This window comes from Azolla caroliniana, unplaced genomic scaffold (genome assembly GCF_043228905.1).
Source record: "Azolla caroliniana isolate FFs.n. ecotype wild unplaced genomic scaffold, voAzoCaro1.0.p SCAF_11, whole genome shotgun sequence".
Lineage (NCBI taxonomy): Eukaryota > Viridiplantae > Streptophyta > Polypodiopsida > Salviniales > Salviniaceae > Azolla > Azolla caroliniana.
This window is the reverse complement of record NW_028230446.1, coordinates 21,140,483-21,210,057: the sequence shown is the minus strand read 5'-3', so window position 1 is coordinate 21,210,057 and position 69,575 is coordinate 21,140,483. Positions and strand designations below refer to the sequence as shown.

General features: G+C 36.9%; 10 protein-coding genes and 1 non-coding gene across 15 annotated transcripts; 7 read left to right on the top strand and 4 right to left on the bottom strand.

The window, feature by feature from the left end:
• Positions 1-6,680: 6,680 nt before the first annotated feature.
• LOC147858494 (cyclin-D2-1-like) lies at positions 6,681-10,248 on the top strand. The gene is made up of 6 exons (XM_087327831.1): positions 6,681-7,601; positions 8,122-8,208; positions 8,362-8,460; positions 8,666-8,870; positions 8,985-9,115; positions 9,499-10,248. The coding sequence occupies exons 1-6, from the start codon at positions 7,203-7,205 to the stop codon at positions 9,760-9,762; spliced, it is 1,185 nt and encodes a 394-aa protein (XP_087183957.1). The 5' UTR covers positions 6,681-7,202; the 3' UTR covers positions 9,763-10,248.
• A 5,527-nt stretch (positions 10,249-15,775) lies between these two features.
• Positions 15,776-17,404, bottom strand: LOC147858493 (putative L-type lectin-domain containing receptor kinase S.7). Its single transcript, XM_087327934.1, has one exon. It carries the CDS (start codon positions 17,395-17,397, stop codon positions 16,195-16,197), a length of 1,203 nt encoding a protein of 400 aa, XP_087184060.1. The 5' UTR covers positions 17,398-17,404; the 3' UTR covers positions 15,776-16,194.
• LOC147858492 (lectin-like protein At1g53060) lies at positions 17,401-18,706 on the bottom strand (the record flags this gene model as incomplete). Its single annotated transcript, XM_087327603.1, has 1 exon — positions 17,401-18,706. A coding segment is annotated over exon 1 (1,281 nt), but the record flags the coding sequence as incomplete, so codon positions are not given.
• Positions 18,707-19,590: 884 nt separating this feature from the next.
• On the bottom strand, positions 19,591-22,941 carry LOC147858491 (pentatricopeptide repeat-containing protein At5g27110-like). Its single transcript, XM_087327960.1, has one exon. It carries the CDS (start codon positions 22,850-22,852, stop codon positions 20,240-20,242), a length of 2,613 nt encoding a protein of 870 aa, XP_087184086.1. The 5' UTR covers positions 22,853-22,941; the 3' UTR covers positions 19,591-20,239.
• Positions 22,942-24,901: 1,960 nt separating this feature from the next.
• Positions 24,902-27,739, bottom strand: LOC147858490 (pentatricopeptide repeat-containing protein At2g03380, mitochondrial-like). Its single transcript, XM_087327602.1, has one exon. It carries the CDS (start codon positions 27,737-27,739, stop codon positions 24,902-24,904), a length of 2,838 nt encoding a protein of 945 aa, XP_087183728.1.
• Positions 27,740-30,370: 2,631 nt separating this feature from the next.
• Positions 30,371-35,807, top strand: ORC4 (origin recognition complex subunit 4). 4 transcript variants are annotated; one of them, XM_087327965.1, is made up of 17 exons: positions 30,371-30,600; positions 31,289-31,379; positions 31,508-31,564; positions 31,707-31,754; positions 32,750-32,800; positions 32,995-33,038; positions 33,113-33,176; positions 33,247-33,336; positions 33,415-33,506; positions 33,590-33,674; positions 33,847-33,932; positions 34,014-34,123; positions 34,405-34,497; positions 34,591-34,655; positions 34,751-34,894; positions 35,219-35,305; positions 35,503-35,807. In XM_087327965.1, exons 1-16 carry the CDS (start codon positions 30,410-30,412, stop codon positions 35,258-35,260), a joined length of 1,353 nt encoding a protein of 450 aa, XP_087184091.1. In that variant the 5' UTR covers positions 30,371-30,409; the 3' UTR covers positions 35,261-35,305; positions 35,503-35,807. The 4 variants fall into 4 exon arrangements, with proteins under 4 accessions (XP_087184091.1, XP_087184092.1, XP_087184090.1 ...); XM_087327966.1 differs by having other exon boundaries at positions 35,491-35,807; XM_087327964.1 differs by having other exon boundaries at positions 35,415-35,807.
• Positions 35,808-36,974: 1,167 nt separating this feature from the next.
• LOC147858488 (Peptidase S41 family protein) lies at positions 36,975-44,448 on the top strand. 2 transcript variants are annotated; one of them, XM_087327537.1, is made up of 12 exons: positions 36,975-37,619; positions 40,753-40,872; positions 40,983-41,117; positions 41,198-41,302; positions 41,420-41,582; positions 42,154-42,230; positions 42,327-42,371; positions 43,671-43,754; positions 43,818-43,856; positions 43,960-44,022; positions 44,099-44,228; positions 44,317-44,448. In XM_087327537.1, exons 1-12 carry the CDS (start codon positions 37,032-37,034, stop codon positions 44,361-44,363), a joined length of 1,596 nt encoding a protein of 531 aa, XP_087183663.1. In that variant the 5' UTR covers positions 36,975-37,031; the 3' UTR covers positions 44,364-44,448. The 2 variants fall into 2 exon arrangements, with proteins under 2 accessions (XP_087183663.1, XP_087183664.1); XM_087327538.1 differs by lacking the exon at positions 36,975-37,619 and having other exon boundaries at positions 40,962-41,117.
• A 1,624-nt stretch (positions 44,449-46,072) lies between these two features.
• EMB3137 (Ribosomal protein S13/S18 family) lies at positions 46,073-48,534 on the top strand. The gene is made up of 3 exons (XM_087327720.1): positions 46,073-46,245; positions 46,524-46,763; positions 48,124-48,534. Exons 1-3 carry the CDS (start codon positions 46,141-46,143, stop codon positions 48,289-48,291), a joined length of 513 nt encoding a protein of 170 aa, XP_087183846.1. The 5' UTR covers positions 46,073-46,140; the 3' UTR covers positions 48,292-48,534.
• A 393-nt stretch (positions 48,535-48,927) lies between these two features.
• TRNAL-AAG (transfer RNA leucine (anticodon AAG)) lies at positions 48,928-49,008 on the top strand. The gene has a single exon. It is a non-coding gene; the product is annotated as a tRNA-Leu (tRNA).
• Positions 49,009-55,231: 6,223 nt separating this feature from the next.
• LOC147858485 (phosphoinositide phosphatase SAC2-like) lies at positions 55,232-62,948 on the top strand. Its single transcript, XM_087326771.1, has 16 exons — positions 55,232-55,839; positions 56,884-57,088; positions 57,206-57,371; positions 57,480-57,702; positions 57,830-57,906; positions 58,049-58,236; positions 58,326-58,423; positions 58,865-58,998; positions 59,080-59,205; positions 59,354-59,657; positions 60,264-60,385; positions 60,916-61,029; positions 61,290-61,499; positions 61,823-61,951; positions 62,079-62,184; positions 62,372-62,948. Exons 1-16 carry the CDS (start codon positions 55,735-55,737, stop codon positions 62,576-62,578), a joined length of 2,514 nt encoding a protein of 837 aa, XP_087182897.1. The 5' UTR covers positions 55,232-55,734; the 3' UTR covers positions 62,579-62,948.
• A 1,727-nt stretch (positions 62,949-64,675) lies between these two features.
• On the top strand, positions 64,676-68,855 carry MCM10 (minichromosome maintenance 10). Its single transcript, XM_087326639.1, has 13 exons — positions 64,676-64,807; positions 64,952-65,034; positions 65,770-65,953; positions 66,053-66,127; positions 66,573-66,810; positions 66,904-67,028; positions 67,291-67,324; positions 67,419-67,465; positions 67,535-67,666; positions 67,757-67,833; positions 67,945-68,011; positions 68,077-68,197; positions 68,591-68,855. Exons 1-13 carry the CDS (start codon positions 64,710-64,712, stop codon positions 68,657-68,659), a joined length of 1,350 nt encoding a protein of 449 aa, XP_087182765.1. The 5' UTR covers positions 64,676-64,709; the 3' UTR covers positions 68,660-68,855.
• Positions 68,856-69,575: the final 720 nt, after the last annotated feature.

The following is a 69,575-nucleotide window of genomic DNA, read 5'->3' as shown; positions in this document are numbered from 1 at the left end:
CTCTGGAGAGCCTTTGAGTCTAGAGAGCCTTCGACCCTCAAGAGCTTTCAAGTCAACTAACGTCCACACCTTCCTTGTATGTGTCCTCCTTGGTCCAAGAATATCTTGGTCCCACTCGAGTAGCACATGCACGCTCGTTTATGTGACAACGAGGGGGTTATCAAAATCATAGGAGACAAAAGGGAATGCCCACATAGAACAACAAAGTAGATTTAGATAAAAATGGAGCTAATTGTTTAAAGATCCATTTTTCCCATTGCTACTTTTCTATCTTGACCTTATATTTAATCATGTTATTTCATAACTAGGACTTCTTTCAAAGATTGCAATGATATAGTCATTTGGGTAGTTTTTATTTCGCAATTCTCAATTTAGTGCCACTCCACTAAAATCTTACATTTGTTCCAACTCATATTATTTATTTGATATCACTGGTGTTTAGAGCATGCAAGCTTATCCATTGTTTACTACTTGCTCACAATATAGTTCCATTGTCATTCTCTTATCAATTATTAGTCTCTACCAATGCAATATATAAAACATGTGGTAGTTTGCTTACTCACTTATGTACGACTCATTGAATACCTTGGCACATAAAACATCACATATTATTTCAATTGCATTGGAATCACATTTTTGTCATGTATTAGATATGTGTATGGTTTTGTATCTTACAAAACTTTACATCTAGTCTCAATTTTATAGTTAGATTTTTAAACTTTCTGTGTTGCATGTTTTCATTGTACATACTTAATTGAATAGGGCCCCCAACTGACATATTTTACTTTTTCCTCATGATCAACCTTATGTTTTCATTGCAACTATTTGAATGTATCAAGACTCATTAATGTGGGAAGGTTATAATGTGTAATTCCATAGGAGAAGGACGTAAATTCTTCTATTCCTCATTAGATGATCTTAGATATCACACACAACAATGAAATACGTAAAAGGACAACTTTGATTATGACCTATATATGCTCATAACAATGCTCACAAGGGTAGTTTTAATCCCTTTTAAGAATATACTTTGTTTTATCAACAATGTGAAGGACTATGTAAATCAAGAATAATGTATTGCTATGCATAAGTACTAATGTAATACATGTCCAATCAAATAAAGTTCTTTTACACTTCAATTGCTTTCGGTCACTACCATAATTTAATTATAATGTATTAGATTAGTGAGTATGCCATTGATCTTTTTACATTAGATATTGGACATGTATTAGATAATGTAGCATTTTTTTAAGCACGACATCCCAATGAATTGGGGGAAAAAATTTAAGTCCAAAATTTTATAGCCACTTGGGTATGACCATGCATGAGCGTTTTTATGTATTTTTGAAACATATTAAATGGTGTTATAGGGATCACCAGGAATTTAACTTACTAGCTCATTGTATTTAGTAAACACTATTTTCAAATATATGCATGACAATGTTTCAAAAAACATTTTAGATACGTGAATGTCCTAGATGGATATGAATGGGCACAATAATCATTTACTATCTCTTTTTCTGAAAAAGACAATACATTATTATTAAGAAACACTCTAAGGTTGAACACGAAATATTCGATATAAGTAATTGCACTCGTTTTTTGCTAAGGTTAAGATCTGGCTATCGGCTTAAATAAAAATTTCATTGTACATTAAAACCACTCCACTATGTCAAATTCTTACGTATAAAATATAGTGTTGTCCCATACGGCATGAAACTCTTCTGCATGTTGAAGGTCACCCTTAATTTTAGCAAACATACATTTTAAACAAAAATAATAGGGGTTGTTTAGTCTCTGAATGCTTGTAAATGAGTAAAGTAAAATAAGGTGTAAAAAGTATTGTATTAGGATACCAATCTACAATTTCATCCACAGAGGATTGTTAACAGATTACAAAAGCAAAGAATCTCTATATGTAATTCTAATTTTAATATGAAGTAGATAATCATCAAACATTATGAGTGAATTCTAGAATATGATTTTGCGGATTACAACAATATACACTTTTCACACAAAAATACTAAACAAGGATTAAAACATATGCCACTTTCTATCAATTGTTGTTTGCATGCCCTAATTTTAGATAATCCCTTTTTAGTTTACATAGGACCAAAACATTGTTGTACTGCATGGGTTTATTTTGGTCCAAATAAAAAATAACAATAGAGTGTCATCTTTTGAAGTTAAAAGTAGTTCGTTGTAAATGTGATGTAAGGGACATGCTCATTGATGGTGGTAACAATATGAAGATGGAATATGACGCCAATAATAATGACCAATACCACAAGTACAACCTGATGGTGGTGCATTGTACTGTTGAGACAAAAGGGACACAATATTGTAGGAGGTTTCAATTCTAAACCAAGCTTCAATACGATTATGAAAATGAGCCATCCTTGTGCATTCTTATAAGTTGTAGATGAGGGAAGCAACTAGTCTTCATTAGGAGCTTGGACTAAGGTTCCTTACTCCCCAACATGTGCACACACTCATATACTAGCTACTCGTAGAATATACAAACTTTATCATGGTGGTTGCTTGTGAGTGTGCATCTATATAACCGTATGATGCACCCATTTGAGTGTGAGTGTGATGAGCTCCATGTAGGTGAATCTATTTTAAGAAAGTTTTCTTGGTCCTTACAAAGACACCACAACAATGTGTGCACATTCTTATATGAGCTCCTTACAAGATTCTTGGAAACACACATGAGTCTACAAGATCCATTGAAGGTGGTTCCTTGAGAACACAAGCCCTTAGAAACCTCATCGAGTGCCTTGTGAATGATCACTCGTTTATAGCCTCCATCAACATCTCCTTTATCGATGACAAGTGATTGTTCTTTGGTGTAGGCATCTCTTTCAATATCTTTGCATAAATACATATGGAAGAAGACGTACATACACAAGAAACGCTTCATCTTTTTTACAAATTGTGTGGGGGGATAAAAATCTTAGTTCTTACTAATCAACATGAAGGAAACTTTTCATGGATTATAGTACAAATGATTTGTTTTTTCTTTTCTTTTGGGTGGGAGTAGAGGGGGGTTGGGTTAGTTGGGAGTAGGGGGGGTAGGTATGAATGAAGAAGGCTAAATTTCATGATAAAATATGTGTGTGTAAATTCTGGCAAGATCTGTGTGAAACGTCCATTATTTTGTCTCTGGACAAAACAGAAGGAAAAGGGAAAAGAGAGGTGGCAGCGGGTGAGCCAGGCGAGAAGAGAGGGACAACAAAAACACTCTTCGGATACATAATATATATACTGTATACATATATAATGGCAGCGCAAATAGAGAGAGGAAAATCTGTTATTTTGTGTGTATTGTATATGGAAATACGTATACCCCACATGTGCATGTGTATGCGTACATGTATACACCATGTGCATGGGCTAGATACATAGATGCATTACCAACATTCATACATGTGCATGCTCGCTTTACTCCTTATGTGTGTCCATTAATGTATGTGTACCACTGCACATGTGCATGTGTATACATACATTTTATATACCATGTGCATGGGGTATGTATAGGTGACCAACCCTATGAGATTGATAGGGGGTTTCAATACATATGTATACACTAACATGCATATGTTACATACATGAATATGTATATGTACACATACATACATATACATATATATGTGGGAGGTAGAGAGAGAATATGTGTGAGTCTGTGATGAGAGAGAGTGTTGTTGTGCGCACGTGTCACGAATTAGCTGTCACGTGATCTGGGAAATAAAAAACAAAATATCGCGCTTTGATTTTTCTCGACCCAGAAAAACAAAAAAATTAGCTATAGAGTTCAGGATCCAATAGATTCGAGTAAAGTGAGATATGTGTGTGGACTTTCTGTTCAAACTTCGAAAGGATTCGGCTAGATTCGACATATAGTAAGAGAGAGAGAGACCCACTTTTAAATATAACAAGAATAATAAATGAGTTTTGTCCGCATAAGCATGGCAAAAGTTCAGAATTCAGAGCCCAAGGTTTATCAAACTTTAATACTCCAAAAGTAGAGATGGGAAGATGTAAGAAGAACAATAAAAAGTCATCTCATATTGTCTCATTGAGAGATGACGAGTCATGTCTTCCCCATGAGGTTTGTGTGTATGTGTGTGTAAGATAAGGTTCATAAATAAGTAAGGGTCATAGTCCATGCACCTCCTTCCTTTGCCTTTTATTACCGAGATGAATTAAACCCCTTTTATGTATTGACTCGTGTCCTACACAAGAGTGGCCTAAAAGGGTTAGACTATGCCCATTTAGTGATAAGTTATAACTCGTAGAAGAATTGACACCTTATGTGTATTACTCGCCTGAATTCTTGTAACCACATCGGTCATCCATTGGATCAGTGACAAAAATGAGACTTCCGTTCCTCCTCCTGTGAGGAAGTTTGCCTCACACAAGGATCAATTGTAGGGTAATGCTCCACTCCAATTGTCTTCTTTCTAAATAGGAATGGACATCTAACGCTGATATGGTTCAAGGACTTCTTGTGTCTATTTTCAATTGCCCTTCATTATTGAAAATCAGTTTCTCTATGAACATTGGAGGGTGCATTGTGCTTATGTGAAATAGATGGGCGTAAAATTCCAATTGTGACAATGTAAATGGATGGATGTAAAATTCTTATCGGTGATGAATGATATTATGCGAGTAAATCACTAAAATATTTTATGTGAATGGATTGAAGTAAAATTCCTAGTTGTGGCACTAATATGTTTAGATGAGTAATAATCCATTCAAAGTCAAGAGAGGAAATCCTTAAAGAGGAATTAAACATCATATTTGTTTTACCCCTAAACCTTTACTTCACTCATTGGTTGAGGCTACTTACATCGGGATGTTAACCGTAGGACACATGAGATCCCACCCTTCAACCAACATATACATCAAGTTAAGCGCATATCTCAAGGATTAACTTGATGCCATTTTCTTGTAGTATATTATACCTTCCAATGGTGCTAGACATGTGGAAATGGTGTGCATAGTAAGGTGCTAGTTGGCTGCTCTTTTAAATAAGCAATCAAATGTTGATATATTGTGACATGATGTATGTCTTATAGATTTTTTACATGTAACAAGATTTTGACTATTTTCATTTGTACACACGACATTCAACATCGGGATATGGGAACACTTTGCAATATGGTCTCCTGTTGAAAAATCGAGGACATGATTGAGCAACCATTTTTTATGAGCCAAAGTTTTTCTATTTGGTTAGGATCTACACCATTTTGAAAAGGATGAACATGGGTCTAAAAGCTTCAATATCGTAAAGGGTCACAGACAATGGTGCAAAGCTTTAAATCCACGTGGCTTTCGCATGCGAGCTCCAGGAAGCGAGGTGATGCCCAAAGTTCCACCTTACCTTTCAATATAATACAATAGAATGGATCCCAAACCCATGTACACATTGCTTTGTGACACCTTCTAATGGAGTCCGTCCATGTTAAGGTTCTAGGCCAAGCATTAAACACTTTCCTTGTACAATCTAGCACCTACACTCTTAAACTTATTTGGTGACAGGTAAATACTCTAAATAGATCGAAGAGAAAAGTGGGTAGAGGAAGAGCCTAATGTGTATAGAAGTGCTTGATGGCAAAGGGGACATTGAAGGAGGGGAGAGAAAAGGGTAATGACATTCATAAAATGTGATAGCAATTAACAAGCACCTAGTATGTGGTGGGCCTCGGTGAAAAAATGAGAAGACTACAATTTTATCTTGTCACGAACTTTGACTAGATCTGAGAATCAATAACCACTCAACCAATGTGAAGGGTGACGATATGGGAGTCCATCTCATCATTCATTACATGCGGTCGTTGTAACACAAATGATATAATTCGGTCGTTGTTGTAACCCAGATGGGTATCATTCAGGCTGTAAAAAAATTACACACACCATTTATGTGAAGGGAGCAACAATTGGGGGCGGCTAGAATCCCAACAGGCTTAAAGAGGTGAGGACCACTCGAGGGCGTGATGATGCATATCATATCATGTGCTAGCATACAAGGAAGCAAAAAATTGTACAAAATGAGGTGAAGACAGACATAGATAGATGGATGGATAGATAGACAGATATAGTTCACAGGCAATGAAAAAGAGGAGAGGGTGGTAAAAAAAGAAAAGGAAAGGAATAGGAGTGGTAGTAGTAATACTAGATAAGAAGGGATATGATAGAGATGTGTAGAGTCGGGGGGGAGGTTGATGTTAAGCAAAGTGACCCAATGAAGAAGAAAGGGGTCGGGGATAGAGATAGAGAGAGAGAGAGGAGAGAGAAACAAAAATTCACCAAAATAAAGAACACATAGAGAGAGAGAGAGAGAGAGAGAGAGAGAGATTACGAAGAAAACCGCGAGTTCTTTACCAACAGAAAGAAAAAGGAACGAAGAAAATAAAAAGGGCTTTACGATAGAAAGAGAAAGAGAGGAATTGGCGGGGAATACATAACGAATGAGAGAGAGAGAGAGAGAGAGATTGTGTGGGCTGTGGCTTTTATTTTTTGATTTCCTTAAAATTAATAAAAATCTCACGACGTATTTTTCTTTTTGTTTCTAATTTGTTTGTTTAGATTTCCTTATTTTATTTTTCTTATTAAAAATCTTCTGGCCAAATTTGACCTGTTTATATGCAAAAAATCTCTCACTCTATTATTTATCTCCTCCTTCTTCTTCTTCTCTCCTTCGTACTTCTTACATTTCGCTGTGTATTTCTTCTACCTCTTCTTCTTCTTCTTCTTCTTCCTTTAAGTTCGCCATAGCTTCGTCCGCTGGTTCTTGCGTCTGCACTGTTTGATCTCTTTCTCTCTCGTATTTCACGTGACCCCCCCTCCTCCACCTCCTCTTCTTCGTCAGTCGAGCTCATCATAGCTTCTTCTGTTTTTGTTTTCTGCCTCGTCATATTTTGATTTCTTCCTCTCGTTCCCTCACGTATTTCTCTGTGAAATTCTGCTTCTTCTCTTTCTGTCGAATCTTGCCACTGTTAAATCTTGCTTCCGCGTGTTACTCTCTCTCTCTCTCTCTGCGGATAACTGTTCCTTTTCCTTCATCGATTAAGCTCGACATAGCTTATTCCATCAGCATCTCGATTCTACACAGTTTTATCTTCTTCTGATTCATCATCTTCCTCTCTCTCTCTCTCTCTCTCTCTCTCTCTCTCTCTCTCTCCCCCTTTCAAGCTTCCATGGATCTTGCGGAGCACAGCCTTCTATGCTGTGAAGAACTGAACTTCAATGCTAGCCCGAGCGCCAACAATGGCTTCTTGAACTCATCTTCTAGTGCCTTGTATAACACAGATGAAGAATATAATTCAAGCACAGCCACTTCTCCTTCTACTTCTCCTTCGAATTCTTCTTCTCTACTTCTGCATCATCACCATCGTCATGAACATCGAACTTCGCCTACTTTCGGTGGTTTTACTCCCTTCTCTTTCCCTGGAGATGGCGATGATGAACTTTCCATAGATTTTCTACAGAAAAAATACTCAGAATATTTTCCTAAAAGGGGAATCTACTCATCCGAACTCCGATCTAAACCTCAGCTCTCTGAATTTCGATGCAATGCAATTAGATGGATAATCAAGGTACACTACAAGGATAAAACAAGAAATGTTACTATATGCAATTTTATTTCTGCTTAGGGCTTAGGTTACGGTATGCCATATCGTCTTATGATATTAAAGAATCTTTCGAGCTATGCTAGTGTAATAGAAAAGGAGCCCTAAGAATTGTTGTGCTGCATCGAATCTCGCTTATTAAACGTTCCGTCATAGCTTCTGAAGATCGGAAAGAAATTGCCAGTAAATCGATCTTTTGTCGAGCAAGATACTTCATTCCTTATGAGAAAGGACCTCAAAACTTAGAGGAGTTGTGAAATTGTTTAAATAATCTAAAAAGCGTGATCGGATCCTACTGTACTGTAATGCACGATCCTCATAAATTATGTTTTGAAAGAAGGCGCGGTTTTTTAGCTTCTGATAAGAAAGAACCAAAGCATAATAAGCATCTCTAAAATGACCAGATGACTGTTATCGGTTATAAATGATCAGATGTCGATCTTTGCTCAACTGACAGTTGCAATGTTTCTCTTTACATTGAATGCAGGCCCATTTCATCCTCGCGTTCAGTCCATTAACAACGACTTTGGCTGTGAATTACATGGATCGTTACATTGAGAACAATTTGACAATGGTGAATTTTTTCTCTCAAATTTTGTGTTATTAATGCATGCTTTATAAATTTTACTAGTGATGAGCTTAATCTTGAAATTTCTTAGCCATTATAACCTGCATTGTTTCATTTTATATTAAAGTCAGATCTAACTGTTTCTTTAACTTCTTTTAGTCATGGAAGCCTTGGATGATGGAGCTTCTTGCTGTGGCGTGTCTCTCTGTTGCAGCAAAGATGGAAGAAGTAGACGTTCCTATACTTCTTGATTTGCAGGTGCGTGTACATTAACTTCTCATTTTACTTAATTTCATCTCGATTGATGTAAGTTTTTATGTAGTCTTTGAGCTCACTGTTTGAAGTCTTAAGATGCCCTCATGCACTGCAATTACTCTTTTTATCCATTGACCTGAAACGTTAATGCCTCTACTATATTTCAATATTGTATACTGAAACTTTTTTTAATTTCGTTTTTGTGCAGACAGATGGAATGGAACATCTGTTTCAACCTAAAACAGTGCAAAGAATGGAATTGAATGTTTTGAGCTCTTTAGGATGGAGATTGAGATCAATAACCTCTTACACGTTTGTAGAGAAAGGCATAAATCATTTACCTGATCTTAACCAAAATCTCAAAAGTTCTTTGATGGTGCGTGCATCAGAACTCTTGCTAGCGACATTAGCAGGTAATTAACTATTTACCTACATTGTAAAGGAAACATTACATTTGTAAAGTCATCAGAGTCTTATAACTTTCTCCTCGGTTTTCTTTGGCTGACTTGATTCGATATGTAATACAGAAGCCGAATTTCTGGATTTCGAGCCTTTTGTTGTAGGTGTAACAACAATTTGTTGTGCGCTAGAAGAAGTTCTTCCTGTTCAAGCTGATCATCTCAAGCTTTTGATCATCAATTACATTCCCTTGGATGTGGTATGAATTGTTGAATCATTTTTAACAATTAAATTGATCATAGTTTTATCACAGTAAGCTTTCTTGTTTTAGTTACACTTACTACATTTTTGCATATCCTCTTTATTTATAACGTGTGATCCACATTTCTCCTTAATTTTATATACTAAACGCTCAAATTCTTCTTAATATATATAAGAGTTGTTGGATTGCTATCAGTCGCATCAAGTTTTCTTATTACCTCTTCTTTCAATAATGATCCAAAGTTCTTAATATCATATGCATACATGTTCTTCTTGAGCATATGTCATCATTTCTATTTGATTTATATCCTTACGTAGAAGTTCTATTTCTCTATGTATATGCTAGCTTATTGATTAATACCAACACATACGAATTTGCAGGAAAAGTTGAGAAGCTGTTATGTGCTTATGGAGTCCTTAATTGTTGATCCCTTGTCATCGTCTCCAACACTAACGTTAAGAGGAAGACACTTCAAATTCCCTCTCAGTCCTAACACAGTGCTGTATTATCATCTGACAGATCAAGAACACAGCAATGTAGATTATAATAGCAGCAGATGCAATTCATTTCACTCGAAGTTAGACAGTTTGGAAACTATAGAAGACTGTGATTCTAACCCTTATAAGAGGCAAAGAAGACATTGAGAAGAACTTCTAGAAAATTCTTCTTTGATCTTCTTCCCCTTGATTTAACTAATCCGTTTTTGTTCCATTAAAACGCAATGGTTCGATGCTTACGAATCAATGAAGGTTTGATTCAATATATGGTGAAGATGTAAGGATAAATCTTCGTCCATAACTAACAGTAGCAGCTGGATTTGGCAGAGAAAAGGAAAAGCGGGAGAGATTAGATTTGTTTCTCTTTTATATTTTTGATTATTTTTTAGAGCAAAAAAAGGAGAGCGATTTTGTATATTTTATAAAGCTCAATGGTGTTTTTTGCTCTCTTTCTGCATCTCTCTCCCTCTCTCTTTTCATTCTGCTTTTTATTCCCTCCTTTTTCCTGTTCCGTTTGAAATATTGGCCAGGTTGGACTGCAAAAAAGTGCAGTAAGTGCCCAATATTTGTCTGTAATTTCTTTAAATCCTTTCTTTTTATCAAATATAAAAAAGAGAAAAAGATTCAATGTAATTTCTTCTTATGTCGTATGTATAAATGAGATAAGAAAAATGAGCCATTGGGTATCTTTATGTCCTCCGGGCTTTGATCTGTTAACAAAAAGAAAGCGAAATCAATGTAGATAATGCTGTGGATTTCGTTTCGTTATTATTGATCGGATGAGATATCATAGGACGGGTAAATTTGACATGATTTATGTGACGGGTTACCTTTTTCAATTACATAAATAATCTTGTTTTTGTTTAATAACAAGTTTATAGGAGCAATTTTTGTATAATTTTATGCCTGATTTTTTTGACTTCGTAAATATAAGCCCAATCTCCGAGTTTGACTGGCATGTTTTAGCGGGGTATCCCATGAGAATTGTTATTAAGGGCAGGGTCGCATACATAGTAAATTTTATGCATTTCAAAATATCTTGGATTGCACAACCATGGCATAGTGATTGTCCATGGAGTGCTCTGTTTGATCCCATGCTGATGGTACTTTGAGTTTGGAGTTAGTATTGTCATCTCCATGCTATATTATACAACATCATGGTTATATTGCTCATATAATCATCCAATACACATATTCCTTGTATGGAGACTCTTGGTAACTATTATGATTTGATTGAGAATGTTTCAGTGTTTGAATTGTTTTACAAGATATATGGGAAGTTATGACGTATAAGTTGTCATTTGCCCATTCATTGAAATGATGGTATTATTACGTATAGCGGCATCGAGTTGAGAAAGTTTGAGTGTTGCTATGAACCCTTAGAAATTGTGTTTAGAAGGCTTATTGCAATCATTTAGTGATCCTTCACAATTAACAAGTACTTCGAGATATTTAGATAAGATACATGTTAGATTGCATTAGGTTTAATCAATGACTTTTAGAACATGAAATTGAGCGCATAGAAGGCCTCTATGACAAAACAAGACATTTTGGGCTAAGCCACAATGTGAAAGCATTGCCTTTATATATTATAATTTAGATCCACTAGGTTATGTTATTGAAGATTCAAATATGAATGCGAAGGTCTAAATTTGTCATGAGCAAGGGATTTGATGTTGAAATCATTCTCAAATCTTTACATAATTCTTGTTTGGGTTCGACCACACGATTAGTTTGCTCCTAAAAACATGATTCAAAAAATTGTAATTATCGATTTTCTTGAATATTGCTTCATGCTCCACTTCATGTTAAGAGCTAGATCTGATTAAGATTGGGTTTAGAATCTTAGAACATTTTAAAATGCTTTCCACATTTCTTTCGATAATTTAAGTTTAGTAAGTGTATCCTTCATAAGTCTACAAATTTTCTGAATGCTTGTATTTTTTCGATATTCAAGATCTCAATGGCATCTAGTTAATCAAAGTTCCTCGAGGTAAAAAAAGAGTATTTCTACTTTCATCCATTTTTTCTTTTTTCTACTCCAAGTTATGGTGAGAGATTAGCAACATTCAATATTTGTTTTTCATAATAGTTAGTCCAACACATAATATCTTAATTAACATATATCTAAATCCTAACTTAAACATTGATCTTAGGGTATAAGGAACATAAGAATCAAGGTAAATAGGCATGAAATTAAGTCAAATAACGTTATTTCAAGTAGATCAAGGACCTAAACAAATATATATAGATTGCATACATTTGTATCTTGCAAGTCTATTTGATTTTGAGCAACAACGATGTAGTTTACAAAATTACAAGTATGATGTTACGGGATGATAATCAAATTATGCCTTACCTTTCGTATTTTTTAACCTTGGATTTCTAGATCATTACTCATGGCTCCCAACATCAACTTCTTAAACAAGGGAGTGCATTTGTCCCATTGGCTATTCCAAGAAATGATTGAGAGACAGATATGTTAGGTTATCCAAGTCTTTTGAATAGGCACACATACACACGTGACACGATAAAGAGGAACCTTGCAAATCGTGGTGAGCTCTTACAATCAGATTTTATAAACTCGAGGGGGCTTTCTTGGAGAGATTGCCAATGAGGAGCTCAAGTTGTTTTAAACTTTTGGACTTCAAATCCATTGGATTGCTAATCTCTATGTCTCAAAAGTAATCAAAGACATTGAAGACTAGTAACTTATTGACATTTCATTGATGGAGTTTAGTAGGAAGTAAAATCTAGTCACCAATTATAGGAAATAGGCTAGTTGGGTTAAGATTTCTACCATTCCTTGAGGAGAATTGTTGAAATTTCGGGTGTTATTAAAGGTCAAACTTTAATAAGTTTCTCATTTTTTTTTTATTACATCTAAAGTTAAAAGACCGCCTTGAGTGTCAATGTTTTCCATCATATTTCCTTTTACCAATGCATATAATCACACCAAAACAAGCATAGTAAAATACCTTGCCATTGGTCTATGAGTAGCAGTAGTGTCGCCATGGGTAGATAATCTAATTTGAAGTAACATTAGGATGAGGATCTTCCAATCTTAATGAGACATTGCAACATGGGTTTGAAGGTATTTTGTTTTTAACAAAATCCCCTCGAGAAAAAATAAAGATTGCAAACAAATATTCTCTGAGGTTGTATATGGATTTTCCGAAGCTATCTTGGAATTGAAAAAGATATTTGTCTATAGAGAAGTCTATTCAAAGTGGTTAAAAAACAATTTCGGGAAAAAGATCAAAAGCACCCCTGGTATATACTATACTATATATGGTAATATCAGTCTACCCCAACTTGTTGTTTCAGTAATATCAATATGAGCCCTTCGACATAGTTCTAATAGATTTTACTTACTGTAGATCACTTATAGGGATGAATAACTTTATGGAATTTATTATTCTACTTAATCTAGTTTAATCTATACTATAATGAACCCATTAATTGTCAACAATGAAAATATGTACATATTACTTGTTAGTTTTTATTACTTTGTCGGAATAGTTATTCTAACTAATACATTAATGGCATACATAATCAAACAAATTCATTAACGATTCAATAAAGATATCCATCACCATGTAGATAGTTTATTTTTCATTACATTCAATAAAGTTATTCACCCCATATATTATCATGCAATGAGTAAATAACTGTTTGAACTTTGACCACAAACATATCTTCATTCTTGATACTCCGACGACTACAAGGGATACTCTAACTACAAGGGGTAGATGTGGTGTTACCCCATATACGAGGGGCAATGGATATTCTTTTAGTAATTAACAGGAACAATAGTAAAGCAAATGTTACTCGAATTTTAAGTTGTTATCATCTTTTTGTGCTACAATTACCTTTTTATCTTGGTTGTTATGGAGCAATAATAGCTCCTAGCAAAGGCTAGTGTGCTTCGATTCTACACTTTGTAGTCATAGATGTAAATTTCATTGATAAGAAATTTCCACTTCTTAAAGACCACATGTTTAGAGCCATAGCACATTCATTGGATTAGAGCTTCCAACAAGTACAACTTTGACACAATTGAAAACAAAGTCTTGTAGCACATTCATTGGATTAGTGTGTACAACAAGTACAACTTATAACACACTTCAAAATGAAGGGTGATAAATTATAATACATTCATTGGATTAGGATTACAATACAACAAGTACAACTTATCAAATAAGTGGCAATGAAGGGCCATAACAAATTCATTGGATTAGCATGTACAACAAGTACAACTTATCAAATAAGTGGCAACAAAGGGCCATAACAAATTCATTGGATTAGCATGTATAACTATCACAACTTATAACACAATTGTGAATGCAACATTTGGCATAAAAGATTGTGTTAGCAACATTTCATATTTACAGTAATAGCTAAACATAACAAATATTCAAATCTTCGTGCAACAACTTCGGTGAATAAAGAGTTATGAACAAGATGATTAAATTTGATTCTTGCTTGTTGAGTTTGCCTATAATAGTATTGTAGACTCCTCAAATGACGTTACTCTGTTCTTTGCAAATAAAGCTTTTCATCCATGATTCCTTTTGACTATCCCTACTAGATTAGTAACCCTTTAAGCCTACAATCAACTTGGTCCTTATGTTGTGCTTGGCCATGGGTTAGCCCGATGGTGAAGCCTTGAGGAACCTCTAGTGTGTCCACATTCTTGATTTCAAGGCTAGAGATAAAGTTTCGCTTATGCAATGCCACATCATAGTGTCTAATACCCAAGTTGGACTACAAGTAGATCGGTCCTTTCCATATTATGAAACAAGTAAACCAATGGCTTTTTTACTCAGCCTCCCTATGCACTTTTGGATTCTTGTTATAGACATCATGCTCTCGGAGCCTTATCATGAGCTCACAATTCCCCATCACTAACAGAAGCTACATGCTCTAATAGAGTTCATAAACGTGAGAACACACGAAGTCAAAGTGGTACTCAAGAAAAGACGCCAACATTGGTATCTAAACTTGTCGAATGATTGCCCATGCTCTGGCACACATCGACAATACAAAAGACACTTTTCAGGAGCTCCATCACTAGTACCCCATCAACGTGTGGTTGGAAGTCAATGCTAGAGGAGATGATGTCACGATCACTGAGGTGCAACATCATAGGCTATAAGCATGCGTAATGTAATAATTCTTATGAGAATGCAAAGGTGGTGTGGATAGTCATGCATTAAATATCTCACACATCAAGGATTCTAGTTCCAAATGTATAGAGAGAGACTCTCAACCTTCTCTAGATTCTCCTATGTCCATGACAACATTGCACTTGTGGCAGTTATTAGTGTGGGTGCTCAACTATCTCTTCTAAGGTTAGGTTCTGTTATCTCTTCTAAGGTTAGGTTCTATTATCTCTTCAAAGCTTTGAATGTGTATTCCCTAGATTTTCTTGTGGCACTTGGTCTCTCTCTTCAACCAATTATTTCCTAATCACAATTACCAAATAACACCCTTATTAGACCCTCAGATATTCCAACAGTTTTGTAGCAACCGTGGTGCCATACATTGTCATTATGTCTCTAACACTTGCAACAAGACCCATGTCGTGTATAGATAATAGAAATTTGGAGACATAGGGTGTCTCGGTGGGTAGAATACTTTGATTTCTTCATGAAGTCTTAATGTGTTCAAGTCTCCTCATGGAAAAGGTATGAATCTAGTGATTAAGTCATCTAAGTTGGATTAACTTAAAACTTGTTGAACACTTGAAAAAGAGAGAGGGTCATAAGAATTTAACAATACACATTGAAAGCTCGATTTCCCCAAAGCTATTTCTTTATATTATTCCAAGAAAATTAGAAATTGGAGAGAATTTCAAAGTGAGATACATTATATAAACTGTCATTAAGTATGATGAATGGAGATGCCAACAAAAGTACATTGATTCATCAATAACCTAGGCATTATGTGAAGAACATATGCATTGTCTATACCAAAAATCTCATATCAATAGCTCGTCATAGCCTCTTTCTTGTTGCAATCCTTAAGGTGTAATGCTTTAATGCTATAATTAGAGTAAAAACGGTGCTCATTATCTTGTGCATTGTATCGTTGTAGACATATTTCACCATAAGCAAGACTGATAAAATTCATGGAGGTTTAATGAAATAACACTTCACAGTAAAACAAAGTTTGACGTTTGCCAACAAAGTTCTAGTTACATGTTCTCAATTCAAAATAATATAAAGCATCTTTATACTAAAATGTAGGATTTTATTGCGGTTCTGTTGTTGTGTTTTGCTTCACATAAGACCTTCAAATTAGTGGACATATAGTATTAAGATAAAAAATAGGAGGATATCATGACATAAAACCCTTGGCTCCTTGATCAACCTACATTTTTCTCCTCGTAAGTTGGGGGCGTTTACACATGGAAGAGTTCCGCAAAAACTTAAAAGGCCACTACATATTTCACATTGGATTATTCTTTCGTTGGTAATTATGGTACCTTATGGAAATGTCACCCACAACCTTCTTGGATTCGTCCTAACGTTCTCCTCCTCACCTCATCGACAAGCTTCCCCTTCATGGACAACACTATCGGGGAGAGAGTACATCGGACACCAAGCAATTGCCTCTGGACAAAGATGATGATATAATTGCATTGCATGTTGGAGTTCCGGTTACATCAATATGGTGGTATTGATCAGCCATGTTTGTGTTAGACAAGTGATCGTTATTGCCGAAAGGGTAGGATGGCCTAGTGGCAGGTACCATGACACGGTGACAAGAGCGAAGAACTTGGACAACCTGGCGCATGCTCGGGCGACAATCTGGCACCGGGTGGCAACACAAGAGAGCCAAATGGAGAACATTTCTCCAGTACTCAACGGCACGTGTATCAGTCGTAGATGCGATGAATGGATCCAACGATTCGACAATGTCATGATCCGGATCCATGTGGAGTCGCCATACGGAGTCCAATAGATCCTCGGATGTATTGTCACTTATACACTGGTCTGCAGAGTCGTCCATTTCATGTCCCATAGCAGGAGGAGGCATACGCAAGAACCACTTGGTGGGCCCTTTACATATGGCTCTGCGTCCTGCCGCGAGCTCTAGCGCGAGAATGCCGAAGCTATACACGTCCGCCCTGTCGGTGACTTTCCCTCGGTAGACGACCTCGGGCGCGATGCTTCCGGGCGTGCCGGCGGCAGTCATGCTCACCGAGCGGTCACGGGAGACGAGTCGGGCAAGCCCGAAATCGCTCAGCTTGGCCTCCATCTCGGAGGTGAGGAGCACGTTGGCTGCCTTCACGTCCCGATGGAGAACACACTCCCCGAGGGCCGAGTCGTGGTGGAGGTACTCGAGAGCCGCCGCCACTCCTTCCAAGATCACGCGCCGCTCCGATGCTTCTAGAACCTTCCGCCTGCCGCCCCTCTTCCTCTTCTCCTCGAACAGGTAGGCGTCTAAGCTTCCGGCGCTCATGTACCTCTGCACCACCATGGCTTCTCCCTGGTCATAGCACCAGCCCTCCATCTCCACCAGGTTCCGGTGCCGCACCTTGCTGATGATGCCCACCTCCGCGCAGAACTCCGCCTCTCTCCTCGCCCCTTCCTTGAGCTTCTTCACCGCCACCACAGTCCCGTCGCTCAATACCCCCCTGTAAACACTGCTGAACCCGCCTTCGCCCACCTTGTTCCTGTCCGAGAACCCCTCTGTTGCCCTCTGCAACTCTCGGTATGTGTATCGAGGCACCGCCCGAAGCACATCTTGCAATGGATCGGCGTGCTTCGCCATGTGAATGCCCCCTACCTGCTGCCTCTGCCTCTCCATCCTCCGTCCACTCCTTGCTCGAAAGAAGCGCACTACCACAATTGCTCCTGCAGCCAAGACAGCTAATCCTAACGGAATAGATATGGCCGCCACAATCACGTCCACTCTTCTCTGCGCCTTGCCCCTGTAACTACCCATCTCGTTGCTGAAGTTCCAGGCGTAGATCACATGGCCTTCTGCTCCTCGTGTGTTGGGCGCACTCGTGGCCGAGAACCCCACAAAAACGTACTTCCCCCAAAACAGCGTCGACAAATCATAGCTAAAAAGCAAGCAAGGATCGAGGGGGCGGCGGCTGCGGGGCGATATAGTGGTGCTGGTGTTCATATTGATCATCCTCACTTGAATCATCTTGGATGTAAAGTCATAATCTATCCACGCCATGAATGTCGAATTGTTGTAGAGGTAGAGTTCAGGATAGAATGAAGAAGAAGTAACACCCGATGATGATGATGTGTCGGTGATGTTTGAAGAGATGACGGAATCGATGTCAATCCCGATGTGGCTCGCGCTTGGATCCCTGTTGATCGGATGAAGCCGTGTGTCGAACTCTACCGCGAAGAAGTGATTCGACAAAGTGGTGTTGTTGTTGGCCCTTATAGATGCTTCCTGTGGAGCCGACGTATATCCTTGGTTCGGGTCCAGGAGCCCAAAGGCACCGTAAGTATCGCTATTATTTGGAGCTTCTCGAGATTCCGACACAAAGAAGGCCATCCCGCTCCCGCACTCACCGTACGACCGCGTGGTGATGATCTGGAAGACGAAGGAAGTTTGGAAGGATGCGGTGGCGGAGTCGAAAAGATAGGGGTCTTTGAACACTATTCGACCGAGATGAGTCGGGTCAGGGCTAGATCCCGAACCCGTGGTTATAGGGGTCAGCCAAATGCCAGTACTCGAGCTAACATCGGGTGACACTCCGAAGTGTGCGTCGGGACCTCGGTACCACGACTGCGTCACTATGGAAATGTCTGCAGCATCGTCCATGCCACTGAATGTGGTATGGTGGAATTGAAGGCCCCAACACATCACAATGATGCCACCTTGTTGTCTAAACAGTAATAAAAGGAAACTCATGAATGTTACCATCTCCATACAACTCAGAGATGTGTATTGTGCAATCTCTACATAATAATGAATATGTATGTGTGTGTAGCTTAATATTAACCGCGCCATGGATTCTACGTTTGAAAAATCAAAGTTTCTAATTCCTTTAGTCAGAAGGAAAGAGCCAGATGTTACTCTCCACTTCATTGAAAACCCATTAAAAACATTAAGACTAAAAGAGGGGAAAAAAATACTTTCAGGTTTCTCTTACCCTTTGGATCAATAAAAACAACTATTGATTGATGTATCTGATCTTCTTTTTCTATGATTTTATCACACTAGTGTTTAATCACGGGTATAATAGGTGGCCACGTCAACGAATCTGTTTATGTTTAACTCTTTGCTTCTAACGTGAACTGTGGGGATTTCTTTAAATCTTTGGTTATTTTGAGCCATCCAAGAGTATCGAGATTAATAGAACGACATTAACATCAGCCTTAATAATGGTCACACATCAGGTCTTGAGTTTGCATCTTGCCTGTTCAGTAAGTATCGAGATTAATAGAACGACATTCACATCAGCCTTAATAATGGTCACGCATCGGGTCTTGAGTTTGCATCTTGCATGTTCGGTAAGTGGGTTGCAAAAACGTATGATCACGGAGATGCCAATTGTGGCTCATTCGATTGTTCTACATGGATTATGTATCAATATTAAGCTATTTTGAGATTTAAGTGTGTCACAATGGTTAAAAGTTACTAAATTTGTTAGAAATGTTTGGCATGTTAGTCACACATTTTTACATTGTTCGTAAATGCTAGTGAGTTATCATCATGAGTTTGATGTCACACCGGGTTAAGTATTACCTATTTCATGACCGTTTAGATCAATTTGCATCACTTTTTTTTTTTAATTGTTGTCTTTCTCTCCTGGTTACCTTCATTAGTGGAGTGTATTATACTTTTTATTTTCACTTTCTTGTCTCAAGTGTCAAAATCTTTACATGAAATTAGATCTTCTTGATTGTCACAGTGTAAATAAATAAATGAAGTCAATAAGCATTATTTCTCAAGCATTAACTTTTGAATTGAAAGAAAGATGAGACATCATTATGTGAAGAACATTCAAAAGGTAACTATTAGCAAGGTTCCAATATCAAATCAAACATGGTGAAGAACTATTTATTTCCTCTAGAGTTATCAAGTGAAAGTACATGAAGACAAAATTGGAGAGCAATGGCAACAAAAGAACTCCACCAAATCTATCCTCGCGCTTTACTGAGTATCCAAAAGCTTTAGGAATTACCATGACAGGAGGTCCCATTTTATTAGGTTGCAGAGGCGAGAGAAATATCCTCTAATAGAGAGCTTTTGGAGTTTCTTGGCATTGCCATTGTGATCTTTTGAAGAACGATGCAATTTTCAATTTGTGTTTTATTTGCATTTCCTATTGTTGGAACTTTTGGCATTAGCATATGCGAAGCATTATAGTTCTCCTTGTTAATGCCGCAAATTTCAGTAATTTTAAGGAATGCTACAAGGTTTCGGGCATTATTCTAACAAACATACTTGTTAGAAACCTGATAAAATCATCCAGGCTAAATCTCTTATAAGAGTTCATCAACGTTTTCAATTATGGAAAATTATGACCAAGTTAATCCTATAGGCCAGCAGTGGGATCTTGATGTATGTTCCTTTGTGGGGCAATCTGGTCCAGTTCCCTAGAGATTTTCATTTGGCATTGCTCAATCATCTTTGTTCTAGATTATGGAAAATGATGAACATGTTGATCCAAAAAGTCAGCAAAGCAATCTTGACATATGTTCCTTTGTGTAGCAATGAGGTCCAGTTCTTTAGAGATTTTCATCATCCCCGAAGCAGCATAGATATTGGACATTAAAATATATGGAGTAATTTCATTAGGCCATTGCTGTATGACCTTATCGAAAGCATGTTTTCCCATCTCGGCATGCTTGTGGATGTGACACACACCCAATAAGCTTAACCAAATCTCCAAGTTAGGCGGTATCGGCATTCTTTCTAGCAAATTCTCTACCTTAGTGAATGCCCCAGCCCTACCTAAGAGATCTATCATGATGGCATAATGCTTCAAATCTGGTTTTGGGCCAAAGTATTTGATCATAGATTCAAAGCAGTTGACACCAATGTCAATTAGGCCAGCATGGGAGCATGCTGAAAGAACAGAAAAGAAAGTGACATTGTCGGGTTCAAAACCCGCTGAACACATATTTTCAAATGTTTGGAGGCTCATTAGACATTCACTTGCTTGTACAAATGCATCGATGGTAGCACTCCATGAAACATTATCAACTAGAGCAAGTGCATGAAAAACCCTTTGAGCATCGGATAACAGAGCACAGTTGCCATATGCATTAATGAGTGTAGTAGCCAAAAGAGGAGTAAGTTGAAAATCAGTGGATGTTAAGAAGAAATGTGCCTCCCAACATGAATCAGCTTGGCAAGCCAGACCTGAGGCTTGTAAAACACCTACTAGAGTGACACCATCTACAGCAAAACCTTCTTCTAGCATTTTTCGGAACAATTCCAAGGCACTTTCTAATTGGCCTTGTTCTACATATGCTGATAGCATAGCATTCCATGTTACAACGTTTTGGTAAGTTAAACCATTGAACACCAGCTCTGCTTCCAATATCAGACCACATTTTCCATACATGTGGACTAGGATGCTACCAATAACAACATCTGAAACTAGACCTTTTGGATTCATATCAATATGTAGCGCTCGGCCAATCTCTACTGATATCTGCCAGAGACATCCTTCAGAAGAAGAAATGGCCACATCTAAAAGAGCACAGCATGCTTGACATGCAACTACATATGTTACTGTATTTGGATATGTCCTCTCTTTCTCCATTTGGCTATATAATCGCAAAGCCTTTTCTCCTTCACCTCGTTCCACATAGGCTGACATCATAGCATTCCACGATACATCCTTTCTATCATGCATCCTTTGAAATATCTCCTCTGCTTTCACGATATTGGCACATGTACCGTATAGACTGATAAGGGTATTGTCTATAAAGTTATTATATGCAAAACCAAGCCTATAAGCATCCAAATAAAGTGCCTCTCCAATGTCTAGAAGACTTGATTTGCCAAGGTTCCAGTTTCCTTTCTCCTCAAGCATACAACAGGCCTGAAGAGAGATCACAAATGTGTGTTGATCTGGCAAAATCCTTTGCTTTTGCATCTCTACATATGCTTGTAAAGCCTTAACACCATAGCCACAATCAGAATATGCTGTTAGTATTGAGTTCCACATTATCACATCTGGATAAAGCATCTCTGAAAATATGTTCTCACTCTGATGAACCTGTCTACACTTGCCATACATACATATAAGAGCAGTGACAAAGAAAACATGGGAGGAAAACCCTCTTCTCCTTGCTTCACTGTGCAAAGCTTGGCCTATATCTAAAGCCATATCTTCATTGCCATGTTCTTTGACATTGCGAAGGTCGTTATTCTTGTTAAGGTTAATACATGCTTGAAGAACAGTTACAAATGTCCTTTCATCAGGACTTACTCCTTCTTCTTGCATTTGTCTATACAATAACAAGGATTTCTTATCCTCGCCTCTCTCGACATAAACAGAAAGCATAACATTCCATGATGCAGGATCAAATCTTGGCATCCCAACAACAAACACATTCTCAGCTTCGATAACATCACCACATTTTCCATACATGCTTACGAGGGTATTGACAACATATACATTTGACAATAAACCCATCATCTTGATGTCATCATGCAACTTGTGACCATTCTCTATGTCTGATAAATTTCCACAAGCCTTAAGAAGGCTAACAAAGGTATAATGGTTAGGTTGTAGTCCATCACCATTCATTCTCTCATTCATGCTAATGCCATGATAATACAACAGCAAGGCATCATTAGATCTTCCATGATCGACATAGCCAGAGATCAATGCAGTCCAGGAGAAGACTGAAGGATCTGATAATCCATAAAATACATGGCATGCATCATCAAAGAGACCACATTTTGCCAATGCCATAACTAAATGATCACCAAGAGAACCACAAATGGTGACTTTATGTTGAATAATATGGTCGTATACAAGCTTGGTATGATGTACAGACTTCTTCTTTGCACATGTTTTTATGATAGAGAGGTAACAATTGTGAGGAGGAATGATGCCTGCCCGGTCTGAATCTGAAAGAGCTTCCATAGCCACATCCAGGTCTCCTTCTGTGCGGAGGATGTTTTGTCGCATATATGATGATGGGGGCCTGGATCCGATATTGATTCTCTGTTGATGATGATGTTGCGAATGGGACAGTATTTCTGTATGAATCCTTACAAACTTTAGCAGCATGGATACCTGCCATGGTTTGATTTGAATCTCTCTACAAGAACGCACAACAGCAGACTGCTTTAACAGACTTAACCGCGTGGGAAAATACATGGTCTTGGGTACATTTTAAACCCCGGAGGCCTCATCATTATTCATGACTTGACTCCATGTATGTACATATGTACATATGTACCTACAAAACTTCCTCTTGAAATATGTATGTATGTCAACCCCGGTAGGGATGGAGGGGGTGGCTCATGCATTAGTTCATTAAGTCACTCGGTCACCAATTCATAGAGCCACTTGACCATTGCTCGATTGGCCTAGGGGGTCTCTTTGTCTCTCTAAGGTTGAAGCTTGTCGAATGACTACACAAGGCTTTTTTGTTTTTGTATTTGTGGTAAAGTAGCGTTGGATCGATGCATACAAATGAGTCAAATTTTTGCATTGCTTTGCCTAATACATAGTGATTTTTCATAGAACATCTTTGCATCTATTCCCGGTCACTGGTTCGTTGTTGTAGAAGAGAATTGCATTTGATGAAAACTTGATATGCATTTGCTTCTTAACATCGTGTAGCAAGATTATAGGTGTGTGCCTAGTCTCGAGTCAAATTAACTCATTATCGTCGTTCAACACCATTACTTTCCTCTCTCACTAGTTTAAGTCCCACTAGCCATTTTTTGGCCTCTTAGAAAACTGTTATATTGCTCATTTTGACACAATGCTCACATCATTCAATATGTATGTAACAAGATGAATCAAATAACATACAATCTAAGAATGCCTAGTTGTCAATATTCATGGCACTATCCACGAATCAATTCCCATTGACTAGTTTCTCTTAATGTTCTACCTTGGAAAAGGGTGGAAAGGTAAGTTTTAACTTTCCCTTATCTTTTATATGACTTACGTAAAGGCCAGCAAAAGGGATACACACACAAATAGGATGATGACATCTATCTCAAAGACATCATTATAGAACCACTTAGAAACACAAATAGCAATATTAAAACAAGGTCCCTAGTATCCAAATGCATTCATATGAACACATTTGTGAATGAATGCATTCACCTACTCCTCTTTATAGAAGGAATCAACCACAATGATAACATCATGTACAAAATTCAAAAACATTGAGGACATGTTCTTTTGCATATGTATATGTATTCCCCCCTTATATGTCTTTGGAGGCAGAGGGAGGATGAGTTTTGAGTGTGAGCTTAATTAACGAATGTGTTGATTTTGTAGCAAAACATCACTTTTTCATCATTTCTCAATTGTTAGGATTCACACATGACGATATGCCACTAAGATACATGAACCAACAGCAATGAACAAATAATAAAGAGAGAGAAAAGGTAGACCAATGTAGGTGGTAAAGGAGGATAGTGAGTTGTTAGAGATGGAATAAAACTTGATGAGATGGGGTAGTTCAACCCAAAATCATATGATTTTAGGCCATCCGTGGCGTAAAGAGTCCATAGTGTCTCTCAAAGGTTGGGCCAGGCTTAGAATCCCCATCAAAGATAGCAAAATTGATAAATGTTCCAAACAGCATGCATAGACATAATCAATATTGATAAATGTTCCAATCACAATTACTTAACGCTAAAATACGTTGTGTTGCTCAATCGAAAGGCTGAGCTTTATCATCCACATGCCTATTGTTTCACCATCTTGGCCAATGCTGTGATCTAATATTAGGATATTATTCAAGATGGATTTTTCCATCCTTACGATGGGACCCACCACTCCTCAGTTACATGCTTATTGTTTCCTTTCTTTCATCAATGAATGTGGCAACCTAGGTTTTGGTCTCCATCATTTTTCTCTGATAGAAACTGAGAAGATCTTCCTTTCTTTGAAAATCTCTTTTGAGGTCATGAGCACTGCATTGTTGAAAAACTCTAGAAGCAGTACATAATAATGATACATAGGAGCATGTAGACTTGCTACAACTCAAAAGCATGATTTTATCTAGTCTGATTTTGGCATCAATTCAATTGTAAAGATGTGAATCGAATACACAGCAGCTCATCCACTTCAATGCAATGCTAAAATAAAGTTTCAATGATTGGTTGCATAAACTTCCATTCGGGTACCATTACCATACACAGGAATATAAGCGAACGTATCCTTTTCAACTAATTGAGTTACTTTTGTGAAGACCATTTTTCCAAGCTCTGTAGTGCCCCATTTTTTACAAGCATCTAATACACTCTGCAGTAAGACAATATCAGGGTAAAAGGGCATCTCTTCAATCATCATTAACATTTTGTCTAAGTGACCTGCGCGACCAAAGAGATCAATAATGCAAGTGTAATGCTGAAGAGTTGGATTTATGCCATAGTCTATGCTCATCATCTTGAAGTATCTTTGAGCCTTGTCTACAAGACCACCATGACTACAAGCATTAAGAATGCCAACAAGTGTGATCGAATCTGGTTTTATCCCTTCCCCTATCATTCTCTCAAAGATTTCGAGCACAATTTCACTGTCTCCTAGGTCAGTATAGCCAGCAATAAGTGAGGTCCACGAGATGGTGTCACGCATGGGAAGCTTCTCAAGCACATCAAGAGCTCTTTCTAGCATTCCACATTTAGCATACATATATATCAGAGCATTTTCAATCATGATGTCGCCTACCAGTAACCCTTTCTTATAAATCTGAGCATGTATATCGCTACCTTGATTTCCAGCACCAATAGAGCCACAAGCCTTCAGGACATAAATGAATGTGACAATGTTTGCAGATACACCCTCATGCTGCATGTGGTTAAAACAAATCAGCACATCCTCACCACGGTCATGGTTGGCATATCCTGTAATCAGTGAGTTCCATGATATGGTATCTCGCACTGGAAGCATGTCGAATACTTCAATCGCTTCTGTCAGAAAGCTACATTCAGCATACATGGTGACCACTGCATTTCCAATGGCAAGATCTTTATAAAAAAGCCCTTCTCGAAAGATTTCCCCATATATTTCACGACCCTTCTCTATATCTCCAATTATGCTGCAAGCTTTCAAACTGCAGATAAAAGTAATAGCATCTGGAGTCACCCCATCACATCGCATCTGATCATAACAGTTCAATGCTGCTTCACCATATCCATATTCACAATATGCTGTGATCAATGCATTCCATGATACCACATCTCGAATTACAAGCATATCAAACACTTCTTGTGCTCTTGCGAGTGAGTAACATTGAGCATACATCTCTACTAATGTGCTACCTATGACAACATCCCATTCCAGCCACCCCATTCTAGCAATCTCTATGTGTATTCTAATACCTTCACGTAATGCTCCCATGTTCAGACAGGCCTTCAAGCTCCAAACAAATGTAACCACATCTGGGAAGATCCCTTCAAGTTGCATCTGACTTGTGCAGCATAATACTTCCTCGGCAAAGTCATGTTTGCCATATCCTTCTATCAATGCAGTCCAAGACCGTATATCTCGAACTAAAAGATTATCAAAAACCTCTTGTGCTTTTGAAAACGAGCTACAGTTGCAATACATATCAATAAGAGCATTGCCAAGAACATGAATGCCATCCAATAACCCCTTTCTAATAATTTCAGCATGTGTTCCAATTCCCTTCTCTATGTCCTGGAGAGAGCTACAAGCTCTCAATATGCAAATAAATGTAAAAGCATTTGGGGAGACACCCCTGCATTGCATCTCTTCAACAGATCTCAGGACTTCTTCTGGACAATTCTGCATACCATATCCTCCAATCAGTATATTCCATGAGAGTATATCTTTAACTGGGAGCTTCACAAGTATCTCGAATGCTATGTGCAAATGTCCACAATTGGCGTACATGTCAACAAGGGCATTGGCAACAACAGGATCTTTTTCCAACAACCCCTCTCTAGAAATTTCAGCATGAATTCGTATCCCCTTGTGGATAGCTCCACCATACCTGCAGGCTTTCAATGCAGAAACAAACGTGAAAGCATTTGGGGGGACCCCCTCTACACGCATCTGTTCAAAATGCTTCAGTGCTTCTTCAGGATGTTTATGATTAGCAAACCCTGCAATTGTTGTAGTCCATGAAATGATATCTCTAATGGGAAGCTCATCAAATGTTTCTTGTGCTCTTATTTGAAACCCACATTTTGCATACATATCAATCAGTGCATTTCCTACAACAATTTCTGTATGTAGCAACTTTTCCCGGAGAATCTTATGAATTCCCATGCCAGTGTTAATCGCTTTTAGTTTACCACAAGCTTTTAATATAGATATAAATGTGACTGTATTTGGGGAGATTTCTTTGCATTGCATTTGTTCAAAGCAATGCAACGCTCTCTCATTAAGGTCGTGTCTTGTATATCCTGTTATTAGTGCATTCCATGAGATAACATCTTGCAAAGGAAGGCTATCAAACATTTCCTGTGCATGTGCAAGCAAACCACGCTTTGCATACATGTCAACCAAAGCATTTCCAAGAATAAGGTTTGATGCAAGAAAATATTTTCCGATGATGGTAGCATGTACTCTCTTACATTCATGTAAGGATCCAATGCTACTACAAGCTTTCAAAACACACAGGTACGTGACTACGTTTGGGGAGAAACCCTTGTGTTTCATTCTCTTGAAATAGAAAAATGCTTCTTTTGCATGATCATGCTTAGCATATGCTGATATCAATGCATTCCACGAAACTACATCTTGAGTAGGAAGCTCATCAAACACTTGTTGGGCTTTGGCAAGTGAACCACATTTCGCATACATATCAATCAAAGTGTTGCCTATGCAAACATGCATATGCGATAGGGACCACCTTTCACTAATCTTGACATGTAATTCTTCCAAATGTTTCATTTTCACACAAGATTTGAGCAAACCCACTACACGTTTGGTATCAAATCTTCCTTCCATTTTCCACATAGTATCCAAATCTCCTGAAGCTAGCATGAAATAAAACTTAATTTCCTTCGCACAACTATTAACCAATTCTCAGTTTGGCATGAGATTTGTTCAAAGCCACTATATTTTCTTTAATTTTTCATTGGGTTGGTGTTGCATTTTGCACATCGAAGATTACAAAAGTAGCATGAAAGAAACTCCAGTTTCCTTCACAGGTGGAATTTAACAAAAACAAAACGGAGAGGAGGAACCGTAGAGTTTAACAGAATTGTGACTAAGTAAGATGGTTCATTCAGCATTCTTCTTTTTCATAATCTTCCTCTGTCTTCTTCTTCTTCTTCTTCTTTATTTTCCTCTCTCTTCTTCTTCGCCTCCAGCAACTGCATCCATATCCACTGTTCAAGACTTCCATGGCTTCTGAGGAAACAAAAATGTTTGAGGGAAGAAAGACGTGGTTGATTCTATACAGAAATAAACCATACAACTATATACTTGTAGTTATGGTATATTGCAGATCTGGCTTCAATAAATGAAAAACAAACTTTCAAATAAATCATAACTTTATCTCTTCACATCACAAAGATTGAAGAAAAAAGATCCATCAGGGCACAAAATTTTGACCTTATTAACACTTAGTATATAAAAGTAGGTTTTTAATGGATTACATTGAGAAATGAGAAATGGTGTAACTTTATTTAGAGGAGATTAAAAGAAAGGGACAAGGTGGAATAGGCACATACATGAATTGGGGTTAGGATAGACTAAGTGCAGATTACGAAGAGTTGGGTGGTTGGGGTAAACGTTAATTAGGGTTTTGAAAAAATGCTACTTGTATTGGAGAGTTCTATGTAATTACCACACACTCCAAATGATAAATCCTCTATATCTACTATTGACATTGAGTAATAGCCACAAGGATACAATAAAAATACAACATTACCTTATTCATACATTAAAATATCATGTGTTGTTGTTAGCAAATTTTTGTGATTCGTGATAGATGAGAAACACAATTGTAATCAATAGAAGGGAAATGACATACGTGTACGATCATAGTTTTTAATGCTTATGGCGAACTTTAAAAGGGAGCTTATCAACATGGAACTTGTTTTTAAGTGTTGAAAATGGGGGAATTGATATAAGGACATTGATGCCCAAGTGGAGGGGTAAATTTGAACTCAAGTTGTATCCTTAGGACAAACATAGTAGAGCTTTCAAATCATTCAAATGCCATATTCTTGATATCTGTATGATAAACATGCACAAATAGTTATGCAGTATTGACATCTCACAAAAATTTGGAAGCGAGTTATTCTAAGTTCATGTGAAATGGCCCTAATCATCGTGATCTTCATACAATATCTGGGTTCAATTCCACCTCCACCTTGCTATTTTGCTTACACTCATGTTTGGCTAAAGCAAGTTATTCTAAGTTCATGTGAAATGACCCTAATCATCATGATCTTCATACAATATATGGGTGCGATTCCACCTCCACCTTGTTTTTTTGCTTACACTCATGTTTGGCTAAAGCGAGTTATTCTGAGTTCATGTGAAATGGCCCTAATCATCGTGATCTTCATACAATACCTGGGTGCGACGTGAACATCAATGGACTATTTGACAATAGGCAGTTGGTCAATCAATTGACTTCTAGAGAGAGGGAAGAAAATGGGATCTATTCCTTTTTTTCTCATAAATGTATGCTTGTTATTAAAAGAAGACAATAACACAACCCTTGTTATCTCCACTACTTCATTAGTAATGATATGGCAAAGTAAACCCTCTCATGTGTTGTAATACTAGATGACATAAATCTAGTTCATCTCGGGACAACAACCCCATACAACATAGTTGCAGAATTTGGCAAATCAACTTCCCTTTCATCCTATAGAGTTGTTGTGGTAACCCACAAAGTCCATCGAACAAGAACCCATTTATCATGGTCTAGTTAAACCACATCATCCAATATTGACGGTAATCAAACACCACCTGATATGATAGCATGGGTAGAGTATTAGCACCATCAATGAGAACCACTCAAACGGTGACAAAGAACTTCCTCTAATTGATGCCCAAAATTGTGATATAACTACCCAAATGGCTTTAGCAATCGACCATGTAATGAAACTATGTTTGCCATCGTCGTCAACCACATTACAAAAAGAACATGTCCAATTTGAAATATGTCTTCATTTTAAAGCCATCGCCAAAGGCAACCCACTGACCATTGCACGCCCCATTGCACGCCAAAGGAAACACCTTTGCACGAAATGGAAGATGAGACAACTATCCTGCATCTAAAACTCGACACCACCACTTTGAGTGTCGAGTAACGTGCAATGTATCCAAAACCTTATTTGCTAACCAAGCTCTAGCTTCAACCAACTTATGGTATACATCATTAGTGAGCACCACAAACATCGATCTTCGAGTACCAAATGACCAATCTTTCCATGGTTCCTCAATCATGGGCCAAATTTGGTCTTAGAAAACATCATGTAATGTATGTTTCTTTCTTTCTCTGTCTCGATCATCATACATATACATATGTCCATGTATATCGTGCTCACATGTCTGTGTTCCTCCCCAACAAAAGGGAGTGGAGTATTCGCTACCAAAAATAAAGGAACAGTTCAATTCCCTTCCCGCCATTTCCTTCCAAGGAAAACAAAAGAAACAGCAGGAGGCATGGTGAGCTCCCCTACCAGAAAGCGTCGCTATGTCGAAGACTACCATCCTCACAACATGGCTTCTGTTCCACATATCAGCGATGGCGACATTACTGTCACTACTTCCAAAGCCATATCTTTGCTTCGATCTCGTCTGTGTCGCACTCCTCCTTCTTCCCTGTTGCTTCCCGAGGCCCAAGAGAACAAACGGTGCGTAAGACACGTTCTAACTTTACAGGTTTTCTTCTTCAATCTTTGGATCTCTTGCTTCTCTCATCACTTCGGAGTAACTGCTCGAGATTCTTCGACGAACTGATTCTAAGTATGAAAATAAATTTCTCTTTTTAACAAAAACCTTGCTCCAAACACGTGACAGAATTTTTATCTTTAGATGATATTCACTATGAATTCAGGGTATTCATTGGTCTTTTGTCACAAACTGTCTGCATTACAGCAAAAACTTCAGAAAACTGCTACTCTATATGGATTCAGAAAAAGCCGTTGAAGCATTTTCATCTTTCGATGTTGCATAAAAGATCCGTTTTTCAATCAGAAAATTGCATCTAGAGAATAAATCGTTGATATATCTGATCAGAAAACTGTTTAATCTTATACTTTGAGTGTTCATATTCTTGGTTCTAGATCATAATGTGTTCAGAAAAATAGTGGAGATTTGATCTGTACAGTTCTGTATCAGTTTAGAAGAGACCACTCATTAAACAGATCCATTTAGCCACTGGATCCTCAAGATCTTATCGGTTTCATTATTCTTTCAGAAAATAGTTCAATCTTTGATCTAAACAGAAAGCCTTGCATCAAACAACTCTTCAATCTTGCCTCAGTCTTCAATTTTGCAGGTCTTTGATGTAGATCATACCCTGCTGCTTTGTCTGTTCAGGAAATTGTTCGAGCTTTTATCTCAAACTGTGTGCCATGCATCAAACAACTCTGTTTTGCTTCTCGGTCCTCGAGGTTGTGGGAAGACTATGGTGAGCTCTTGTGTTTTTGTTTCGCTATTTGGTATGCAGCAAACTGACATGTCATTGATTGAGTAGTGAATAAACTCCACCTTCAGTATCCTGATAGAGCTACCTTCGTGTCTTCCACAAACTTACAGGTTATCAATCAAGTAGTGGAAGAAATCCATCTTCAGTATCCTGATAGAGCTACCTTCGTGAGTGTCTCCTTCACTTCTTGTCTCCTATTTTTTTATTTAGCTGTCATCAAGATTGTTAGGATATGCTGAAGTATACATCTTTGCTTTCTCTTCCAAGGTATATTCTCTGATGTTTTGTAACGAGTACACATTTTTTCAGGTCAGGTTGAGTGGGCTTCTTCATACTGATGATTATTCGGCTCTTAAGGTCAGTTTTCTTCATTTCTTTTATTAAATTGTCACTAATTTTTACGCCAAGAGAATTTCTCTTCTTTAAATCATCATGGTTGTACAAAGCTATAAGTTCCTCACTAAAAGAGGAAGTTCCATCAAATATAGCTGACACCTATCTTACATATTGTCCAAATTTCTCCCACTGTAATGAAGTTAAGCCTTAAAGATATTCCTCTGAGTTTGCAAAGACAAAAGAAGTGCAAAAGCACATAATACATAGATCTGCCATTTGGCATTGTGTGAAGTAATAAATTATCACTTAAAAGCTTCCACAATGCATCATTTTACTCTTAGAAAACTTCCTATCACATGACTTTGTAGATCAATGCAAGAAGACGCATTTCATTCCCGAAACTGTTGAAGGGACTTCATAAATGAGTAAATATTAAATTAATAAAGCACTTTATGAAATTCATAGAAATATAGAAGTTGTGGAACAGAGATCCTGTGATGCTCACCTGGACATATCAAGAGATGACTAAACTATGTCAATGATAGATGTGTCTTCCTGTGCCACCCATAGGCATGGCATGAAGGGTGAGAAAGTTCAAGTTTCAGCTAGATTCTATACAAATGGTATAAAGGAGCAATTATCATGAGGAGCGAGTTTGTTGACAACTTGGAAAACACTCTCCGTTTGTCCTCAGCTATCCTTCACAAGGAGACCTTAAGCCTTAATGTTATGCCAACTTTGTTATCTAATGCCTCCACACTTTTTCTAACAACAATAACTATGCAGAATTAACTAACTAATGATAAATATTAAAGTCGAGCCATAGTAGGACCTAGTGTGATACGTCAACTCTGTGATCTAGGGTCTCCACACTTTCTCTAAAAACAATAACGATGCACAGAATCCAGACTCTAACCAATGGGAGGGTTTTCTTCATAATGTAACATGTCAATGGATCTATGTGAAGGAAGATGAGGCATAACAACATTGAAATTTTTATGCATGTAAACTCACAGGAAATTGCCAAACAGCTATGTGTAGACAATCAGCTTGCCTATTCTAAGAATGTAAGTTTGTTTGCTCAGATATCAATTGTTCCAGATTAAAATTGTGGCTACATATTATTATTCTTCTTTCACTTTTTTTGATCATTTGATGAAAACTACTGTCGACTGCTTTTTCTTGCTAAAATAGTTGTAAGGAAAGACATTTTAACTAATTCATTTCAGAATTTCATTTTTCTTGTGTTCATTATCTGCAGGCTTCTTTTGACGACAATTCTCAGTTTCTGACAAACATGCTAAGGCAAGATCAGTGAATCTAGCTGGCATAGGAATTTGAATTTATTCAAGTACCCCGTACTTACTATTTGTGAACAGGGAATGTGCATTGTCCCACAAAACAGTTGTGTTCATATTAGATGACTTTGATCTATTCGCTCAGGTACCAATGATATTCTTATAAACGAAAATATCTGCATGCCACATATTCACATTGAATCTTTGTTCCTCAGATATCTAAGCAAAAACTGCTTTACAACCTTCTCAACATTATGCAAGCTAAAGATTCACAAGCTGCTGTAATTGGACTTAGCTGTCGTCTGGTATATATGATTGGCTCTTTGGTTTTTGATAAGAACTCATTTTGTTTATGCTCTAATGCCTATTGAGTACTGGTCTAGGATGCTGATCAACTGTTGGAGAAACGAGTGAGGTCACGCTTTTCACATAGGAAAATTCTATTTAATCCTCCTTTAGTGGAAGATCTTCAGAAGTATAGAATTGTAATCCTTATTCTCCTTAAACTTCATTCGGCCAACAACTTTAGCATATTTTAATGCAATGTCCATGATGCAGACTTTTGCCTCAACTTCTCTCCTTGCCAATTAATTCAGAAGTTTTGGATGCAAGTTTTTCTGAAAAGTTCAATTCTACTACTATGGTATCCTTTCATAAAAACAACTTTTTAGAGCTATGTAAACAAATTATTTGTATTGCACATCCTTCAAAGATAACTTGGGAATATATCATGATTAATTGATGCATTTATGCTTTAGACTTTTGCAATAAATTTATTATACTGATTCATATCCCTGTTCTAACACTCCTTTTAGGAACTATTTAATAACAAGGAAGTGATTGATATTCTTGGAACAATAACAAGCACAGATCTGAGCCCTCGTCACATTATCAACTTCCTGTAAGATAGTTTACCTTATGATGTCAGTTCGAGAAATGTGGACATGAGGTCTTTTGTTGATGTAATATGAAATCTTTTCAGCTTCATGGCAGTTTGTGCAGTTGATCGGAAGTATGGTCTTCTCACTGTTTCCAATTTGAAAGGAGCATCTCTTTCAGTAAGGAGGCACTCGAAACTTGAATCCTTAAAAGGTATTTAAAATAGGAGAGACCTTACTAAATCCTTTCCAAAAGATGAGCATAAAGTTAATGAGATTTTTGGCAAATATATTTGACGTTGAGTCTTGTTTCTTTTATTAGTATTAGTTAGCTTGCAGTTTCAGATATGCAAGGAACAAAAATATTTTAATGTTTTCAATTCTTGCAGATTATTGGTTGCAATCATAGTTTTTGGCTCCTTGACACTATATCTTATTGATGTCCTAACTTTGTGGACATGCTACTTGAAATTGCTTTGCTTGGTGCATATACAGATGCTTCTGTTTTGGAACTTTACCTTTTGGTATCAATGAAACGACTAGAAGCGCAAGAACGTGAAACATATAATTTTACTACGGTCTTCAAGGGTTAGTTGTGCCTCTTAACTCTTCTCTGTGCAAGTCGTCAATATATATTTCTGGTGAGGTATGCAATTTATATATCATTTTCCTGATCGACAGAGTATAAGAGTCTTCATGATAGTCATAATACCTGCGATTTGTACACGTATGAAGTTTGTCAAAGAGTAAGTGGTGTATGTGATAAATTAGTTGAAGTCTTTCAAGTGTGTCATATGTAATGGTATCCTTGAAATCCCATAGTCTTTTGATTAATTGCTAGGCATTTGAGAACTTGTTGGATAGACAACTCGTCATGTTTGCTGATGGTAGAAGACACAGTATTGCTGTACAGTTTTGCCCTGTCAAGCTTTTGGTTTCTAACTTTGAACTCGAGGAGGGCTTGAAGACAAGTCCTGTATGTCCGGTATATTTTTACAATATTATATACCTTTAACAAAAAACATTTTATTTAGAGAAAAACACCAAAATATACTCACGCTTTCAAATTTACGACATTACTATTCTCTAATACCATATTTGCAACTACATTTTATATCACAAGTCCAAGAAGGAAGACTTCTCAGTTCTGTTTCTTATTCATATTTCACTCCACATCAGTAATCATATCAATGAATGGGGTTCTTCAAATGATCATATTACAATGCATGGATATTTTGGTGTTTTGTCCTTGTCGCTTTGAGTTGAGAACTAAAGAAAATGTTGATGATTAAGTGCATCACCATTGCAGGCTGTTCTATGGCAATGGTTTGCACATGGAGAATTCAAGTGAAAGCTCGTGGAGGCAAATAAATGCAATGTACATCTTCATTTAGAGGTACCAGATAATATAGCAGTGAAATCTTGGAATGATATTTGTGGAACCATATCATGTATGCCATTTGGCTTATGGCTTGGCTATTAACGATATTTTCGTATAATGCTAGCACACTTCTATATGAAGTGTTTCAGTGGGAAGTCATTAATTTCTGTGCATTTTCGACATGTAATAACTATTTGAAGATGTGGCACCAGATAAATTTTCCTGATGTTTGAAGGCAAAGAGGAATAGGCATGTTTTCAGTTATTATGGGCAAGGTGGTAATGCATAAAGTGGGTGCTAACAACATTGATGTGCAAGAACAAATGCTAGAAAGAATCTAGAGGGTAAAGATCACATATTTAAATGATGATCGTACTAGAGTTGCAAAAGCAAATTTGAATTGTAAATTTTACCGTAAAATGCAATTTGCATCTTTATGTATCAATGACAGCTAGATTATATAATGTTTCTCCATCTAGGACGTCTATCATATATGATCAACTATACTGTCCATTCCTTCATTGAAAAAAAAATTCATGTTAATGAAATGTCAATGTGTATTAGCCTAGCCTTCTCATGATCCTAATTAAAATCATGCTTGCACACTTTGCTGATTGTTTCTAGGATTGGTCACCTTTAACGTGTAGGGTCTTTTTCAGGTAGAGGTGCAAATTGATGTAAACTGTGATCTATGTATCATTTTAGTGTTAGTGTATTGGAAATTTCATGTATATGGATTTCTCAATTAGACCCTACAACATACTATCCTCCCCAAATGTAAGATAGCAGAAAAATAGCGTGTAATGAGCAATGTATAAACAATATTATTGTCTTCTCATGATAAAATCTCAAATGGTTTAAGAATATTAAATATCAATGTTCCAATATTGTTTGAATATGGTAACAGTACCAGTCAAATCATACTAGCTTTTGTATATATGTCTAAGGGTCTCGTAATACACTAATTGTCTTGTGTTAAGGGAAGATATGAAGCATATACCATAGTTTATGAAATATATTCTAATCAAAGGTTTATGATATGGATCAGATGTCAAAGGGTCCTATGATACACAAAGGACTGTAATGAACCACTAAAGACTAGAAAGATGCCCTAGACCTATGAAATCGTATAATGTAACAATCAATCGAGGAAGTAAACATGAATTCATCTTGCACATGCCTAGTATTGCATAGCCCCCAAGTCTCAAGAAAATGAAAAAGTATTTGAATTTGTGATAATGAATGACCGAAGGGAATCTAGTTGAAGCAAGGATTTGAAAACCTAGTTATGGATGCCCAAATTGTAGATATATGTCTAGACTTGTCATGACTCAAGACGAGTGACAAAGCTATGTGTGTTATGTTCCAATGACAAAATACAAAAGAAGCAAATTGCACTCGTAAATTTCCTCTTCCTACATGCATATCCTAGGCTCTAAATAGAAGATGGAAACACCAACCCAAGCCTAGCATGCTATCTCCAAACACGAAATGGACTTTCAAATAAATCCACATACCCTCTTCACCTTCTCTTGTCTCGAAAGCAGCATTTGTTTTTTTTTAATATTGGGGAAGCGTGTGAATACACCCAGCGCCAAATAGATGGCATAGGCTCAAAGTGTTTTTTACTCTAATTTTGAAAGACCTCGAGATTCCAGAGAGATTCTATCGAAGTAGCAATTAAAACCCAACTTCATGGTTGTGAAGATGATGAAGAAGAAGGAAGCATGTGGTTGTGGTGATGATGATGACGACGACGACGGTCCTGGGACCCCATTCTCTGTCGAGCCACCATGCTTCCATGGCTTCATCCTGTTTCCTTCCATGCCCTGCTACAAGATCGAGGTATAATAATGCTAGTAGTGGCATCATACCTATAACATCATCTTCTTCTTCTACAAATGTCGAAGCTCTGCAACAAGATGCAGCAATGTCTGGTAAACGCTTTTTGTTGGCTTCTTCTGCAGTCCTTTCCCTTGCCGTTTCGTCTATCTCGGCACAAGCTTCGTCTCTGCACATTCCAGAAACCGTTTCCTCACAAGTTTCACATTACAACGCCATAGGAAATATAAATTGTACTGCTCCTGCTAGCTTTCTGCTCGCAGATCATAGTAGAGGAGGGGGAGAAGGAGATACTATATTCAACGATGTATCAAATGCCCCTCCATTGAATGATTCATCCGGATGCTCTGATAACAGAAGGTCTTCAGAGTCTTCTTCTAGACCTGAAATAGTGACTAATGAATCCATCATCGAAGAAGCATGGCGAGTTGTGAATGAGAGGTTTCTTGATGCTCGCCACAACACATGGTCTCAGGATACTTGGTTGGTAAGTGAAACACTTTTAGTTTAAAAAAGTGCTTTCTTTTATGGTGATGATGATGTTCTACACTTATCTTTCTCAAGTCTTTTAGCCAAAAACTTGTTTTTCTCTGGAGATGATGATCTACCTCTTCCCTTACGATTTTAGTCTAGAAAGACGTTTGATATGAAGGATGGTGATTTATCACTCTCCTTTCCAAAGATTTTTATTCTAGGAAAACGTTTTGTTTTACACGATGATGATAATCTTACACTTTTTTTCCGAAGGTTGATAGTTCGAAAAAAATTTGTTTTGCATAATATGATTAAATGGCCAGATTTTTGTATATCTACTGGTTTCTTGGATCTCATTCTGAAGGAAAACATTTGATATGTACTACTTTCTCAATGCCTGTAGTACAAAAAATGGTAGTTTGGGTGATGATGTTTTGGTATCTTCTATTTTTTGAGCAAAATGTTTGCTTCTATGGTTATTTGTGGTCATGTTTGATATCTACTATGTTTTTCTGAAAGCTTTTTGTTTGTAAAATGTTTATTTTATGGTGATATATGGTCAAGGTTTGATATCGTTGCTTCTCTTTTTTTTTCTCAAAGTTAATTGTTTGACCCATTAGACTATCCCCTGCCCTATCACAACAATCCCAACCCAATCCACTCCTGTATTTCAAGATCATTGTTCTGCCTTCAGTTGGAGCTGCCCATAGGGGAGCTGACACTAACAATTCGTCAACCTAGTGTTGCTTCCGTTGGCTGTTATTTTATAGTGTCTCCATGTTGGGTATTCTTATGATGACCTGATGGCAAGGAGATCCTTGCCACTTGTCTATGTACATGCATTTGCTTGAATGCTAGAACTCTTGATTCATGTGTATGTTAATTGGCGTGAACCTTTGAGAAAACTAAGGACAAAGGATTCACATGTAAAACACAGGGTGAAGAGAAACTTCCAAATAAAAATCAATATCACCAACTCAGTTAATGACCCAATAAGGCCCCAAACATTGATAGTGAAATTTGTTACAGGCGCAAGCTATGGCATCTTGGCGATTCTCATCATGATGCTGTTAATGTGCTGGGATGGAGAATGTGTTATTGAAGATTAGATTCGAGCATCGGAGTCTCGGCATTGAGACTAGCTGAATCATATCCCCAGACAATGAAAGTCTATCAGACATGAACACTAACATAAATAAAGAGTTGTGTTTGACCCATAAAAGTATGGATAAAGTTATCTAATCAAATTCTTCCCAAAGGTACCCAATCAGCCCATTTATCCTGATCCAGCCCTGGGAATGGGTGTTTGACAATGATCTCTTCCAAGGATTAGTTGGAACTTGTTAAGGATCAAAGCATTTTTGTAGAAAATGGTAGGGAGTTTTTGCATGGTAACAAACGTTGCATGAGTGTACATAGCTCTTGACAGTGCAGTAAAGATCGGCCCCTTAATAATCTTGAGCAATGAGTTTCAGAGTTTGGAAATTTCAAAATGAGTAGTGAGGGGAACCTGAAAGGATTGCAGAACATGAAGTCGAGGAGTAGGATTAAGAACATTTTGTACCCAAAAATCAAGCCATCGCAGGTAAAAAGTATCATTGTTTAAATGTTGCGGTGGAATGCATCAGAAGAGCCCGAACTATGGTGAAAAAGGATCTCTTCTGCCAAGGGATCTGTGGTAAGTGCATTTCCAATTGCCTCCAGCAGAGTGCTACCATGAGGGATCTCAAACAATGAAGTGGCAGGAAGCTGCAATTGATTAGGGATAGAATGACTTGAGCAGTTAGATCGAATCTTGGTTACTTTATCTATGTTCCAAATTAGATCTGTGAGAAAGAGCATTTGGTTCCACTTGAAGTGTGGCAGGACAAATTTTGATTGATGAAATCAAAGTGACGTAACATTTGTGTACGCCATCGTATCTAGGGACAATTGAGAGCTTGCACAAACTGAAAATACTCTAGATTTTGATGAGCAACGAACACAATCACTTTATAAATGGTGCCATCATGAAATTGTCACCGCTATTGAAAAGAGCCAACAATAACTACAATTTCCTTAATTGTAAATAGGATAGTCGATTTATAAAAGTGATTCGGTATAACTCATGGTCATCCCCCTCATATGACAGGACACTTCCAAGTGCCAAGTTTGACGTGTTAACTTCAAGGACATATGGGTGCAAAGATAGATGTGTAAGGATGGGTGCTGTTGTGAAGGCATTCCCTAAAGTAATGAATGTTGATTCTGCTTGAACTGTCCACTCAAAAGGAACATCCTGCTTGGTGGGACTTGTCAAAGGCAAGAAAAATCTACAAATAATCCTTGATGAAGCAATATTAAAAATTGCCAACCCCAAAAAACATTGTATATCCCATGTGAGGAAGGCCATTTCTAATCAAGAACTGCAACAAACATCGCCAGATCCATGGAGATGCCGTGAAGGCTAATTGGTAGCCAAGGAATTCCTCATTTTCTTGCTTGAGCTGAGACTTCCTTAGGCTTATGTAAAGATCATGTTCTGAAAGCCTGTGAAGAACCTACTAGGCATGTTGCTCATGCTCCTTTACAGTGTTTGACTAAACCAAAATAGAGTAAATCAGAATATAGTCCAAATAGATGATGACAAAGAGGCCCAAAAACTTCTCAAAGACATTATTGTCTACATGTAGGAAAACTATAGGAGCATTGGTAACACTGAAGGTCGTGACGGTGTACAATGATATTATCAAGTTTTGAAGGTTGTCTCCCACTCATGACCATCCCTGATCGGAATAAGATTGTAGGTGCTACAAAGTTCAACCTTAGTAGAGTACCCACATGCCTTCAGTTGTTCAAGAAATTTCACAATATTGCTTTTGTACAACTATAGGAATACATAGACTGTTGCATTGGGCCATAATTTCTGTTAACCAGAAAATCAATGACATTGATAACTTGCCATACAATTTTGCTCTCTCTGCATATTAGAGCCATATAATGGAAGTTCAATAACAAAATTGTTAATGTATATATAACTCCCTTAAATTCCAAAAGTGGTCAATCAGGTGAACCAACTTGCTTAAACTAAGTTGACTTTGGCTATTCTATAGTTCATAGACCTCCATTTTCGTGTTAAGTGCTAGAAGATTTTTTTTTTGTTGCAGAAAAAGAAAGAGGAAGTGCTAAAGAGGCCAGTTTCAACTAGAATGTCAGCATACAGTACCATAAGAAGTATGCTTTCAGGATTGAACGATCCTTATTCTAGATTCATAACACCTCTTGAGGTAATCCCTCTATTGGTAGCCTGGAGCTCAAAATTTTGAGACCTATATAATACTTTTGAGCATCTGAGAGTTGCCTTTTCTCAGTGCAGGATCTTATCTGTGTCTGACAGTTGAAACAGCTTTCGAAATATGACATGACGGGTGTTGGACTCAGCCTAGGAGATGGTGGGAAAGATAATAGTGATTTCCTGCGTGTTGTTGGAGTAGTTCTAGGAAGTCCAGCTCAAGTGGGAGGCATTAAACAGGTGGTGATCGAGGAATTATACTTATGTGGCTCAAAGGAAATTCATTGATGCTCACCCCCTTTTGTGTTGTCATGTTTTAGGGTGATGAGTTATTATCGGTGAATGGTGTAAGCATACATGGGAAGTCAGCCTTTGAAGCGTCATCCCTCATTCAAGGTCCTAAGGGCACATTAGTGACAATCACGGTATGCATTGAATTTGAATTTAGCTTATTTTGTTATACAGTCCGTGTTCTCTTCCCTGTCTTGTTGAAGCATTCTCTTTCTGTAACATGCTTTATGTTTATGCAAACAAGTTTACAGGTGCGACATAATCCTTGTGCTGACATCCAGACATTGTCTCTGGAACGTCAACAATCTGTGAAAACACCAGTATATTACCATTTAGAACAGCGTGAAGATGAACTAGTAGGCTATATCAAATTGAAAGAGTTCAATGCTGTGGCAAAACGTGATCTAGTTACAGGTACATGGTTATATCTTAACTATTACTTATTACAGAGTGAGATTATTATTTAATCCATTATCATTGTGGTATGGATTTGTTGAAACCCTCGTTATGTGGGTGGTGCTTGCAAATGAATTCTGGATGTGGTATGGATGGATATGGAGTAAAATAATACTTGGAACTTGTGGATTCAATCAAATATATGACAGGGTCTACTAGTTCTCTAGCTGTTATAAATTCGTAAAGCTACCACATAATGTGGTGCCATATTCCCTTAAAGAGTTATCTTGCATACATGAGATCTTTTGAGACTTTTTGTGCATCTCTCTATTGCTCATCTGGAAGATCTAGTGCATCACATTTACCCATCTTGGCACTTATTTAGATGCCTGCGGTTTAAATGTTATGGTATAGGATTTTCTCTTTTCAGGGTGTCTGGAATGGAATCCATCTACTTTATGTAACACATGTTTGCAATAGGAATTGTTTGCAATAGGAATTGTTTGTAATAGAAATCCATCTACTTTTCAGGGTGCTTCATCAATTTTAACTGTTAACATTCAAAATGTGACATTATAATCGTGTGCAGCTATGAACAGACTGACAGGAGCTGGTGCTGCATCAATTTTATTAGATTTGCGTGATAATCCTGGTGGTTTAGTTCAGGTTGTGTTCAAATATCAGATTAGATTACTTTCAGTGGAAAATGGTACCCTTTTTTCTTAGTTTTTAATGTGATATCTGCTTTTGTATTATTAACAGGCTGGGATTGAGGTTGCCAAAGTGTTTCTGGATGAAGGAAATACAGTAAGCTTAAATCCCCTGCGAGCTATACATTAAAACTCTCATGTGTTTTCTTCATTTGTAAGTTTAGTATTACTCATAAATAATAAGTGTACTACTCATCAACATGGATCCTTTTCTTCCTATAGCAAGTGCGTTATCTTATGAAGCTGGCAACGCACAGTCACACAAAGGTCAATGATTTTTGTGAAGGTGGTTCAATCACACTAGCTGCAGATATACAAATATACTGTCACGCATAGAACTGCTATGCTCCATGGAACTTTCTAAAATTGGAAACAGCAAAGCCTGTGACTCTGGAATTCAATGACTGTTGAAATGAAACTTTGAAAGTTGTGGTTTAGGATGATCTCTATTTGCCGAATCGTGAAACTCACTTGCACCCCATTAATGCGCAGGGAAAAAGAATCTTTTTATGCCTAAAGGAGTTTGGTATCCTCTATATGTGTAGTATGCACAAAAAAAGAAATGGTCTTTGTATGCTTTAGAGGAGATTAGGTGAAACCTGATCTTTGAACCCACTTGTAGTATAACTCTGACTTCTGCCTATGAATAGACCTGTCACATGAAGGTAGTAATATTATTATATTTGATCATGCTTAGGGTTTGAGATTCTCGTAGCTGTGAAGTGGCCGAACGGTATTAGTGCCAGGATGATGTGTCCAAGAGAAATGTTTCCATGTTTCACATGAAGGTAGTAAAATTTTTAACTTTAGTCTTGCTTAGGCTTGAGATTCTCAAATATACAGAACTGTTTTATACTACAGATACAGAACTCGAGCCTGAAATATTTTAAGCAGGAAGGTGATTGTGAGTTAATAAGTGCATACATCTAATAAGTGTGTATCTAATGTTTGTTCCATACCCTCAATGGCATGAGAACCATGGAGATTAGAGTTGAGTTTCAGCATCAACTTAGTTGTAAAGAGAGAAATTTTTACAGACTGCCAATGGTAATGTTTCCAGAGAGGAATGTTTCCCTTTGTCTCACAATAATGTATTTTTAAACTCTTCTATGGCTGACCGTACAAATAGATCCAAAGAACGGTGGAAGTGGAATGAACTGTCTGCTTCTGCTGGTAAAGTTTCCAGAGAGGAATATTTCCCTTTGTCTCACAATAATGTATTTTTAAACTCTTCTATGGCTGACCGTACAAATAGATCCAAAGAACAGTGGAAGTGGAATGAACTGTCTGCTTCTGCTGGTGATCATTTTATAATAAAATTTAAATAGTGGATCAAAGTTTCTTTGCAGAAATTAAAAAAAGATGGAGCAAGTTAAAAGCGGGCTTTCTATGTCAGGTGATTTACACCGTTGCAAAGGATCCACAGGTGCAGAAACCAGTCTCAGTAAATAGTCCACCATTGACAAGGCTACCTGTCATGGTAAGTAAAAATGTTTTTAAATTGATATAATTCCAGTATTAATGTTTCATTTTGGTGTGGCAGGTCCTTGTAAATGAACACACTGCTAGTGCCAGTGAAATTGTAAGTTGCAATAGTAAAGTTAAGACATTCATTGATTCTGTGTGTACTTATGTTATGTCGTGTGCTATAATTGTAAGTGTTGCTTGTTATATTGATCATTCAGGTTGCAGCAGCATTACATGATAATTGTAGAGCAATTCTTGTGGGGCGTAGAACATTTGGAAAGGTCAAGATAATGTCTGTATAAAGTGATGTAACTTTTATCAATAAAATCTTGTGAAGGAAAATGCTTTCGGCTGCAGGGTCTCATACAATCTGTATTTGAACTGAGTGATGGTTCTGGAGTGATTCTGACTGTTGGAAAGTATGTTACACCTAATCATCAGGATATCGATGGGAATGGGATCTTACCTGATTTCAGAGAATTGCCACGTAAGTGCAGACTGAAAAGTGTTTGATAACCCTAAATTCCTATAATGAATTTGTTTTACACACTAATTGTACCATATGATTTCAACAGGTTTGGTGGATTTTAAGAAGCAGATTGACATGTGTGCTGCCCCTTGAGTACCTACATGAATTTAGCCGTCATGTGAATTAATTGATCATGTAAATAAGAAATTCTCGATGACATATTCTTTGTTATTTGGAATCATTTTGTAGCTTTTCCCATATATGCATGCAATATGTATTATCAATGAAAGGTTTCACTAATTCAAGTCCTTGAAACCTAGTCGTAAATATCCAACCCTTTCCATGCATTATAAGAAGTGGCCCACAAAGATACATTGTTGATGGCATTGATATGATTAGTTATTCCATTCACAATTAAAGAGCTTAGAGATGCATGAGTTACATACTCCCCGTGTTACCACTCGTGTTAAGGAAGTATATACCTCTTTAACTTTGATGTTTCTGGAAAGGAACCAATCGGCTCTTGCATTGGATTGTAATTTTGCCTTTGTAAGGATCACTTTTGAGTCCTAAGTGCTAGTCTCCATGTTATCATGAAATATTGAAAGGCTTTGTTAAAAATGGCATTGATGAATTGGGTTTCCTCAAAGGGGGCACCATGACTTACAAGTTGCAACAGTGCACTTCCAACAGTCATTACCTATTCCCCAGTGGTTACTTTCCCCAGGATGGGCTAATTAAAGGGATTGAAGACCCCTAATATCAGAGACCACATCATACTTAAATGAATAAAAGCACTTAAACCAATGAGAGCCTCGAGGGCTTCTTAAGTTGAATTAACATTAAAACGCCTTATCATTGTACATGAGATCATTGTCTAAACTAATGGTTCTACAAACTTGGTCAAGTTTTTATGGTGATGATCAGGGGGATTAGTGAGGAACATGATATGAGTTCTTAACACAAAATCCATAATTCATGATTGGGGTTCTCTAATAAATTGCCAAACAAGTAAGTCTTTGTTCATGAAGAGGTTTCTATAAATTCCAGCATTGTGCTTTGTGATGGGTGTAGGGGTGCATTCTCATTTGCCAAACAAGTAAGTCTTTGTTCTCTAATAAATTGCCAAACAAGTAAGTCTTTGTTCATGAAGAGGTTTCTATAAATTCCAGCATTGTGCTTTGTGATGGGTGTAGGGGTGCATTCTCATTTGCTTTTGGGTTGTCATTTTGTAATTTCCAAAAGACTTCCATTTGTATAAAGACGCTAGTATATCTCTTTACGTTCCTTATCATACAAATGATTTTGAGGCATACTGTCGAGAAGATGATGTCTTTGATGATTTGTGCTATGGAAAACTATCAATGGCTTACGTAGTGGAGAGTTGGGAGGCGAGGGCTTCAAGAGAATAGTTGGATGTAGATGATAGATGTGTTTTGACTACATAAGTTTCTACTAGTTCATGAGTGACAATGGATGGTTAGCACATGGGGGATGAGGTTGGTGATGAAGGTGAAGGTGAAGGTGAAGGTGAAAGGGAAGGTTATAGGAACATAGATGTGCTTGGCATCAATTGGGTGTGGTGGGATGTTCCCGTCTCCCGAAGATGTGCGCGAGTGCACACCTACCCCACCACATCCTCGTAGGAAACACTTCCCATAAGCTTGGTAGAAAATGTGGCCATGACAAAGCTTTATACCTCATTTGGTAGAGAACTAGGTTAGTGTTGGAACATGGGACCCTAGTTCTACCATATTGATATAACATTTGCCATGTAGAGGAGGGTGTGTGTGTGTAAACTTTCCAAAGTTTCATAAAACAAAGAGATAAGCTTATCTGTTTTCTTTTCTTTTTTTCACTTTTTGTTCCTTCATTTTCCCTGTCTCTCTTTCAGACACACAAGACTGTCGCGAATAGCCGAGGACCGGATATGGCGACCTCTGTGCTATCACCTTCTCTCTCCATCGTCTCTTCCTCCACTTCGTCTGCTTTCCTCTCGCAGTTACCTCGCGTCGCAACTGTGAACTTCTCAAAGGTGAATCCAACCTTTCATCCTCTCCTTGCATTTGTTCTCTTCTCCTTCTTCCACATCAATACCCTACCGCACATTTCCTTCTTCTTTCTGTATGGTTCTCTCTTTCGTTTCTTCTTTTCTTTTATCTCCTTATCTGACTGTTTCTGCTTCTATTTCTTACCAGGACAGCTCCTCCTCTTTTTATTTGTGTCTTTTCCTTCGTTTCTCTTTCTTTCCTTCCTTTAATATCTATGTATTAACAGAGGAATTCCTCCTCATCATCGTCATTTTTCTTTCAGGCTCCTGCACATCTTACTATCCGATGTGCTCGTGTTGCTGGTGTGGAGATACCAAATGCCAAGAGGATCGAGTATTCTCTGCAGTATGTCCATGGTATCGGACGCACAAAAGCTCGTCAGATACTTCTTTCCGTTGGCCTTGAGAATAAGGTCACCAGAGATCTTTCAGAAGAAGAACTCACTCTCATCCGTGAAGAAATCACAAAAAATCCTCAGGAGTACAAAGTTGAAGGAGACCTGGTAAAGCTTTGGTTTGCTTTGGGATCCTATTGATTGGCATACAATTTGTCGAAATTTAGAGACTCTTTTAGTAGAAGAGATAAATTAAAGAATTTGAAGGAAGTTTAGGATAATTTTGGCTTTAGTCCGCCATTTTTGTGAGCTCTTGATTTTTTGTGAATCCTTTTGGCTGAAGAGTGAAACTGGTCCCAGGATCCATGATAATGATGATGTGAACGAGAAAAACATGGGGAAATGGCTTTTGATTGTTCCATCGGGACATAACTATGCAGAGTTATTGGAATTAGAATTCTTCCTAGTAGAAGAGAGAAAATGACAGCCTATTCTGGCATTGTTATGCTCGCTTTGGCACAGAATCTACGGTTGTTTGAAGTTGAAGATTTTAGTAGGAGAGATGGCTAGACCTTTAGACCATTATATGAGAATATGAACAAGAAATATTCAGGCAACAGATAGTTGAGACTGTAATGTTTCATATATGTGATGAGGTTCTAGCATTAGAATTCAGGATGATTGTTCACCATGTTATCTACTTGTGAGGTTGATGCACTACTGACAGAAATATATTGATGAGGAGAAAATGCAATGGACTGCTTGAAGGTGTTGGCTTAGCCTGTATGGCTAAAGCTATCTATCCATAAACTATTCACCATATGTCCCGTACTCAATGCTTAAAATAATGTATAAACGAATGAAGGGATGGGCTTGAATGACCTGAAGTTCTCAATTAGCAGAGCATGTTTTGTAGTTTTTAAATTCATGGTTTCAACTTTTAAAGAACTATGAAATTTTATTTTTGAAAACTCTGAAAATAACCTGGAGTTTTTCTTTACGGTCAAGATTTCAGTATTTCCCCCAAGTTGCCCTATAATTGCTGAAACAGCATATATTCTTTGGGGGGATTGACAAAGGGCATTTGGTGGAGTATTTAGAAGTTTTGGTTTATTTCCACCAATATCGCTAAGTTTTCATTCACCCCAATGTGCCCCTGGCTAACTTGCAAAGGGTTTACGGTTTACGGTTGTTTTGAACAATTATTCCCCTGCTTAACTGCAAACAAGTGGCAATTGTATATGCTATTTGAACAATTAAATGGTCAGTTCATCCAGTTTTCGTTTCTTTTGAGTGTTGGCCAAGATAGCGTTTGTTTGGGAAAATAATTGGGATCATTTGGGTACTCCCAAATAATTAGATGGTCCTGCAATATTGAATTTGGAAATGCATTTTATGGCCTGTATATTTGCATTATTATGACATATTTGTCAAAAAGATCAATGATGGATATCTATGATACAATATTTCCCATATTTATGTGTTTTTTGCATGCTTTTTAATCGCATGTAATACTTTTTTCTTTCAGCGACGAGATGTTGCATCTGATATTCGACGCCTGAAAGAGATTCAATGCTACAGAGGAAAACGCCATATTGCCATGTTACCATGTAGAGGACAGCATACAAAGTGCAATGCTCGCACAAGAAAGGGCAAGAAGATCACAGTGGCAGGGAAGAAGAAATCACCACGATAAGTTACGTAATTGAAGAGGAGGTTGATTTGTTCACATTGTTCTTGGCAATGCTTGTGTATGTGCCGTTATGAAATGACAGGTTTTTAGTGAGGAATGATTCATTATGCCTACTCGATTCATTTGATTATGTTTAAATCCGTTTTCTTTTTTTCTGTAGACGTCTCGATGACAATAGCGCATACGCCAATGTAGTTTAACATTTTGTTTTTATAGATATCAATCAGATGATATGGTTTTGCCTCATATTCATGCTGGTATCATGTGCCATGAATGAACTATCATAATGATAAAAATTAGCATTACTATTTTTTCTAAAACAGAGAATGTGATATGTATACTAATTGTACAATGTTTGAGTGAGACTATGAAGAAAGGGAGGGCTCGTATATGTTCACTTCTAGGTAAAGAAGTTCTGAGCTAGACTTTCTCTGTTATATATGAGTCAGTACATTCTTGCGGTTTTTAATGTATTTGTGCTAGCACGATTATAGAAAGTATGGCATGATGTAATCAAGGTAATGAAGGAGAGGTCATAGATCAAGGTTTCTAGGCATCTAATCAATTAGTTATTACGAGCCGAAGTCGCATGTATAAGATGCGTATTAATATAATAAAATATATGTTTATATCTCATCTGACGAGATGGCCGAGTTGGTCTAAGGCGCCAGATTAAGGTTCTGGTCCGAAAGGGCGTGGGTTCAAATCCCACTCTCGTCAACGTTTTAAATGTTCCTTAATTACTTATGACATACCGTTTTGGTATCAATGGAGTGGGGCTTCGTAAATGTAAAGAACTTTTGTGAGTTTTAATTTAAAAACATCAAAACTCCCCTCGTACCAAATAGCCAAAAGGTAATTGGCATGTACATATATAAGAGAGAGAGGTGGATAGGTTGGGGCCTCATGTCATACCTTACCATCTAACCTTTACAACGTAAATATGCTAGCAAGCTCAATATAACTTATGTGAGTGAGTGTTGGCAAGTATATTACATTAAATGGGATTTTATCCACTAAAATTGAACTCCTTAACCACAAATTGTGGAGAGCCTTGATAGTTGGTTATAGAACTTGGCAATTATATTTTACCTTAAACGAGATTTTATCCACCAAGATTGAACACCCTAACCACGAATCGTGTAGCATTTTAACCAGTTATAGAACTTGTTTGAACATGTGAGTTAGAAACAAACAACACTTGTTTATGTATATATGAGATTGATGCAACTTTCATTATTCGTGTAATATGAGCTAACATTAACTTTCTTCAAACTTGGCCATCCTGGATTTTATGTTAATCATTTCTTTAAAAAATTCCACTTGTATATTTCCTATTCCCATCAACTTCATTTTAAAATTGATTGTTTCATCACACATCGCTTTTTGATAATATTTGTACTCTTTCCATCTCATTTACGATGTAACTCAAAAAGGGGAATTTTTATTGCAACAAATACACAACACAGTTCATATCAATTAAATATATGAAAAAGTTGCTTGTAATTGAGCAATTCAAACATAAAATGAAGTCAAAATCCAAGATGGTTTTGCCAGAATATTTTTTTTGGGCAAATCAATATTTTAGTCATTATCATCATGAAGATCGAATCGAGTGAAAATAGAAGATACCATATTGGTTGAGAACCATACCTAATCACAAATTGTTCGAATTCCGTGAGTCTTTGTGAATATTACATAGCATTGACATTGAACAAATGAAGTTATGTTTTTACGTGTTACCAAACTAAAAGTTAGGTTTGTGAATTTACAGGGGTCACGTAAGAAGATTGTTGCTAAACCTTCATAATAACGAAGAGATCATTCACATAAGGTAGTCATTAGATAATTTGTTTGTTATGTTCAATATCGTTAAGGAGAAATAAACCTTCATTTACATGAGCAAATTGCTTTCGGTTGATGATTGGTTTGTTTTGTCCAATACATTTCATCGGAAGAGAATCCACCATACTTGCGAGTTGCATCCCATGTAATGTTTATGCAATTATATCTACATTAACATAAAAACACTTGTGTGATGGGATATCAATAAAATATAATATTTTCTTAAGTTTAGAACGTTTAACGAAACAATTAATGATAATCTTAGGTTCACAAAGTAGCATAATTTCACTTTTGTCCAACAAGGAACAAGTCGATGAAGTGTGCATGTGAGAATATTATGGTTGTGTGTGTGTGTGTGTGTGTGTGTGTGTGTGTTGTGTCTGATGAAATGTCCAAAAAGTAATGATTCTAATACGTTGTTTTTAAGAGAGAGACCACTTGTACTACAAAAATTCATGTGTAGGTAAACATTATAGCTCACATAATAACGTTTTCCTTCTTGACCAATGAAATTACATGAGCATGGGCCACAATTTTCAAATACAAATATATTTTGAAGGACAATCCTTTGGGGGCACATAAAGCAGTGTAAACACACTGTATATAGCCCCTTTGAGCAACAATTAGAAAAAACACTATAAGCCACCTCTATGAAGCTTGTTTTATTCGAAAGTTTATGTATAGCATTATATAAAGAGATGGAGAGGGGATAGTCATTTATTGTTGGATTTTAATGAGAATGTCAATCATGTAGTAAATATGTTGAATTGTTACTGAGCTACATTATCGTAGGAAACACAAATTAAAAAGCAAGATTAAAGTGTTTTTACTTTGAAACTCATGTGGTGGTGGATGTGTAGAGAGAAATGCATGTAAGGCATGCCAAGAAATATTTAAATGAGCTCATTTACTCACTATAAGAGTGGAAGATCACAAGGAGATGGGAGCTCTTTTTGCAAGGGAATGAAGATAGATGAATGTGGAGGAAACAAGCTAAGGCAAACATGATATTTGATCCATAGTCTTTGATATCAAAAGAAAGACTTGAACCATGATCATGGCAAAAGAGGAGGCGTCCTTGTTGATTTGGAAAGGTCAATAACGCATTTTGAAAAATGACGATAAATCATCATGATAGAGATTTCAATCATATTTTTCGTAGCTAGATATCCTCCATCCTAAGTTCTAACCCATGGTAAAATAATTGAAAATAGATCCTACATCCATGACAATATCCTCACATGCCAATTTTGAATATGAGAGGCCAATTTAAAAGTGATTGCATGCCAATTTTGAATATGGCTCATTTTGCCTTTCAACAGCCTAGTTCCATTGTTTGTCATTGTACGACTGTAGATTGCTACACATGAGAAAGAGAGAGAGAGAGAGAGAGATTTTCCATGCAAAACAAGCCTCTTTGTGTTGCCGTAAAACAAGGGAACATGTTTTCAAGGTCCATGTGTATGTATGTATGTATATGTGCTAGAAGACAAATATGACCATTTGAATTTTGGAAGATTCATTCTCATAATATATATGGTTCTATATTCAAGGGTGACGTTGAGACATTAGAAGACACTAATACAATGATGTTTGTGGTGATAGGCAAATATGTCATGGAATAAGACAAAATGAAATGTTTGACGTTGTAAACAAAAATCATATAATGCACGATCTAAAGTAGAAAGCACTTGGCATCATGAGATCAAAGCACCAGTTAAAGATACCAAAACTTACGGTATATCCTTGAAATATATTTCATAATATGCGATATGTGTCTAGTTGGGGTGTTGTGTGAAAAGTGACGGTTTCTATATTTATCAAAGAATTTTAAGTTTGTGGGTGGTCTAGATATGCACCAAACAATTAAGCAAACTCACTAGAACGATAATAGTGGCATCAAAGTTTAAATTTACCTGTGTTAACAAAAAAGGGATAATGGATGATTGCATCCAATTATATAGCATTATCTCGACTAAGCAAAACAAAGCGATGCCAATCAAGATCAAGAATTGAGAGGAACTCTAAGTTTTGTTTTCATTAAACAAATAGTGCCCAAAAGAAGAGATAGCAACATATCATTAAACGAGGGAAACTGGCATTCAAAATTTTCTCTAGAATATTGAATAATCAATTTCTCATTGTTAAAAAGAAAGTATTTTGGTGTTGTGCATGCCCATTGGACATGCACAAGAGTAGAAACATATAAACATTGTTCATGAATCCATGAAATGCAAATTTCACAAGAGAGCAAATGTATAAACCGAATCATTCCATGTCGTTCATAAGAAAAATCCATTTGACGAGTAAGGATGTGTGTCCTAGTGTGACATTGTGTTGCAAGTAAGATTTGGTTACATTTCACAATCAAAGAAATCCTAACAATCAATGTGGATTGCCTATTCTCATGGGGATCAGCAATGTGGGGAGTATTACATTCCAACTTGATGTTGTATGAGGCAATGACAATACATAATAGAATGCTGATATTAGTTAGTCCCTTCCAGCAACCTCGAAAGTAGGTGTAATCTGTCCAAAATTGGAAAACTGTGACCACAATTACGTTATGGGCATTATGGAAATATTGATGTAACCGACTTTATGATGCAGTAGACATTCATCTCTTAGATGTGCTGTTTGAGTTATGGGAGAACTTGCTGGCAGTAGTCTGTGGTCAATATGACAATATGCAGGGTTCCCCAAATACTGTGAACAAGAAAAGGAAAAAGCTTCTTCACTTATGAAAAAAGGTGCCCATGTTTACAATGTCAACTCAAGAGCCTCAATGGCAATATCGACTTCCATGGACTCTTTCTTGAATATCAACGAATGTAAACATCCTTTACAAAGTTCGATACTGGGTCTTAGGAGTATTTTACATCATTGTATAAGAAAAGTTGTAACCTCCTTGGTAGCTAGGTTCAAGTTGTAGCCTTCAGGCGTTTCGTTCTTAATACTATTGAAGAATTTTTTTTTAAAAAGAAATTTGGTTGGATACACAAACATGCTTGCATATGTGATTTTCAAGAAGACACATGAATGCCAATACAACATATCATAGGTTGATTAAATAGCGACACATGAACATAGTACAACATTGTCTAGAGCCCAAAGTTAACAAGCACACACCGTTGTCATGCTACCATTTAAGTGACACGTGCTTTTCATATGTGATTCGTAAAGATAAGCTCATGCACTAAATTGCTTTCGTGCCAAGGTTCCTATTCTCAATGCAAGAACTCAAAAAAGCAAAGTTTGCAAGAAATTGACAAGTTGTAGGAATTTCATGGGATTTCAAATTGGTAGGTTGCACATAAGAAATGTGAAGCACGGACATCCACATAGCCCTTGCAAAATCCAAATTTTTTGGGGTGCTTACGCTTCATTAGAACCATCTAAACCATTAAATATCATCGATGAGAAATTCATATGGATTCAAAATGCTAGGATGAAAAGGAAAGGACAAAGGGTGGGAAAGTACAACTTGATTATATGGTGTGAGCACAAAATGTTGACGAGAGAAACTAGTTTCAAACAAATCAAGAAATTTTGGCCAACAAATTCAACATGATAAGAGGTTACGGGTGAAAACAAGTAATCATCACGAAAGTCCAACCAACAAATTCGCCATTTTGGTGTAAAGTTGGGCACATTCTTCAGAAAACACAGTCCAAGAAGGGGGAGTTTGGTTGAAGGGGCCATTGATCTAATAGGTTCTGAAAGATTCTACTTTCATTGAGGTCAATAGGATTGTCACCTCGACGATCACGAGGCTCGTGACAATCATGTCATGCGGGGCTTAATATTTATAACCCGTTATTGTCAATACATGGGATATATCTCTGAACCCAATGCCTATCTCAAAATTGTAGCCCTTGGTTATCGCATGTATGTTTTCTCACTCTTCATTCATTTCACTCAACCAACAATCAAATCATCTTCTAAAACCCCTACCAGATCCATCAAACACAAATTGTATTTATAATGCATATTCGTTCTTTTTTATAACCCAACAACCATCATGTGCTACTTCTATAATCCATGGCTATTTGCGAGTTCTTTGTCTGATTTGCTTGACCAATAGTAGGCTCCACTCCAAGAATCCTACATGACAACTATGTTTATAAATGCCAAACCCGATGTTTTGTGATGCTAGTGTAAAATCTGCATTGGTAAGAGAGAAGGTTCAAATGGTTGGAGGAAATCAACGTCTCGCCATTTAGGCACCGAGTTCTGTGTATAGGAGAGAGCATGCGTGTGTGTTTGTGTGTCAATGTTCCGCTTGAGCTTCTGTTGTGTGTCGGTGTTCATGGTTACTTATCATCGTGGCTTCCGTATGATTTCGAAAACGAGTTAATCTATAGCAACAACAAAACTCAAACCAAAGAGACAGATAGAGAGGCGAATGAATGAATAGTTACTTAAAATTAAATTAAATGAACAACAAATATGTAACGAACGTGGGGGGGTTAAATAATAATAACACACATCTTCAAAAAACCAAAAAACGAAGAAGTAATAGAAGAGAAAACGATGAAAAAGCGAAATAAAGGAAATAATTGTGAATAATAGAGGAATTATATAAATAAAAGAAGGGGGGGGGTGGGGCACTAAAAAAAGGAAAGAAGGAAAAAGGAAAGAGGAAAAAAGGAAAGGAAAAGACAGAAAAGCAGAAAAGCAGAAAGCAGAAAGCAGGAAAATACATAAAAGGAGAGAAGGAAAAAAGGAAGGAGAGAAATTAAGGCAAGTACCCTCCTCCTACCCCGCCCTTCGATTTTTGGAGGGTTTTCTGAGTTTTCTATATTTACGGAAGATACCCCTCCCTCTCTAGAGCTCTTCGCTGTCTCTCCCGTCTCTGTCTCTGTCTCTGTCTCTGTCTGTGGGCGGCATGTGATGAACGGACGGCAGAAAGAGACGACGGAGAAAAATGAAAGACGACAATTTCGAAAACAAGGAAAGAGAGGAGTCATAGAGAGAGCGCCTTCCTCTTCTTCTTCTTCTTCTTCTTCTTCTTCTACAGATCTGAAGAAAGAAGCCATTGCCATATCCAAGAGCTTCGCTTCTTCTTCTCCTTTTCTTTCACTCCGCTTTCTTCCTTTCTTATTTCCTCTTCTCTCCTCCCTCTTCTTCTTCTTCTTCTTCTTCTCCTTCACAGATGCCATGTATGATGTGAACCTCCGTGCTTCTTCTTCAGCTTCCCGAAGCAGTGAATATGTATTATACCTCTTCTTCTTCTTCTTCCTCAATCTTCGTAAGTAATAATTTCATTAACAGCCTCACTATCCCTGATTATACGGCCATCACTATAGCCATTGCTGGACGACGATCTCATGTGCAGGAAACACAATTGTGATCTCTTCCTCCTCCTCATCTGGCTCTTCTTCGCTGGAGGACGCTCTGTACAATGATAATCACATCGTGTTCATCACCATTAGAAGAAGCATCAGCATCCTCTAGAAGATTAAACCACGCCTCTGCTTAATCTTCTTCTTCCTCTGCATTCATTTCATTCATTTGTTGATTGATTCTTCGGCTTTTCATTCATATCTCCAACTTCATCTTCGTCGACATCTACTTCTTTCTTCATATTCTTCCGTCGTCATGAGTAAATGCTTCATCAACAAGACATCTTTGGTGGAGAGTGATGGAGACCTCCAGCCTAACAGTTATTACTTGGAGAAGTTTGCTGTTTATGAGACTCAGGCGGTTAGTCTCCTAATTGATTGCTCCTTTCTTATATATAAAAAACAGAAGAAACACTAATTTTTTCTCAAACATCATTCGCGTCCTCAAGCAAAAACCTTAACTTTCCACAAATATCATCTAGGCCCTCAAGAAAAGTCCTAATATTTTTTGCGCATACATTGCCTCTGTGCTATAATTGGCGTCATTGATCAATTGGATGTGCATTTTGGATACTCAAGGAAAATCCTAAAATTGCACGGAGGTTTCATCTTTCCGTGTGCTTCACTTACTCTGATTGAATTCATGAGGTAACTCGATATGCATTCTGGATCCTAAAGAAAAAACCCCATGTTTGCACCCAAACATTGACTTATTCTGTGTTCTTTATTTTTTCTTATTGAAACCATGAACAGTTCAATTAGGGGGTTTCATCTTGTGTCTGTCCTTTTATCTCGAAATATAATATATTTGTTATATCACATTTTGGGTTTGCAAACTAAACCCTAAATTTGCACAAATATTCCCTTTATATTTCTTTGTATTGGTTGAATTTATGAAACAGATGAATGACCTTCATCTTGCATCGCACAATAACCTGGAACAAAACATACGCATTTGACTCCTTGAGCAAAAAAGTCCTAATTTTGCTCAGGCCTTACCTCTGTCTTCATTTCCTGCTTACTGTAATACGAACCTGGATTGCAAAAACCTAAATTCGAATAAATGGAATCAGTTAGTGACCTTTCATCTGATTGTAGTCTGATAAGTCATGCATTTGGGTTCTCAAGAAAACATAATTTTGCAGATATGATGAATCTGTTAATGATCCTTCATCGTCTCATTATTAAAATATGCAAAGAGATTTTAGTAAAATTGGTTGCTCAAGCAAAAACCTAATTTCGAATGTATGATGAATCAGTTAATCATCCTTCATCATCCATCATTACTCCACTTGTTCTTACTCTATTGCATGCTGGCAAAAGATATGCATTTTAGATCCTCAATATATGATGAATCTGTTAATGATATTTTCATCTCTCTCCCTCTTTGAATTTGCTTCTGCAGAGGTTCTATCTTGTGGGCAGAGATAAAAGCAGAGCCAGATGGAGAGTTCTCAAGATTGATAGAACTGAACCCAGTATGCTTAGCATATATGAAGACCCGGCAATCTACACTCAACAAGACTGTGATGACCTTCTGAGGAGATTAGCTGAGGGAAACAGATCCTGTGGGGGTGTTAACTTCGTAACCAAAGCATATGGAATTGTGGGTATGTGTGTAAACTTTTTCTGCTTAAAATCCACGATAAGAACTAGTAAAATCTAGTTGTCTGACTAGATGGAATCCATTTTTCTCACTAGAATTCTTTGACGTTTTTTTTGTACAGGGTTCATCAGATTTTTGGATCCTTATTACATGATTCTTATCACCAAAAGGAGATTCATTGGTAACATCCATGGCCATGCCATTTATGGCATCGGTGAGAGCATCTTGCTCACAGTGCCTCATCCTTCAGTTCTCACTGACCTTTCAAGGATAAAGGCCGAAAACAGGTAAATGTTTCTTTTCTGTGCATTATAGTCAAATTCACAATCTTTTTGTTAGTTTATTCATCAGGCAAGAATGATAACCTAAGTAATTGTTTTCTTTATGAATGGCAGGTACAAACAACTGTTTACCTCGATTGATCTCACTAAGGACTTCTTCTACAGCTACACTTACCGAATTATGTGGAGTTTGCAAAAGAATGCAACATCCAGTTGCTTAGAGAGGATGCCCTATGAGGATATGTTTGTTTGGAACAGTTTCCTGACACGGGAAATCCAATGCCAAGTCAAAAGCTCGCTTTGGACAGTAGCTCTTGTTCACGGGTTTTTTAAACAGGTAATATTTCAAAGTTTCCTTTATGCATACACATACACACACACACACACACTCATATACACACATGTATATATTAAGCAAACTTGTTTTACATACTAAAGATGTCGATGATCTATTCTTCTGCCAGGTGAAACTGAGTTTCGAAACTGCCAATTTCGCATTGACGCTCATTGCAAGGCGTTCCAGGCATTTTGCTGGTACAAGGTGTGAAATTCTCATTGTCAAAAATTGTTCATTTCTTTTTACTTAAAAGAGAAAAATGTATAGTGCTTATGTAATATACCTTTCTGTTTATTAAATTGACCTATTGTTTAAGTCTAAATGGTAGAATTGATGTTCTTTTTAGGTATCTCAGAAGGGGTGTTAATGAAGAGGGTCAAGTTGCGAATGATGTAGAGACAGAACAATTAGTCCATGACGAAGAACCTTCTGGAAAACTGGGGCAGGTCAGCTCCATAGTTCAGCATCGAGGATCAATTCCTCTATTTTGGTCCCAAGAAACATCTATTTTCAGTCCAAAACCAGCTATAGTTTGTAAGTATTGATGATTGCATTTATTTCTATGCATTTGCATCAATTTTCTTTATCAATTTATAAGGCAAATGCTTGTTTCCTCTTCTCAGTATACAAGAATGATCAATCCTATTGTGCGACCAGAATACACTTTGAAAATCTTGCAGCCCGATATGGGAACCCTATCATTGTTTTGAATCTTGTTAAGGTAACATAACAGATGTTAATGATAATTGCTTTATGCATCCATTTTAGCCAATAAAAATATCAACGCAAAATTTGTTGTAAATGCCGTAGTTTTAAATTATGATTTATTTTCAAAGAAAATGGCTTAAATCATTGAAAATGATTGTTTGAAAACCATGAACTTAAATTGACTTTATTGTGTATAGCAATATGTAATAATGATTTAAATCTTATTGTCAATTTTTGGTTGGAAATGCAATGTTTTAGGACAGGCTGTGTGATCGTCATTCCTATTTTATGTTTGAAAGGTTTGATATTGTCATTTAAGTACTTCAATTGTTTGAACTAAGTTTGGTTGGTTTTCCATATGTTCATCTGATGAATGTCAAGATGATTGGAGGTGCATTGATGACTATACTAGTTTTTTGTGCCTTATACTAGTTTTCTTGTCCTTTTTATTCAGACAGTGGAGAAAAGACCTCGGGAGACAATCCTCTGCCGGGAATTTGCAAATTCTGTTGCTTATCTCAACCATACACTACCAAAGGCCTCACGCATCAAGTTTGTACAGTGGGATTTCCATATGTTTGCAAGGAGGTATGCTTTCTTTGGCTATAGCCTATGACTTTCATGATCAAATTTCATTCCAAGGTGTTAACCTTATATTAACTAATGCAGGAAATCTGTTAATGTGCTGGAAGTCCTCAACACAATTGCACTTGATGCGTTAGAGGAAACTGGACTTTATTACAGTGGGAAACCAAATGGTGCGAACCATGAATCCCACACCATTAATGTTACAAAGTAGGTATGCTCGTGACATTGGTTGTCTTGGGGTATATTTTCATAAATCTCCCTTTGGTTTTAGGTTGATGAATATAGATAGATTAGTCTGATCTTCTTTCTTTTTACTTGTAGTAGAAACTAATGATGGAAGAAATATTTCTTGTAGGAACATAGAAATCCATTGTGAACCAGAGAAAATTGGGCAACAGCCAAACAATCATCAGTATAGTGGACCAACATTCCAGCAGGGGGTTTTGAGGTCTAATTGCATCGATTGTCTTGATCGGACGAATGTGGCTCAATATGCATTTGGTCTGGCAGCATTGGGCCACCAAATGTGTGCACTTGGTTTATGTGACATTCCACGTGTTGGATCTCATAGCACCTTGGCAATTACATTAATGGAAATGTATGAAAATATGGGAGACGTGTTAGCAATCCAGTATGGTGGCTCAGCTGCCCATAACAAGGTTAGATGTCCAGATGCTTGTGATTGGTTTTTGTTTTGAATGGCTACTGCAAACTGTCTCTGTAATTATTCAATGTATATAGGGTGAGCCATGTGATGCATAGTATATATATAACATGAACTTTAGCTACCTCAATATTTAAGCTTGTGTTATATTTAGAACGTAGAGGCTACTAGGGGAAATTGTCTCCATAATTGTTCAAAGTATATAGGATGAGCCATATCATGCATAATATATATAACATGAGTTTGAGCTACCTCAATATTTAATCTTGTATAGGTGTATACGCATATGTGTTCACACCTTGCCAGACAGATAGCACTTGGAATATAATCCTTCTACATATTGCTAGTTTTATTGTTCCATTTAAAGCTTAGAAGTGACTGTTAAATTTATGTATTTGACTATATTTGTGTATATTCATTCACATCCTGCTAGATATAATTTAAAATGCATTCCTTCCATGCATTACAATTGTAGAGGTGTATATATATACATACATTGTATATATGCTGAATCGATGCATGATTCTAAGGATGCAAGTCTCAGTTTGTAGTAAAAGAAAATTTGGAACTGACATTAGCTTTTAAAAAATTAAACTTACAGGTTTTCTCGCAACGACAAGGGAAATGGAACGCGACCATTCAATCTTTGGAATTCTTCAGATCTATACGAAGACATTATAATAATGCTTACTTAGATGGGGGAAAGCAAGATGCAATTAACATGTGTGTACTTGTATTGTTTTGGAAAATGATTGATGATAGGAGCTCCATTATCGCTTGTTTCTCCTCATTTTCTTTTATGCTCCCATAGACAGGACATTATAATAATATCTTGAGCCAAAGACACCCAAAATCTCGATTATAATAATATCTTGAGCCAAAGACTCCCAAAGTCTTGATTTTGATGTTATTTCTTATAATACTCTAGGAGTAATAGAAGAAATAATTGCATAAGCAAAGATTTTGTTTAAAGTCGTAAGCATGGGATAGTTCTAACTATATGTGTATGTGTGTGTCATATCCTTGACCTTATGTGGCATTTGTGAGCACATTTGTATATACCTCTGTTACATATTTTTCTTAATTATTGTCAATTTTTTAATATTTTTGTTTTGCATTGTCATTGTCAGTTGTTAATGTCTTTGCTTTTCTTAGTTTATTGTCCATTATTAATGATCTTCTTGGTTTTTCAGAACCAACATTCTTTGATTATTCACTCCATATAGGCTCAAATGGAACCTTTGTGAATGCAGATTTTTGGGAAATTTCTGTCCAAGAATTGGAAAACATGAGCAGCTGTGCAAGCAAGGATCAGATAATCATTTGCAAGTTGGGCGATGCACAGATGATGACCTGAATGGTTTAAGGTGTGAGAAATACACATACAGAAGTTAATCCTATTAATAACTTGAGCTTTACAAAGATAATCATCCATTTCTAAGCATCATTGTACTTTAAGTATATTACATAGTTTTAAGGCGAATTACATCAGTATGGCAATTTGGATTGCATAAAGCTAATTAACTGTGCATTTTGAACATTAAAAGATTCCATTTTGTCTAAATGTTTTCTACATCCATAATTTAATAACAAAGGACTAATTTGTTCTCTTAACTTCTTCTTACAGGTTCTCCATTAAAAGGTCAATGTCTGTTGGGAACATGATTGACGAGAATGGCAAGGCAATAATGCTTACTGAAAGAACACAAGTAAATGATACTAATGTGAATAAGCCAACAACACGACATGGGTTGGTAAGACAAGCAGCAACAACAACAAATGAAGGAGAAATGAAAAAGGACTTTGTAGAAGTGTATGAAGACTATGTGGAAACGAGGTATAATTTTGTTTAATTTTGTTTATATTTCTTGTATTTGAATCTGTATTGTAATAAGTTGCCCCAAGCCATCACTTATGAACATTGAGTGTTGTCCTACGACTCAGGAGGTAGTATTTGGAAGCACCCACATTTTAGTATCATTTGCACATCAATATTTGAAAAAGCACCTGTAAATTTTGAAGGGTAGATATAACCTCCAAATGTCAAGATGCTTTAGAATAAAAATATAAAAGAGTTAATTCTAAGTTATTCTGACAAATTTAGACGGAAGTTTGATTATACTATTGACCTTTTGGTAATGATGGGTGTGATCTGTATAGGAACGAAGATGGATACCCTTTCATACAACATGGTAACAAAACTTCAGATATTCGATGCCTTGGTGATTGTGCTGAAACCGATTGGCTATCTTCGTCTGGTAACTCATGCGAAGAGGATGCACAGGAAAGGTGAGTTTCAAAAGGAGTTATGGAATTTCATATTTCATATTTCAAAAGGAGTTTCAAAAGTTTTTAATTATATGGCTCAACACGTTAAAACTTTTTCTTAAACCAACTATGATGATGGTGATGGTAGGCATTCTGTAACTGTTACCGATGCTGAAAACATGCAAAATAGCGGATATCTTCTTCCTTGTACAATTCATGAATCAGAAGTGAATGAAACCAATGAATATTATCAGGTATATTAAGTTGGTCATGGTGCATTTTGTAATGTATGCACTCTATGACAGGCATTGCATTATATTATTATGTAAATACATAGATTACAAAAGATGCAATGGAAAGTACTGGGTTGCAGTATCATGATAAAATGTGTTTAGTTTTTCTGGCAAGGTCACTGATGCAACATACATATGTTCACTTTAGGACCTGACAAATGCATTGTTGGCTAACACCACGGATTGGAGTCGTAACCGAATCGGGAGGTCTGAGGACATGGATACATTTGACTTCTTACAGGAACATGATGTCGGGAGTGGCGTCACTCAATTTCGAGGCGGTGCTGCTTCTCTTGGGGTCTTTTCCAAAAGCTTTGTTGATTGGATTCACAAAGGTCAAACACTTTGCTATTAAAGGAATGATTTTGTATATGTACATATCACTGATGTCGCAACTTCGAGGAAACCAATGAAAGAATCTAAATCCAGTTCACCATCTAATATGTGAGTGATTTTACTTACATCTTGATGAAGGGGCAAATTCTCAATATTCATACATTATCATCACCGTCACATCCATCTAAACCCGAGTGAAGTCTTAACCATGAATTAACTAAATTCATCAACACATCAAAACATATTGGAGGTGCACGTCAAATGTAAATGCTCGATTTTCCTTGAGAGAACATGGGTTCTTGTTCTATAGATGTGTATTTATAATTTTTTCTATCGGCACATGTAATTATGCAAGTGAAAATGAAAGCTATGTATTCCTATTTTACGCATTGAAGCATATGGTTGGTTTCTTTGATCTCAATGGATTTTTTCAAAGAATTAGCCAAATCTTTGGTACCGTGCTTTTAATCTTGTTCTAATAATTTCAATTTGGAGCAACACTCATTTAAAGGCTTAGCCTTTCAATGACAAGATAATGAAAGATGTTGAGAGGACATAAGCATGACTAGACTAGACGAGAACACATTTTATCGTCCATGACTATCTATTACACATGCAACCCAAAAGAGGGTCAAGTGCAAAGAGGTGGAGGTGTGCTTGACTTCTTGTGCTCCATCTCTTATTTAGGTCAGAGTGTACATATTTGGTTTGCTTTAGCCTAGCCCTTTGAGTGGTGTAAGGGTGAGCATATGTTGTCATTGGGTGCATAGTTTAGTTGTTAAGTGTTGGGTTTATGCAAGTGTAAGTAGTATGGAATATTCCTAGTCTTGTCCTTGTTCCATTTGGTTGTACTTGTTACTCGTGAGTGCGTCATAATGATAATTCAGGAAATGTTGCTATGTTCTATTTATTGAACTATCTTTGCGTACCATGTTCCCAAATAGAAGAGACTATGTTGCTTTTATTCATCTTTTGCATTTTGTTACTACCATTCCCATGTTATGCTGCTAGGAGATGTGCCTCCATGTCCTTTACCTTGGTCACATGCTTGTGGACTTGTTATAACCTCTACTTCCAAGCATATCCTCTCATTTTGAGGAGCATCATTATGGAATGGTTAAATCTCAACTGCAATGTAGAGTGTCATACGAATATCTTTTGTACCTTTTCAATGTTGTCTTTCACTAATCTCCATTGCATATTGTTAGACTTGATAATCAAGCCATCAAAATGTTTGATCTTTATTTGAGAGAGCTTTTGGGTTCAAGCATACAAAAGTTATTTCATTTGTCTTTTAGCAAACATTTTATGCATGCAACTTATTTACGATTGATGCATACATTAATGGTGAAATATTGGGAATCCCTTAAATTATAAACATCTTGCAAGACAAAAACCTTGGTGAAGCATTTGATAAAGCACTAGAATCTCTTTCATTCTCACATGGATGTACTGCCAATAGATTTTATGGCTTTACTATAATATATTAGGTATACGTAAACAAATGGTGGTTTATTGCATTTATCATACATTTGAAAGAGCTCATAGATTCAATGGCTTTGTGCTAATAGATGAGGTATAGGTAGACACATGATGGTTTACTTTTGATTTATTAGATGTTTGGCTTTTACTACTATGTTCATGGGTACCAATCTTTGTAGTAGAGCAATCTTCCACATTGTGAAGTGTTGAAATCATGTCCCAAAACTTGCTCACTTCATGATAATTACATGATGAAATATGGTAAGTGATCTACACGCAAGCAAAATATAATGAGCAAGAGAGGCCATCCTTGATTCAACGTGAGTTATATCAAGTGAATTTTCAATGGCTTGTTCATTCTTCATTCCTAAAGGGGTTCAAGTAATGTCTAGCTTAAATTGTGGTCCACAAACTATACCATTTTAATCAATAGTTGCGAATGAGTAATCACAACTTTTCCCTAATCACTACATTAATCATGAGAGACAGAGATTATGGTATTCGTAGAGTTTGTTCCATCCATCCATCCATCCACACACACACAACACATGCATACATAATACATATTGATATATCATATATAACACATGCAATACATACTACATATATAGTCTGTCTGCGTCCGTAGAGTGTTTGTTATATCTCTTGGTTTTTGATTTTCTGGCGGGATGGACAGCGATGAAGAGCTAGAGCTTCTGCTTGCATTTCAGAGCGTTCCACAGACACCTCCACACTCTCCTCCTCCTCCTCCAGGTATGCCCTCTTTCTTTCCTTCTCTCATTCGTCTTTCATCATACTCATCATTGTCGTGATCATATTCTTCATCATCATTTGCTTCTTCATGCTATCTACTCTACTGCACACCACTCTTTTCGTTCATTCTCTCATGGATTCTTATTTATGAATGGACGTGTGCAGAAAACAAGCCTCGTTCTGCTCCTCAAGGACCAGCAACAACTTCCGATTTAAGGGAAAAATTTCAAGAAGTATTTGGTAATTCTTTGACGGAATACACGTAAATAGTACTTCAAGAATTTGTTTGTTTTTGTACCTTTTCTTTTACTCTCTGAAGGAAAATGAATGCGACATTGGCTATTTCAACAAAGTTGTATTTAGATAAATATTTGATACACAAAAAAAGAGCCTTTTCTTTAATCGAGTAGTTGCGCCATGTTAGATCTGGGAATACAGTATCTTATAACAGGAAGTTTTTGCCGTTTATATTTCTTGTGGTGTCTTTGTCCTCCCAATTGCAAGAAGTATTCTTGTTTAAATCACTGATAAAACGAATGGTCTAATTATGATCTGGGGCTATATCATCCCTCCCATAGTTCTTTCCATCTTTTTTCTTCTTGTAGAAATCAGCTTCCCTTCTTTCTCAGAAGTAACTAATCTCTGAATAGAATGTACGTGCTGCGTTAATCTATGTCTATAGCATCTAGCGGTAATAAGCTTTTGACCTTTTTTTATTGTGCAAAGGAGGTTCCGTTTCATTCACATCTTTTTCATAAGCTGAATCACGAGATTTTTCAAGATTAAACAATTGTATATGGCCTATAAAAGTTTATGATGTATTCTTATGCTTCCACGTTCTTGTCTGAGACTTAAAAATTGTTTTTTTTATTGGCTCCGTAACTCATCATATGGATAGGAAGTTTTGATAGATTCTTGTATATATATTTTAGAATTGATCATTCATTATGGTAGAGTCTTATTTGTTTGAGGCAGGATATGATTCTGGAGATGAAGCAGAACTCAACAAGAATGCAAGTATGGACGTGTTCCGAGATGTGGTCAAATCTTCTTACTCAAAAGTTGTTGAAAGTCACAGCTTTTCTACAAAAAAACATTTATCTGCAAACCGTTCAGGAAATCACATTGATGTTGAAATGTACTCTGGATTGCGTATCAGGTACCACAAAATGGAAAACTTGAAATCTTGGATAAACTTTCATTTGGACTCTTGCATTATTGCATTATCATGACATTTTTCTCCTTGGTTTTGTTTTAGGGACAGAGTTGTCTCAGGTGCTTCTTCGAGCAACCTTCTTTCAGATCTTCGATTTGTACCACTTCAAGGCATTAGGTAATTCACTTCCCCTACTTTGCTCTATAGCTGATAGCCAAGGTATGGAATCAACTGTCTGATTTGAAGAACAGAAAATATCGAGACTTGGGAATGGCACAAAGTGTTGATTTGGACATTGTATTCAGAACAAACATGGAAACTTATTGTAAAGCTCGTTTCACATTTTTCTTCCTGTTTTTTGGGGATTTGTATCAGATATGTTGCAGATGCGTATGTTCCCATTGTAATTGATTGCATTAGTTCCACATAGGCTCAAAAAGGATTTATCATATGAAATTTAGCATAGTAAGGAATTGCTTCTTGGTGGGTCGGTATATACACTACTTCTAATCTGGGGATATTTGTCCGACTTATGTGGCTCGTTTTGATCGTTTCTCCATCTGTTTGTGAAGACAATTACACTGACTTTTTTCTTTTTCATTCTGGATGTTTTCTTATCTAGAACTGCTGCAATGGGTGAGAAAATCTCTGGTTCATGGGCAACCATCGGTGTTTTGGCTGAGAAAGGGATGCCTAAAGTATGTTCCACTGGTAAAAATTTTGCTATATGGAAGATTGCTTCTTTAGACACAACCATTGTTTCCCTATTTCTATTTGGAGATGCATATGCACAACACTATAAGGAGTCAGCTGGTTCCATAATTACTGTCTTAAATGCGAAAGTCCGGCGTGATGCCAAAGTAAGTTTTATTGTTTGTTGGTAATTTTGCTTTAAACTGCCAATGTCTTCTGGTTAAGAATATTTTATTTAACGAGACTTGTTTGCTTTTCAGAGAAATGAATTAAGTCTTAGTATATTCACGGGGGATCAACTAGTAAAGCTAGGAACCTCAGTTGACTACTGTATTTGTAAAGGTTCACGGAAGGATGGCAGCCCATGCTCAATTGTGGTGAATAGGTATACTTTCAGTTTTTTTTTTTGGGTTTAGAACATCTATTCCTAAATAATGATGCTTTAAATGCATATTTTGGTTTTCTGGGTTTATACCATTTCTATGACATCAAAGTTTAAAGTGAAATTGTATCACTCCTGGACTCCAATATTATAGAATTTATTGAAAGCTAGTTTCCGGTCATGCCTGTGCAAATTTCTTTGCTTGTTATGTCCTAAATTATGTTCATTGTCATGTAAATTTAACTACAAATGACATTTGCCTCAGGCGCCATGGTGAATACTGCAATTATCATGCCTCTGTAAGGACTCTCCTCAGGTTCAGGCCATTGAGTATTTCTATGAATGTTTCTGAACTGCTTTATAATGCATACACTTAACCATTATCTTTTTCAGGCTATGCAGCAGAAATATAAAACAAAGCGAGCAGAACTTAAGGGGGGGTAAGGCTAATACCATTGAATCAAGAAAAATTGATTTATTTTTATTGTCCTTTACTTCTCTTGATGCAGGAATCTGGCAACTGGATTTTGTATGATACAAAAGCAAAAACACTCTCAAGATATTCTTGATACCACCCATGACATGAACTTAGAGAAACCTGCTAAACATGTTTCTTTGAAGGGTTTAAAAACCATTTTAAGGTAAGCATCTTTCTTCTATAATAATATTTAGCCATCATTCCATTATTTAATCTGTTTAAAAGGATTTCACCTGTATTTTTATGTGCAAAGCAATGCAGAGAAGGTTACTACAAAATATCACTCTCAAGGAATCCGTTGCCTTGCAAGATTTGCTGATACAAATAATGGTATGTAAAGATGATTAGGAGTGTTTGCAATCTTTTGAAAATGCATGATTCAAATCCAAGACAGGTTTATGACTGCGTATATTCACAAAGTAAATATCCATGGTGTAACAGAGAATATGAACCCAAAGTCGGCCTTGAAGAGAAAAGGCGGGGATGAATCTGTATCTTTACTTAAGAGGTGATTGAAATGTTAAATATTTGGTATGGATGTATGTGATATGCTCATAAATCTTGGTCTCTCAGGTCTAAATTGGCCAAGGAAGCAGACTCTATACCTTCCCACCGGAGTGAGGACAAGGGCAGAACTAATGATAAATGTGGATTAATTGAGCTTGATTTTGAGGAACTCGATGATAACACCATGGTAACTACTGATGTTTGAAATTATGGTTCTATCATAGATTTTGCTGATACTATTTTATACAGAAGTTGATTGTTTTATCATTAGATTTGGCTCAAATAGGCTCTTATTATTGCAATATCTTTGGGGTTGACCAAGAACTTTCAAAGAATTAATGCTTCATAATTTGTTCGCTCTGGATTAAATTACTGAACTCAGCATTTTGGGGAAATGAAGGAAATTTTGGGAGTATTTCCGAGTTTTTTTCTTTGATTAAATTACCAATAAAAACCAGTACTTTTTTGGGGACATAGTAGAACCTTGGGCATTTGTTAAATAAAGGAAAACTCAGTTATTTCATAGTTGTTTTCCATGTGATTAAATATGCTGATGAAAAAATAATTTGTATTTCCACAGGCACAAGCGATGGCATTTTGTGGTAAAGGCCTTGTGGCATTGCGAGAAAACATGAGTAACCAGTCTTGATACCAGAATGTGTCCTTTTAACCTGTACTTAATGCATTGCATTCAATCTTGGTGCTTTGTCATTTGAAAAAATTATACAGTCTCATTATGGCAAAAGGTTTACGAAGGCACTATTTGCGCTTTACAAGAAAAAGTTTCATTTACGTTAGGGCGGACCTTTCAAAAACAGAAGAGATTGATAAAATTTACTGGCTTTCAACATTGTGCAAATGCAAAATGATCAAGTTTGATAAGCTTGTGTCTTCACTGTTTCGGGATTACTGATGAAATAGTCGTAAGTTACCATCTACTTAAGTGATGCAACGCATGTGAGATTTTCATCCGGAATGGCTTACAATGCAATTATGAAGAAATAGTGAAAGAACAAGTCTTTGTTTTCAAAATTCCATTGAAAAATGGACGATGATTCTACCCAGTCTCTGATTCTTAAAATATTTCATAATGAAATGGGAATTTGTGTTAGGTATTCAGGTATGTATTGCAAGTGCGACATGGAGTGGTTTAATGAGCAGGGTCAGGGCCTATTTATGTGGTAAGGTATTAATTACAGAGGACCATACTGAGGTTGGATATACAATAGGTCGTATGCAACCCTTTGCTATGTTTGGAACCCAAATGAAATGCTAACAATTTATTGATGAATGAGGAACGCTTTAATATATTCACTCAGTTGATTTCGTTTGATCACCTGGAAAGTCTGTAATAAGCAGATCCTGGCAGACTCACTTTGATAAAGATCTTATTTGAATCCTAAGGATGGATATATGTAGTCAGTAATTGCTAGTTGGTGATTTTTTCATCTAATCCCATTCATGTACTGAGCCCCAAGTGAATCTATCAAGCCTGTTGCTTCTTCGTTCCTACTTCATGTGTTATGGCAGAGTTTATTCATACTTAAATTCATTTTGGGGTGATC

Coding starts and splice junctions, on each gene's coding strand:
- MCM10 (XM_087326639.1), top strand. CDS start 64,710: ATGGACAGCGATGAAGAGCTAGAGCTTCTGCTTGCATTTCAGAGCGTT. Junction 65,035..65,769: donor AAAATTTCAAGAAGTATTTG/GTAATTCTTTGA, acceptor TGTTTGAGGCAG/GATATGATTCTGGAGATGAA. Junction 66,811..66,903: donor AAGTCCGGCGTGATGCCAAA/GTAAGTTTTATT, acceptor TTTGCTTTTCAG/AGAAATGAATTAAGTCTTAG.
- LOC147858491 (XM_087327960.1), bottom strand. CDS start 22,852: ATGCTGCTAAAGTTTGTAAGGATTCATACAGAAATACTGTCCCATTCG.
- LOC147858490 (XM_087327602.1), bottom strand. CDS start 27,739: ATGTGGAAAATGGAAGGAAGATTTGATACCAAACGTGTAGTGGGTTTG.
- ORC4 (XM_087327965.1), top strand. CDS start 30,410: ATGGTGAGCTCCCCTACCAGAAAGCGTCGCTATGTCGAAGACTACCAT. Junction 32,801..32,994: donor AGCTTGCCTATTCTAAGAAT/GTAAGTTTGTTT, acceptor CATTATCTGCAG/GCTTCTTTTGACGACAATTC. Junction 33,507..33,589: donor TTAGTGGAAGATCTTCAGAA/GTATAGAATTGT, acceptor TCCATGATGCAG/ACTTTTGCCTCAACTTCTCT.
- LOC147858494 (XM_087327831.1), top strand. CDS start 7,203: ATGGATCTTGCGGAGCACAGCCTTCTATGCTGTGAAGAACTGAACTTC. Junction 7,602..8,121: donor CAATTAGATGGATAATCAAG/GTACACTACAAG, acceptor CATTGAATGCAG/GCCCATTTCATCCTCGCGTT. Junction 8,871..8,984: donor CTTGCTAGCGACATTAGCAG/GTAATTAACTAT, acceptor TATGTAATACAG/AAGCCGAATTTCTGGATTTC.
- LOC147858488 (XM_087327537.1), top strand. CDS start 37,032: ATGATGATGACGACGACGACGGTCCTGGGACCCCATTCTCTGTCGAGC. Junction 41,583..42,153: donor AAAACGTGATCTAGTTACAG/GTACATGGTTAT, acceptor AATCGTGTGCAG/CTATGAACAGACTGACAGGA. Junction 44,023..44,098: donor GGCGTAGAACATTTGGAAAG/GTCAAGATAATG, acceptor TTTCGGCTGCAG/GGTCTCATACAATCTGTATT.
- LOC147858493 (XM_087327934.1), bottom strand. CDS start 17,397: ATGGCGAAGCACGCCGATCCATTGCAAGATGTGCTTCGGGCGGTGCCT.
- LOC147858485 (XM_087326771.1), top strand. CDS start 55,735: ATGAGTAAATGCTTCATCAACAAGACATCTTTGGTGGAGAGTGATGGA. Junction 55,840..56,883: donor CTGTTTATGAGACTCAGGCG/GTTAGTCTCCTA, acceptor TTGCTTCTGCAG/AGGTTCTATCTTGTGGGCAG. Junction 61,952..62,078: donor GAAGAGGATGCACAGGAAAG/GTGAGTTTCAAA, acceptor TGGTGATGGTAG/GCATTCTGTAACTGTTACCG.
- EMB3137 (XM_087327720.1), top strand. CDS start 46,141: ATGGCGACCTCTGTGCTATCACCTTCTCTCTCCATCGTCTCTTCCTCC. Junction 46,246..46,523: donor CAACTGTGAACTTCTCAAAG/GTGAATCCAACC, acceptor TTTTTCTTTCAG/GCTCCTGCACATCTTACTAT. Junction 46,764..48,123: donor ACAAAGTTGAAGGAGACCTG/GTAAAGCTTTGG, acceptor TTTTTCTTTCAG/CGACGAGATGTTGCATCTGA.